Genomic DNA, 72089 nt, shown 5'->3' on the forward strand with positions numbered 1-72089 from the left:
AGCCCAGTGAAGGTGGGCATTGGTGTGTGCGAGTTTTTTTTGTTTGTTTTTTTTTTTTACTTTGACTGAGTAGTTATTGACAGGTCTCAAATGCCCATTGATATTTGTGCGATTGCTGGATATTTTCAATTATTGATCAATGTGAATGCTTCCATGGAATTCCCAGGTCTTCATTTTTGCTGGCTTTCCTTCGTCTCTACCAGACATAGGAAAATGTTTTTCAGCAGCGCAGTTAGCAGAACGTTTATACACTTTGTTCTGGACTGAGTAACCTCAGGCACACTTGCCCTATTCACAGGCAATTGTCCAAAGTGGGAAACCACATAACTCCTAGCCCACGTAAATCAATGTGCTTGCTCACTTCTAATGTGTTTTTTTCCATTAATGGAACAGGGATAAAAAAAACAAAACCTTTTTTAGTATATAAGGTGTGTGTTTTTGTGTTATGAAGCCTCATAAAATTCCACTTATTTAACATTTACCTTCTACAATATAATCCAAGGTAAAACGCTGCTATCCCGCAGCAGAACGCTGTTTAACCCCCCCCCCCCCCAAATATCGGGGCAAAAATCCACAACTTTCCTGGTTGTGGATTTTGCTGCCCGGGGAGGCAGAGCTTAGCGCTGTAGCTCTGCCTCCATTAGCGTAGATCCACCGCTGATCGCCGCCTCTCTCAGTGAAAGAGGGGCGGGGATTGCCGCAAGTAGAGGCAGAGCTACAGCACTAAGCTCTGCCTGTACAAGGCAGCGCTCCCCACATCTTCCCCAGGGGATGCAGCAGTTTAGCTTGGGTTATAGTGTAGAAGAGGAATGTTAAATTAGAAGTGGGATTTTATGAGACTTCAGTCTCTTAATGTATGAAATCGGCGTATATGGTTATGACACATTGGCATCTTGTATCTGCCTGACTGAGCAAACTACCCAAGTTGACTTTAGGTGCTTTTAGGGGATGTGGGGGCAAGGGCACCAGGTTTTATATTGGATGGCAACGTTCATGGACTGTTTGTGGAGTAGGTCCTTTGGCTTATACGATTTTATGTACTAATATCCACAAAGATCCTTGGATAGCGCTCTTTCATGGCAAAATAGACGGCCATGCAGAGGAAACACACTAGCAACCTACGGGACATGTATTAGTAATTCCTGTGAATATTGCAACCCTGGATACAACTCGCACTTCCTGGCTTAGATGCAGAGAATTGGAATGCGTACTAAATATTGCCTCTTCTCAATATACCTCTCTCTTGGACTCTTTCCTTCTCCCTCGCCTCCTTTTCCTTAGGGGCTGGGGTGGGCAGCCTGGAGTGGCAAGTCCCGCTTGCATTACAGATGTGAGTGGCTGCATTTTGAAGAGGGGCTTCATGACTGGCTCAAGTGTGAGCAGAAAGTTTTGCAGGAGTCATGCTGCAAGTCCTACCCGCAGAAATATCAGAGGTAGGTCTTGATTCAGTGACTGCTACATTTTTTTATTTAGGAGCCCTGGATACTTTACCAGAAATGTGTCCATAATGACTATGCAGCCCTAAAGTATACTTACCTTGTAGTCCATGAAATGCACAAGTGGCTTGTACTATACCTCCAATAGTAAGTCAGTTAGTCCTTTGCAGGAGAATATGTACCAGGGCATGCTGGGCCATTTCTAGCACAAATTCTGATATAGTAAACCACTTTTGCTGGTCCCTTGGAGTTTACAAGATTATACTGTATGACCTGTTAAGAACTGCAGGCTCGTGGTATTGCTGACCATTGAGCCTGTGATTTTATTTATGTTCTTGATATGTTACACAGGTCTAAATACACCTATATTCCTAGTACAAGAAGCTTGTTAGCTACTGTGTGATACTTGATATTGCTCCTTTGCAATGGATGCATTATTTTGTATTTTCAAGACAGGTACCTGCTGTACCCATTTTTTTTTTATAAACAAACTTCAATATTTTTGAAACCAAAAAAAAAGTAATGCTCGCTGGCCAAAACACAAATTGTGCATAGGAGTTTAAAAGGGATTCTTAAACCTATATTAAAAAAAAAAACATTTTTACTCATCTGGGGCTTCTACCAGCCCCCTGCAGCCATCCTGTGCCCTCGCAGTCACTGATCCTCCTTTCCCTGCCCCCAGCTTTCGATTTCAGCCAAAAGGCTCACTGCGCTTGTGCAGGCCTGGCCATGTGTCTCCTTTGCGTTCTGCAATAGCGCTATTGTAGATGGGAGCACGAAGACTATGCGTTGCCAGTCCTGTCGGCGAGTCGAAAGTAGTTGGTGGCGAGGGACAGGAGGATTAGAGTGACTGCAAGGGCATGGGAGCTGCTAGAAGCCCCTGGTGAGTAAAAATTATTTTATTTTTTTTAATAGGCTTAAGTGTCCCTTTAAAGCAGTGGTCCTCAAACTAAGGCCCGCGGGCCGAATGTGGCCCCGAGACTTTTTTACCTCCCCCACACACACACAAAATGTATTATAGATGCGGTCAGCTACATCTTCAAATATTGGTGATCTGGATATAGAATGAAGCCAGAAAGCAGTAATTCACTGGTTTCCAATCAAATTTCACATCGGGTGACACTGCTGTCCAATTGGAATGCAGGTTGTCACCTGGGTATGCTTCACTGTCTGGTGCACAAAGACTTCTATTATTTTATGTGTACTCCGGCCCCCCAGCAGTGAAGTATGTTGACCCGGCCCCCGACCCAAAACATTTGGTGACCCCTGCTTTAAAGTGTAACTGTTCGGCATAAAATCTATTCTCTACAAGTAGCTGTTCTACAACTAAAATGGATGCTAAAGAGGCAATATAAAAGTCTAAAATCAATCTCACCTTTTTGCTGATTTTTATTCTTCATACCCCCTGGCTCTAATGTGGTACGCAGAGTAGCAGCCGCAAAAAAGAAGTGACGTCACATGCAAATTCAACCTTGATTGGCTGAAGTCTGTCACTCTCGTCACTGCCAGTTGCTAGGGCGCAGGAAGGGGGGCCCAGAAGCTGTCCCCTGACACTGTCCTCGGACCCCCTCCTGCGGTGTGCCATGTCCGCGCTCCAGCCGCATCTTTCTCCCCCTGCATGGCCCTTCAGCATTCTCTTCTCCTCCCCGCACTATTACAGAGCAGAGCGGGGGGGATAAAGCCAGCACACACAGACTCACCTCCTTATGGTTCCACGTGCTGGAGTTCCCGTCTATACTCTCTGCACTGCCTCTGGTGGTAGTGCAGAGATTATGCACGGGAACTTCAGTGATTGGAACGGTTAGTAGGTCAGTCGGTCTGCGCTGCCTTTATCACTCCCCGCTCTGTAATAGTGTGGGGAGGAGAGGGGATGCCAGGGGGAATACTTAAGCATATGGGATCCAAGATGGCCACCACCAGAACCAGAAGTCACTGGATTTTAGAAACGTAAAATCTGAATTAAAGCGTGGACAGCGCAATACATCTGTTAAGTAAGTAGAGCAAGTAATTATCTACTTGCTTATGTGTTTTTTTTTCATTAATGCATTGTATGGCTAACAGTTCTTTAAGGGCTCATTTTCACTAGTGCGGTGCGGAATCTCCTGCATTTCACCGGACGAAATCACATGCGGGTGCGATTCCGCATGCGTTTGCCGCGATTTCGCATGCTATTCCGCATAGGTAAGGGTGTATGCAAATTTAACCACTTCCGGATTCCGGGTGGTTTGGCTGATCTGTGCTGCGGGGGCTCTTCAGCCCGCAGCACAGATCAGAAATCCAGGCAGGGCGATCAGACTCCCCCCCCCCTTTTTTCCCCACTAGGGGGATGTCCTGCTGGGGAGGTCTGATGGCCGCCACGCTGCTGTGCCTAGCGGGGGGGGGCGCTCCTCAAAGCCCCCCTCCGCAGCACTAGTCCTCCCTCTGCCTCCTTCCCTCCCTCCCCGTGTGCGGCGCAGGACGGAGAGCCGTCCTGTGCCGGATAGGCTTTAGCCTATCAGATGCCGGCGATCCCCGGCCAATCAGAGGCCGGGGATCGCCGATCTCCTCTACGGCGCTGCTGCGCAGCAGCGCCGTATATATGTAAACACCGGGGAAGATCTTCCCCGCGTGTTTACATTAACCCTGCGAGCCGCGATCGGAGGCTCGCAGGGTGTTCACGGAGACACCCTCCGTGAACTGACATGGAACGTTTCCATGCAATCCACTTCAGGATTCAGGGGCGTAGTTAAGCGTACGCAGAATCCTGAAGTGGTTAACCATGTCACTGCCTGTGTAAATTAACAAATACCTATGCGAAATCACATGTGAATTTACGTCAAAAACCGCATTCTCAACCCGCATGCGATTTCCTATTAAAATACATTAGCAGCAATTCGCGTGCATTCCTATCGCACGCGAGATCTGACGGTTCTGCCGTGCAGATTTCAGCCGCACACAAAAACGCTCCCGCAGATGCACAAGTGGAAACAGCCCCATCCACTTGCATTGCCTATGCGAATCCGCATGCGGACTCGCTATAGTGGAAACGGGCCCTAAGTGTCAGCTCTGCCTAAGTGAAAAATAAGAATTCTGACCATTTGCTGCGTCCTGACATATGGATAAAATAACGTTCCCGGTTTAAAACTTTTTTTGTGAACCATTTGTACCCGAGATGTACATAGCAGCATTTATACTTCATTATTATTATACTTCTGACCCAAAGAATCACATGACCTGAACATGTAGCTGAGAGTTAGAAGACCAGTAGTGATCATTTGTGGCACAGGAGAAAGCGACAGATTGTTAAAGGACAACTGAAGTGATGGGGATATAGATCCATATTTTTCACCATTTACCGTATTTTTCGGAATATAAGACGCTCCAGCATATAAGACGCACCTAGATTTAGAGGGCAAAAATCAGGAAAAAAAAAACTAAAAAAAAAACCTAGGTGCGTCTATGGTGCAGGGGCTTCTTATGGACCTCTAACTCCCCCAAAACTGTCTTTAAGCTACACTGCCTATCTATACTAACACCTGCTACACTACACTTCACCCCTGCTGCCCCCATCAACTACACATTACTTCACTAACCCCTACTACAACTACACTACACTATACTACACTTCCCTCACTAACCCCTTCAGCCAACCCAAACAACACTACACTACACCCCATCCCTGCTGCATCTCACCTGATCCTGTCGCCGCGATCCTCCCCTCCTCCATCTGCCTGTCATCACCCGAGAGTCGCAGCAGCCGTCATCTGAGGGTCCTATTAGGTGTCATCAGAGGGTCCAGCAATCCCATCCAGTATCCCCGCTCTTTAAGTGTCCAGGTTGCCGGATCCTCTTCACTGCAGTCATGCTTGTATGCAGCCTCTGGGTGATCACGCGGTGCCGGGGCCGCCTTCCTCCATAGTTACAGCGTCCTCTTCTTAGATACAATGCCCCGTTCTGCATGACGAGCGGCACACGTGCGCCTGACGTCATGCGTGACCCCGGCGCACATGCGCTGCTCGTCACACAGAAGGGGGCACTGTATCTAAGAAGAGGACGCCGTAACTATGGAGGAAGGCGGCCCCGGCAGCGCGTAATCACCGCGAGCCTGCATACAAGCATGACTGCAGTGAAGAGGAGTCGGCGACTTGGACCTAAAGAGCGGGGATCAGTCGGGGATACTGGATGGGATTGCTGGACCCTCTGATGACAGCTGCTGCGACATTGGATGACGGCGGACAGACGAAGGAGGCTAGGATCGCGGCGGCAGGATCCGGTAAGTATGTTATGGGGCGAAAATACCGTACCTTTGGAATATAAGACGCACCCACCTTTACCCCCAGTTTTGGGGAAGAAAAAGCCCGTCTTATATTCCGAAAAATACGGTAGGTCTTGTTCACACTAGCAAATGTGTGCAGCAGTGCGATCACTGCGCAGTGAATGCCAGATAGTACAGTCTTATGCACTTTAGACGGCCTTGCATGTCGTACACCATACACATTGCCAAAATGCATACAGCAACGCTGTAGGGTGAATGAGGCCTTAGGTGTACAAGTAATGCATTACAAGAGTAGTGACCATAATTAGCACAAAAAAAACCAAAAAAAACACAATGATAAGCAAGCAATATTTTCATATATTCATCTTTATTAGTTATCATACACAATGAGAAAGGTTTGTATTACAAAAAAAAACAAAAAAATATTTACAGAGCTTTCTCTGAAAGCTTTTTTTTTTTTTTTTTTTTTTTTTTACAAAAATTCCTTTCATCTGGGATCCAGTACAAAGAGCATAAGCTGGCTATGAAAACCTCCAGAGATGGCAAAAAAAGTTCAACAAATGAAAATAAAGAAAAACAAAATGCATCCAGATGAAAGTGGCGATATTCCTTACATTTTTGTCCTTCACAAGTGCATAACGAAAATCATACAGTCAATATCCCAGCTTGTACAATAAACTCAAAGATACAGGCTTCAGCCACTCCAGTCGTAATAAGTAAGCCACAGATTGGCTGGAGACAGAAACAGATGAAAGGCGACAGCCGTTTCTCACAAGGAAGACGCCATTTTTTTTTAGCTCAACTGATAGTCAAGAGTAGCACAGTGTGAAAACACACAATACAGAGTATTTGGTGTGAAAATGTGCAAGTGCTTTATGGAAAATGAATCTATAAATTCAGAATAAATCCACATTATTGCCACTAGTGACATTTTCCCCTTAAAGGATAAATGTACTAAGAAAACCCATGTACCCTCTGGAGCTCTCCTTAATGCCAAATTTGACTAGTCACCCCAATCAAATGATGTCCAGACCAGGGTGTTCAGCTCGAGTCTCATTAGGAGTTGACCCATCAACATAATCTTGTTTATCTTTCTAAGGACGTAGCATAAGTGTTAAGGTTGGACTAGACTCCTACGGTTATTAACAAATAAGTACCTTTCCATTCTGAACAGACTCAGGCTGGGCAGGGGCATTTATCCTTAAAGAGAGCTCTGTTGGGCACCAAGATAACTGTACTGTGTTTATAAGTACAGTTATCCATTAAACAAACTCATCTACTACTGCTCCATGGTGATGTGGCAGCCATTCCTTGCATTGTGTGGCACAATTCCACAGGCTAAAGCCATAACCTAGCACCTGCACATAACGTGGTTCTTGAGTGTACAGCGTTGTCATCAGGGACAATATATAGCAATATAGATATCTGAAATATAGTGCTGTCTTTCTAGCCCTCCTTCCACAGTAAATATTTATAGATATATGTTTTTAGATATGACAATTCCAAAATAAAAAAAAAAAAGCTAAAAAATGTCCAAAATATACTATTCAAAAAGGGCAGGAATGAAGTAATCACGAGTTCAGTGCCGTCAAACTCAAGCCTGTTGACCGGTACAAAAAAAAAACCAAAACAAAACAAAACAAAAAAAACACACTCGAGTCTGATCATGTTGAGACCTGAACAAAAAAAAACAAACACTGAATCAAGGCCAGAATATGTGAAGAGGTAAATTCCGTGTGCTATAAATGGAATATGTAACCACTAACCAGCAATTCAACCACCATAGTCTGGTTACAGAAGGAATGTCTGCTTCAGCATTGCTCCTGGAATGTTTGCAGCAGCTGAGAAGCTTATCTGAAGCCGACAAGGAATTTTTACCTGTCCACATGATTCTTTCTAACTGCCATGTTCAAGTAGCTTTCTACCCTTATGAAAGAGCAGCATTTCTGGGCTTCATGTGAGAAAGTCCAAGACAGACCATCAGACAACACTTTAAATACTCAGTATTCCTGGTGACCAGCAGGCACAGTAAGCTACCTTTGCACTCCAAAGAGCGCATAAAAAAAAAAAAAAAAACTGTCAGATTCTGAGGACTACTCAACCAGAATATTGAGGAAGATTCTCCATCAGCAATCTGCGACCTTCTTCATAATCGTCCTCGTCTACATTGACTAGGAGCTGTATGGACTCCTGGCCAACTGCTTCTTTTAGAGAGTCTGTGATGAAAACCCCTTTCAAGGCTTCCAGGAGGGAGCCATTCATGTAATCCGTCCAGAAGGCATCCAGGTAGGAGAGTTCGGAGAATTTAATATCGCAGATGATGGAGCCAAGGTCTCTAGATTTCAACACTGTGTTGGACTGGCTGAACAGATCGAACCGCCTCTCCAGAGGATCCTGCTTCACAGACAGGACATTCTGGCTCAAGATAGACTCATGCCGGCAATACTCTGCCCGAACACGTAGTCTGATTCCTGAGAGGAGGAAGAAGAGGGAGGGGGAAAGAAAACAAGAGCAAATTAATTAAGTGGAACAGAAAGCAAAAGGTATTCCAAAGACACAAAACATGCAAACCTTAACACCTTCTGGAAGAGTAACCTTCAGCCTATGAAGGACCAGCAAAGCTAAGAGGCTCTAAAGCACTTAGAAACTCATTCATATTCACAAGTGCAGCTAAGATCACAATTGCATCACATTATCCTATATTAAAAGACCGTTTTTTTTTTTTATTAATTGTCCAGCATTGAAGGAAAAAAAAAACCAAACAAACCCTAATTTTACAAAAATTTTGCTGCAAAAGAACATTGGTTTCGGTAACCACTGTAAGAATTTCAACCAATATAGTTTGTATTAATGATTTTAGTGAGCATAGCTTTTACTGGATTTTTTATGTAAAAATAGGCACAAAAAAACAAAAAACAAAAAAAAAAAAAAAAGAAGAAAATCTAACTGGGAAAAACAGAATCTATATGGCTTAAGAGAACAGATATACGTGGTAGAAGAAAGCAGCACTGGTGGCTGGTTACATACGCTTATAAGTGATTATTTTCCTCATTTTTTTCGTTTTTCTTGTTGAAGGTCAACCTGTATTTAACTGAGAGTGCAAAACAGAACATGGTGGTTTTTGTACACAAGAAAAATGTTCCCAAGCTACAGAACCTCGGAGAAGGGAAGCAAAACATGGAGCAATAGGCCCTGCCTTCAAGGAGTGACAGGTCAGGAATTGTGTCAGATATTGAGCCTGTCACTAGTGAAGTGGTGCAAGGAACATAACATGATGAAATCCATACCTCTATTAACATGAAAGTGCAATTCTACAGTAGCAAACAAATTGCCTTTTTTTAGATTTGTCCTTTACTGGACAGCAGTTATGAGAGGTAACTTGGTTCAACACAAAACTCATAATTCCAAGTCCAGATATAACCTACACTGGGCACAAGTATTTCAAATTCTGGGTTCCTGTGTCAGGCGTGCACACAGAAGAGCAAAACCATATACAACTCAATGGGGCTGGAACCAAAACACCAGATTTCTATCCATTAGGGATGATCAATGGGATGGAAATATTTCCGAGCTGATGCACATTTTTATGCAAATCTATGCAGCTTCAAAATTGGAACAATCAACTTAAAACTGGGTTTAAATCGATTGGTCCATTTTCAAACTGCATATATTTGCATCAACTTGGAAATATTTGCATCTCATTAATCAACCCTACTATCCATGCTCAGGCCAAGTCCCTAGGTGTTGCAGAGTCTTTGTGCTAGCCCACCCCTTCATGTGTGCCTGAAGCTAGAACCCAGAAACTGCAACGCCAGTGCCCAGTATTGGCAAAGGCCAAGAATGACAAATGGTGCTGAAGTGAGCTACCTTACTGCTGTTTACACAGCTAGTCTACTGAAGGTTGATCAGAAACGGAAGGTAAACCTTCATAAAAAACACAGACGTGTGTTAATATGTAAAGATTTATTTTTCAGATTTTTTGTCTAATTTCCATTCTGAAATGGCCATCAAGCTGACTGACTACTGCTTGAAATAACTTTCCAAGGAAGCAAGCTTCAAGAGAACCATACAAACTTCAAGTTAACCATACCAGCATATCTTGCTTCTGTGTTTGTGGGTCCGTTTTATATTATTATTCCATTAACTGTGTAAAAAAGTCAGATTTACACGCTTTTGCCAGTACACAAATGTGAAACAAAAATATAAAAAGGTGGAGCATTCATCTCAAGGTTATTTATTTTTTTTAAGTATAAAAGTTTGTTTTGCATCTCCATTCTGAAATGGCCTTCAAGCTGACCAAAGGTTGTTACTACTTGAAACAACTATTTCACGGTAAAAGGCTTCAAGTGATTAGAGAGGTTAGCGAACCGTTCACTATCGAATCTCTATGGGGAAATACCACTTCCGGGTCGCTATGACCCGGAGTAGTACGGCTGCGCTAGGCCGGCAGTGTGCGTCTGATCGCGCGCCTGTTGTCGGACACTCTCTGCGCATGAGCGTGACGTCACGCACATGCGCAGAAAGTGCCCGGCAACAGGCGCGCGATCAAGGACGCGCACTTCCAGCCCAGCACAGCCGTACTACTCCAGGTCATAGCAACCTGGAAGTAGTACAGGGTGAGGGGTTCACCAGCGAACTGTTCCCAAGCCGTTCGCCAACATCTCTACAAGTGATATGTTGGAGTTGCAAAAAAATATCCCCAGAGATGAACATTTGTACATAACAGAAGGTAGGTTTGTGTGTTCACAAGAATCAGCATTAAAAATATGGTTTTGTACAATAGCAGTGGCAAGCATGTGGAGGGGATAGAGTCCATTATTGAACAGATAAAAAAGAAACAAATGTGCCTGTTCTACAAAACACTTCTCTTTTAATGGGAGTAATTCTTGTGTCGAACAAAGCTACACATTTTTCAGGATGAGCAATTTTTAGCATCAAACAAAATTGGATCAGATGTCTTCTCACAGACAGACAAGCCCTTTCAGGCTGATCTCAATATTTAAGGCTTAAATACTTGAAAGGTTACATTTCTGAATGAAGGCCATAGTGAATAGCAATTATGAATCCTGGATTTCAGAGGTATGTGGCAAGTATACCGCAGCTGTGCATGCTGCATAATAGTGAATGATCTGGTAGCCAATGGTTTGGTCTATACACAGCAAACACAATGGAACAGATTGGAGTAAAATACTTCTGCTGAAGAGAAAGCTTGCAGACAGCACTGAAAAGTCTAGCCTGTCTGTGCATTATTTTCAAAGCACGGAACACACAATACAGAGCATTCACAGGACAATCCACGTTTGCATTGCATTGAAAATTTCCAATAAAAAAGTAAACAAAAAAAAACAACTTGCAAATCAAGTACAAACAAATTGCAAGAGTTGTACAATTTTAAAATGAAGTCCAACCATCTAGACTTTTTTCTAGTCCATTATTTCACATTAATGACTGCACAGCAGTAAGCTGTGGGTAAGGGCTCCTTAGCTCCGCAGAGATTAGAGATGGTCAAGGAGATGCAGTTAATTCTGACTTGCAAACTTAAATGCCTCTTGGAACTGGGACAAGCTGATGCATTTTGGCCCCTTTCACATTTGATGCAGTCCGTTGCCGGTCAACCGAGGCACACTTTCTTAGTAAAAGTACGCCTCACTTCAGATGAAACGCGCACAATGCAGATACTGGTTTTGCCACACTGCGATCAATGTGATAGCCTTAAAGGACCATCACTGCTACTGTGACGGGATTTCATGTCTTTGTGCGACAAGAGTGAATGGACCATGGCAAGTGGGAAAGGGGCCTTATTTCCTGTCTATTTTGATTGGCTCAGTTGCAAGCTGCATAGCATTTGCATGCAAGGAGCAAAAAAAAAAAAAAAAGTATATAGCATCTTAATGACCATCTCTTAAAGAAACTAGTGAATTCATAAGGGGCCAATTTAAATTGAGAGGCACAGAGAAAACCAGAGCAAAAGTGGAGCAGTAACTCAGAGCAACACATAAGAATCCTTACATTTTCACAAAAATACGAAGATGAAAATTATAGTGAGTGTAGAAAAGGACCTCTAATGTTTATGCTTCATGCTTCTCAATTTTTCCTCGTTTCCATTGTTTATCCTATTTCGTGCATTGCACAGTCAAAACCTGATAGGCCCACTAAACAGCCAAATTCAAGGAGGAGAGAAAGTGAGCTGTACTGCAATTCCAAGCACATTTGGGTTCATGAAACTGGTAATTCATAAAGCAGTGCTCTACTATATACTATTTTATATTGATTTATCATCCTCACTGCCATGTTCACTTTTGGGTTTGGATAATCAGATAACAGTTGAAACCTGTTTGCTCTGGGAAACCGCTACACTTTTTCTTTAGTTCCCTTTGTAATTCAGCCCATCCATCTCCAAACCTTGAGAAGCTTTTATTAAAGGGAACCAGAGGCCCCAGAAAAAAAAATTCTATATATACCTGGGGCTTCCTGCAGCCCCATACGCACGGATCGCTCCCACGCCGCCGTCCTCCGCTTCCTGTATCCGGCGGTACCGGGTCCCGTAGTTTCGGCCAGTCGGCGGCAGCACGCAGCCAATTGTCCGCATCACAGGGGCTCCCGGCATACCCTTACGCGTGCGGCTGCATACTGCGCAGCCGCACGCGTAAGGGTATGGAGGGAGCCCCTGCTCATGCGGACAATTGGCCGCGTCCGCCGGAAGTGACGTGACCCGGTACCGGCGGATCCAGGAAGCGGAGGACGGCAGCGTGGGAGCGATCCTTGCGTATGGGGCTGGAGGACGCCCCAGGTATGTATAGAATCTTTTTTCTGGGGCCTCTGGTTCCCTTTAAGGGTATTGAGAACAAGTTCCATTTTTTTTTTATTATTATTAGGATGAGCCCAGAAAGGCAAAAATGAACCGTAGTTAAATTAAATGTTGTAAACTACTTAAGTGTGTGCACGTATACTAGTTGAATACTCCAATATGCACATATTGACTTTAATAGGATAGGCAGAAGGACCACCTCTTCCCACCTGCTGAGGCCATAACTGGCCAGTGAGGCTGCCATGTGCCATGATAAGCCAATGGGGAGGCTCAGAAGGCTGAAGAAAAAGATGCACAAGACTTATATTGAGGGAGCAGATATGGACATATTGAAGGTGCTGAGTAGTTTACAAGAGTAAGTAACCACATGTTCACTTTATAGAGTTAACCTCACCCAAACAGGTAAAGTTAGCAGCATTACATGGAAACCATAAAGCAAGATGTACGGCGGCTGCTGACCTTAGCTTGAAGGAACAAATGTGAGCTTTATTAAAGCTATTTCAGACCAAGTACCGTATATATTCAAATATAAAACCAATGCAAACTGAGGTACTTATTCTTTCCCTGAGAAAACTAGAAAAAAAAATGTTCAAGAATAAGCCTAGGTGTGGGGGTGGTAAACACTTGCACAACAGCTGTAAGGCTCCGGGAGGGTATTTGTGGCGGTGGGTGGGAGGAGTTGAAGGTACACACTACCACAGTAAACGTGTGCAAGTGGGAGAAGAGGGGACACACTCAGAACACAGTATACCAGAGTAGTCAGAGATGTTCTGGGGGACATTTTGGGAGAGAAAAGAAAAAAGTATCTAGTTTTATACTGGAGTATGTACGGTACCAAGTTTTTGGTCCTGGGTGGAGTAACTCCCAGAAGAGAGACTTGCTATCATGAAGTCACCGGACTATATGAGCACCAACACAGAGCAGACTTATTCCCTTGAGCAGCCGCGTACTCCTTTCTGATTCTTGGCTAGTAGCTTCATCAGTAGTTTTCTAGAAACTATATTCTTTATTAAACCACATTACAAAGAAAGCCCAAGACGTACTTTAGGACTGTAACAAAATGAGAGTCCGTGGTGAGATAAGAGAACATATCTGATGAGTGGAGCAACTTGTATAATACAGTGAAGGCTGCAGCAGAAACAAGCTTGTATGTTTGCTCCTGTGTTTACCATTTAGTTGCAGAGCCAGGCTGTCAGAGCAGCTTTTTAAGGGTTTTTTCCATTGGCGGTCTTAACTGTGAACCGAGAGAGACAGGTTGAGCTTTTGACAAAAACACAGAACATTTCTAAGTAGCAAGATATTCACGTTCACAACACTGGGCTGTTTTAATTCTACCTATACAAAATACTGTTGTCTTAAAGGGTACTTGAAGTGAAATTAAATGTTAAATTTTAATAAACTGCTGTGCTCCTGTAAGATTAATAAAGCTCTTACTTTCAGGGCCCCTCACGTTTTCTGTTCTGGTTGCTTTTTATATATGAGAACTAGTAGACCTTAGCATAGTAGACCCCATTTAAAAAACAGGCTCTAGGTCTCTTCAAACTGCTGCATGTCAGTGCACATGCATGCACACCCATCCTCCCAGTTCCCTGGACCAGTCCTCCCATTGGCTGTCCTACACATGCGCAGTAGCGCAACACAGGGACAGGATGCCGCAGGGACACTTCGGGTTTATTATATAGGATGCCTGGGCAGTTGCATTACTCATGGCCGGAACGCTTTCATATTGTGCATGCCCAGCAAGAGCTGGTTTACACCGAATCGGCTGCCGTCAGCTGTAACAGACAACTGATGCACAGCACATTCAAAGGAATTTTCCATGTGTCCCTATAGGTAAATTTAAATCTATGCATTATAAAAATGAAATCTTTTCCACAACACACTGCTGCATGATTTTTTTTTTGTCCACTGTGGACCCAAGACATACAAAAGGGATGAAAATGCACAAGCTTGCTGGGTAGTCTGTAACTCTGGGCTTTTCAAGTCCTACCCCATAGAGCAGGGGTCTCAAACTCAATTTACCTGGGGGCCGCAGGAGGCAAAGTCAGGATGAGGCTGGGCCGCATAAGGAATTTCACAATCGCGGCGCATCGCCGCCTCTGCCCGCCCCTCTCACTCTTTCTTCACAGAGAAGGGCGGGGAGAGGCAGCGATCCGTGCGGCGATGGACATCAGGAGGGGCAGAGCTGAAGCTGAAAGCTCTGCCCCTTCCAGGAAATGCCAGCGGATTGCCCCCGGGCGATTTGGGGGCTCTGCAGCCCTCGTTTAGCGGCGGGGATGCGGCGGATTACTTGGGAGCACTGAAGCGAACTATAAGGAAGCTTTTGCCATTGAGGGCCACAAAATATTATATCGAGGGACGCAAATGGCCCGCGGGCCGCGAGTTTGAGACCCCTGACATAGAGCCACACTAATCCATGCCATGCACTAATGAGGATCAGTAAATCCAAAACAGTTTGTATGCATGTTGGATTAGTTTGGCTCTATAATATTAAAAAGCTGACACATTGCATTCCAGCGGATCTGGAGGCGTGTTTAGCTCACAGGGACAACAATGAGTAATTTTCATATTTCAGCAGTGATGCACTGGGAGAAATCTCAGAGCTAACTCCAACCTGAATTATTGCAAACTGTTTTAAGAAAGCAATTTTTTGTTTTCCATAGCAACTAAAAGAGTAAGGCTGAGTTCACACATACAGCAATATGTACAGCTCCAATCCTGTCCATTTTTATCAGTTTGCAGTCAGTTTTGCATCAGTTTTAACAGACAGGAACAGTGTAAACCTAGCCTAAAAACTAAGCACTAGTGCATAAAGAAAAGGTGCGGTCAATTGCTTTCTTTTATTGCGAATGCACGGTTTGTGCACACATGCAATGCCCCAATTTATGGCCCCATTGAATTTTCAGGATGCCGTAAATAAAAACAAATGCAAGAATGGGAACCGGGAGGGACCCTGAAGTTAAGCAGCAGCAGCAAGAGCTTTGCTAAACTTATAGGAGCCCTACGCTATCACTGTAGTGCATTTTGCAACAGACTTGTAAATATAAAATTAAAAAAAAAATAAAAAAAAAAATTGGTTTGCATTGTAGCAGATAGCAGAAGTTAAAAGAGGTCTGGCAACTGTTTTTTTTCACAATTGGGAACCTTGTACGGGGATGTAAGTGTGCTCTCACCAGAGGCACCATTTTAAGCCAGTTCGTTAGGTCTTAAAAACAGCTGTCCCAAGTAGGGTTTCAAATGCTTGATTCTTTACTATTATTAATGTATATTTCTATAGCGCTGACAACTGCTGCAGCACTTTAGATCATTTAGTCAGGTCACTGACCGTCCACTCAGAGGAGCCTTTTCAAAAGTTTTTGCTTACAAAATAAAAAAAAAAGGAGTAGCAGGCTGGTGAAAACTCCAGCACTCATCTCATTAAAGCGGATCCGAGATAAACTTTTACTCATTGCTTACTTGTGTCCCTTTCATATAGTTTATAGGGCATTCCTCAAGCAAAACCTTTTTTTTTTGTCTTAATACTCTAATTCCCTATAAACTAAACAAACCTACAGCTTCTCCAGAGTGCCTTGGCACTCTCAGATACATGTAGCAAGGGCTTATGGGAGCCTAATTTGGATAGGAGGAGGAGGAGGTTACTAGCTAGAGATTTCAGAGGCAGAGGGAAGGAGGGAGGAGGAGTGGAGTTTTCACAGGCTGAGGGCTGGAGATACAGATCAGCTTGCATGTGTGTAATGTGACAAACAGAACATGGCCGCTCATTGTATCACAGGAGGAAGTAATCAAGCTGTTTGCAGCTAAGTTTGCTGTGCAAACTAAACTTTAGATAAGAGATATATATATATATATATATATATATATATATACATACAAATTACTTGCTATATAGTTAGTTTTTCATCTCGGATTCGCTTTAATGAGTGCCATCTGATAAAAGAGGACCTCTTATTTCTGTTATCTGTATTACATAAAAAGTAGTGCAACAAAGACTACTGAGTGCACAAAGAGCAATCAGAAACACTGACATCTAAATAAAATCTGTCTTGAGATCTGATAGGTAGTTCAACCCCCTTAAAATAAATTATGTCAGGCATTCTAAGCATAAAAGGACTACCATCATGGAAAATTGTAAATGTTTACACTTATTTTAAAATTTACAAATAAGAAGCATGTTTCTTCCAGAGTAAAATGAGCCATAAATCACTACCTACTGTAAGTGACAGCTATATAGGAGAAAAGTAATTTATGCTCGTTTTACTTTGAAAGAAATGTACTTATTTCTGTGTTTACATGTATTTTACATTTTTCAGTTTTCGCAATAGTGGTCCTTTAAAAAGACAACTGAAGCGAGAGAGGTATGGGGCTGATGTATTTATTTCCTTTTAAATAAAGCACATTGCCTGGCTGTTCTGCTAATCATTTGCCTCTGATCTGTTTAGCCACAGACTCAAAAGCATGCAGCAGATCAGGGGTTTGACATGGTCAGATCTGTAAAGATTAGCCGTTTCAGGTGTGTTAGTCAAACACTACTGCAGCCAAATAGACCAGCAGGGCTTCCAGGCAACTGATACTGTTTAAAAGGAAATAAATATGGCAGCCTCCATATACTTCTCACTGCAGGTGTCCTTTAACTTGAGGTAGGTTCAGACGTCACTATCATCCAAGTAGAATCTAAGGTCAAATCATCTATAGATCTGGGCACTATAACTGGTTCCAGTTTCTGCATGCAGACGAAAGACTGACGGTCATGTTGTAGTGGAGTCTACTATCTGTCCCAACTGTCTCACTTGCAGAAGGCATACATTTACCACATTTACCTTTTTGCATTTGGTACGCTTGTATTTTTGAAGCAGGGTAGAGCTCATGACCATTTCCTTAACAGAGAGATTTTGTTCTCTCTCAAGCTTTGCTCAGTAAACCTGGAATTTAAATTTTAGAGAAAGTCGACTGAACAAAGTAGCAACATAAAAACCATGACATTTCAGACGATACTTCTAGGAGCGCTTACTGATTAAGAAAAATTTGACACTGGCACCTAACAAGACTACACACAAATATAGGACTGCAGAATAAAGATTAAGCAGCTTCGGATGTCTCAGAAAATAAATAAATATGTTTAGGCATTAGAATGTGGACCATTTTATATTGCCAAGACATTCTTTTTACAATAGTCAAACAAAAAAAGAAAAACCCTAAACTACTGGTGTACAGTGGCACTGTTACCCCTCTGTATGAAAAATAATCTTAAAGTGACAAAAAAAAAGTTTGTTGAGGAAATGATGCCCAAGCTTGTGAAAGTATACATATATTGGGCCTATTTATCAAAAAGTTCTACAGGAAAGTCCCAGATCCATCCCTACACTCCCAAACATCCCCGTATTATTAGCTGTAATGTGGATATAAAAAATAAAAGCCACAAAATACCTCATAGGCCAATTAAACCCATGCATAAAAAGTTAAAAGGGTGGTGCAGAGTAGTAGTGATCATTGCCATGGGCCAATGTATATTTTCAGAGCTAGGACTACAATGCTGCTACCTTGATCTAGTAATCCTAGTTCCCGCAGAGCAGCACAAAATGGTACAGGAACTAATCCGTAGTAGCGCTCCTGTGTAACTATCTGGGTTTGCAGGGCTAGAATGTTCACATCTGCCAGCCTCTCCTTTTCAGTTAGGGGCATGTTCCCCATTCCATAAGGGAAAGAGGGAAAATAGCCATTTAGGTCACTTCTTGCATCAGCCAGTGCCTACCCCAGATCTAAAACCAACCACCCAGTCTCTTAAAAAGTAGTGTTATGCGGCCACCACATGACAATCTGGATTTTAATTTCCATTTTTACCCGATGGACTATTGTTTCTACTTGGCCCAATTAAAATACAGCAGCTTGTTAATTGTTTTGGTCACATCCTGAAATGTAGATGCCAAAATTGCTTTATCTATAGAGACGCCTCTCAGTGTCCTCATGTCTAAACAATACTCCTTATAACCTGCAAGACGGAATTCTCAATCTAAGTATAATTCACTTGTAAATAAGGCTTTATAAATGGGCAGAAACATCTATAGGCGAGTTAGAATGGACCCTAAAACATTGGGGAGAATTGAGAACACTAGCAGAGCTTCTCTAGTTTAGGCTGAAGCCATGAAATGTGCATTTTGGAGGCACAGAAAAATGTTTACATCGCTTCTATAGTTATATATTTTGCAGGGTGGAAGGAAGTAGAGGCCAGGAAACTATTCAAAAACCTTGAGGCATTTAAAAGCTTTTTCACATTACAACCAGCAGAGCGGGGTGTTCGAGAGGATCAGGGAAGATTTCTAATTACTAGACATCAGCTTTAAAGTTCTTTGGTAGTAGGGCAGCATAACCGAGGACAGCCTAGAATTATTTTAAAAAAAAGTTATGCTGTGGCTGTGTGCATGCAACTGCACAACACGCTAGTTTCACTTTGAGGGCTTGTTTCCACTGTTGCGACGCGATTTCGGCCGCATTCCGACGCTTGTAAAAACGCATGCGGATGCGTTTCCACATGCGTTTTTACCCGCGATTTCGCATGGCAGGATGCCATGCGAAATTAACCACGACACTGCCAGGGCTAAATAAAATTGAAAAAGGTGCGAAATCGCGGGTAAAAACGCATGTAACAAACGCATGCGTTTTTACTATTAAATACATTAGCGGCGATTCGCACGGATTCCCGACGCAGGCGAAATCGTTGGCTCTTTTGTGCGTTTTTTTCACGCTGAAAAAAACGCACCTCGACAACGCTACAGTGGAAACAGGCCCATCCACTTGTATTACATGTGCGGATCTGCATGCATTGGACGCATGCAGATTCGCGATAGTGGAAACGAGCCCTCAGACATCCTTGCCATGGTGAGATATAACCCACTCGGAAGCTGCAAGCTCTTTCACACTACAGTACGGATTGCCAAAAAAAAAAAAAAAAAAAATATGCTACTTGCATTGCCTTTCAAGGCATGAATGCAGTTATAAATAGGGAAAGAAATTCAAATGGGGCAGAAGGGAAGAAATACAGTGGATGCTATTGTGATGTACAAGTCTGAAGTCTGTGTTGTGCCTTTTAAAAGCACATACAAATTTATATACAGTAGTGTGAAAGTGTTTTAAACCCCACTGTTCCAGGGTTGTGCAACATTTTATTACAGGACAGTATGCAAACCTGCAACACATTTGTGTTTAAGGAATGTGGAGCATGGTTTGAAAGAGCCAGGTGCAGAAATAGAATGATGCACTACAGGTCGCAAACTAAAGGCCAGTTTTAAAGAAATTATTTCCCAATAAAGTGCAATTTGCTTTGGGATCATCTTCAGGGATCTTTGTTTCAGTCTATTTCATGTCAATACATGATCCTACTGCAAATCAGCATTGATGACCCAGTATTCTTTGATTACAGAGCAGGGCACTGGTGTAATATAAGCTTAGACAGCAGTTTTGAACAAATCTGTGGCACACTGCATATGCTTGTAAAAGTGGGCATGAACTCCTGTAATAGCAACCACCACCACTAAAAACCATGAGCGATTTTTCGGTTACCAGACAATATTTGGTATTTCACCTCGGTTTACTGATGGCACTTTCTAGATTTTTCTGGGTCTACACATAAAAGGTTTAATTCATTTTAGTGCATCCTTTACAATGCCCAAAGTATGGTGTCATAGATGCATAACTGATGGATGCACTGGAAAAGCTGAGAAACAAGTAATGCAGAGAAATCTCAGCAGTAGACAGTCAATGAGATGCACACATCTCTTGCTCGCATGCAGACAGTATGCAGCTTGGAAGTGGGGCAAAGAAAGGAAATTCCTGTTGACATATTACCCCAATTCTAGGATACATATACTTTGTACTAAATCTGTATGCAATCCAGAAATATTTGCATCTCCCCCGTACACTTAATTGCTGGTAGCAGGTGGACCTATCCAGTTTACTGTTGCTCTCCATGTGGAAGTTCTATTGCAGGATTTAAGCCCACTTTACGTAATAGACAGGGTAGAGGTAGATTGAGACCTGTCAGGGTTTCACTGACATCTGTATGCCTGATGGGGAGATTTTCCCTCCGTTCCTAAGAGACAGGACAAAGAGCTAAGGGGAAAAAAAAAATACAATTGTCTTCACTGGAGACTTATTCAGAACTCCGCTGTCACAAAAACAAGAAGTGAGATCTCCCCAAAAAGGTACAGACAAACAAAACCACTACAGGTTTTAAACCCTACGAAATCTAAAATGGAGATGAAAAAACCCATGTTACATTTAAGATTTCTTTTTTACATTCCAAGCTCTAAGCAAACAGAGTTGATCACAAAGAATGTTTTCCAGTGTGAAAATGTTAACTCCATATGGTACTCATTGCCATCACTGGCAGACAGCTCTGCAGAGGTGTGCGCAGAGTCCTTTCTGCCAGCGACAGCTCAATAAAGAAAGGAAAAAGCACAACACTGAAGAGGTGAAAGATCTTACTTTTTGTCCAGGTAGCACAGCTGAAGATTTATGTATTTACTAGTTTAATTAGTAAATTTCTTCTTATGCACTCATTTCCTGCAAGTGTCAAAATGTGAGAGATGTTGGAGCAGAGACAGGTTATACAAGACATATTAGGCACCTTGTTCTAGGGAACATTGTGGAATGGGTAGCTAGCAGACTTTCACGTGGGAATGAAACAACTGCAAGGTTGATTTAATGGTTGAAACGAGAGATTAGTAGTTTTCAGAGAAGGTATTTCAGGATACAACAACACAGCAGCAAGTCACATGGACAACGGTTTACATGTCTGAAATGCCCAAGTGGCACAGCAAGTTTCTTAAGATTACTGGGGCCTGAGCACATTTAATGTCACGAGTCATGTCAGTGACAAAGGACTAGCACTTCCAATCCCCCCTCAAAAAAAAAAAAAAAAAAAAAAAAAAAAAAAACCAAACACGTTATAAAGCATATTACAAGGTCTAACAAGGCGCTTGAAGGGGTAGACTGTTTAAATTGTGAGCGTTTCCAATGTGAAAACAGACATAGGAGGAAGTGGAGGGGTTTGTGTTAGCAAATCATTTAATTCCTGCCTGTAAGTTATTTTATAGTTATGAACTCTTGAACAAGTTTTATTACAACTTTTTAAAATCTCTTTCTACTGATTGCACTTTATTACCAAAGAATCCTTTTAACCTGAATAAAAAAAGGTGTTTTTAAATGGTTGGTGCTTGATGCTGTGTTTTTTCTCTCCAGTTTAAAACGGGACCAGCAGAGAAGAGCAAAGCATTGCACTGACTGCACAGAAGGGTACACAGCCCTGTGCAAGACAAAGACCAACACAGGACCAATGTCTTTCTGGTAACAGAGTGAAGACATGCTACCCAGTTACAGAAGATTGTGGATTAGCAGTTTTAGGAAACAACTCCGCACTATTCTGCAGATTGATTAGTGAGAGCCAATAGTAGTAGGAAAAACATGCAGTGTCAACTAATCAAAAGATCATTTCAGACATGTCACGTAATGGAAAAAAAATGTTTTTGTTTTTTTATTCTTTTTTGCAACAGGAGTGTGTGAGAGGTTAGTGAGCAGACACCAGGGCATTTCACTTTACAAATGAACCTGAGTGACTGAAAGTGCTGAAGACAGCACCAACATTCGGGCATCTTGCACAGGTGTACATTTAACACTTTTCCCCATTCAGGTCGCGAGTCACAGTAAAATTATGGGAGATTTAGAAGCGGATGAAGAAAGTGACTTATGGGCACACTTACCACAAGTTACTTTAGTTGGGGCAGATTCGGGCTGTGGAGGAGCACTGCTCACTTTGCTCTTTTTAGGTTTTGTGCAGCGACCCCTCCTTGCATTTCCTGATCGCTTTCTCTTCTTACCAGAGGAACCTGTAAAAAAGGAATTACAATCAGGAGGGGGAACAACCTAGGCTGGCTGCTCAAACTCTTATTTACCACTTCTTCCATTTACTGCACTGAAAGAGTCTCTGAAGCAAATTTACAAACCGATGATACTCGCTTAAAGAGACTCCGTAACAAAAATTGCATCCTGTTTTTTATCATCCTACAAGTTCCAAAAGCTATTCTAATGTGTTCTGGCTTACTGCAGCACGTTCTACTATCACCATCTCTGTAATAAATCAACTTATCTCTCTCTTGTCAGACTTGTCAGGCCTGTGTCTGGAAGGCTGCCAAGTTCTTCAGTGTTGTGGTTCTGCTATGAACTACCCCTTCCAGGCCCCTCTATGCACACTGCCTGTGTATTATTTAGATTATGGCAGGTTCTCTCTGCTCTATTATCTTTTACAAGCTGGATAAATCCTCCTCTGAGCTGGCTGGGCTTTCACATACTGAGGAATTACATACAGGCAGAGCTGTCTGCACTCTGCAGGAAAAAACAGCCTTACACTTCAGTGGAAGATAGCTGCAGGGGGAAAGAAACACACAAATGATCTCTTGAGATTCAAAAGGAAGGGTGTATACAGCTTGCTTGTGTATGGATGTTTTTTCTATGTGTGGACATACTGTACATCAACCTACTTCCTGTTTTGGTGGCCATTTTGTTTGTTTATAAACAAACTTTTTAAAACTGTTTTTAACCACTTAATGCGGCGGGGAGCGGCGAAATTGTGACAGAGGGTAATAGGAGATGTCCCCTAACGCACTGGTATGTTTACTTTTGTGCGATTTTAACAATACAGATTCTCTTTAAGGAGAGGGAAGGCTCTGGGTACTATAGAGCCTTCCCGTTCCTCTCTCGGTCTGCTGGTTCAGGCGCAAGATCCCCCAATTCAAATCTACCGCCAATGGAGGCTTCAGGAGCCAGAGTACTCCCAGAGACTGCTGAAGCCTCCTGCAGAGAGCAGTCTTCGACCCATCAGTCGGAGACCGTTAATGGGGGAGCCAGCGGTTGAACAGGAGAGGAATGGAAATGCTCTATAGGACCCACAGACTTCCCTCTGCTTAAACGGGTATTAGTTTTTGTTTTGAATAGCTTCAGACTCCCTTAAAATAGTAGCTTACAGATTTAAAAGATATAGAACACAATCTACAATATTGTTTTATAAACAAAACCATAGAAATGATAATTGTATATACACTCGCATATAAGCCGACCCGCGTATCAGCCAAAGTACCCACTTTTCCATCAGAAACCAGGAAAAAGTGATTGACTCGTGCTTAAGGGGGGCCCCCCCAACACAGTAGCCAGATGTGACCCAAGGATGATTCGGCTATGCCTCAAGACACCACTAGATGGCGTCAAAGATATGAGACACAGGAAGAAGCCCTGATTATTGCACTGCTTACACTCCTCCTCACAAGCCAGAGGACACAGGTCTTGAGCAGCACCATGTTGAAGGGATTTGGAGGGGGCAAGGACACAGCAGGGAGCCAGCTGGCTAGTGCATGATCCACATGCCCGTCTGCCAGTAACAAAACCTGCTCCACTGATTTGCATATAAGCCGAGGGAGGGTGGGGAAGTAAATTATCAGCTCTTTTTTGTGTGCTGGAAAATTAGGCTTATACACGAGTATAAACACACTTTATTTTTATTTAAGGTTAACTTACTGAACTATATCTTTTCTAAATCCACGTCAAATTCAAATCGCCATTCCTCCAAGCCCTGTCAGTTAACTAGCCCTCATATTCCTGTTTTCTGTACTTCACTTACACCCTGACTAAACAAAACTGCTAGCTGATTGTAAGGACTTACTAGGGAGAAACTTTGAATGGTCTTTGAATAGGAATGGTCTAAATTATACTTTAAAAACTTTTTTTTTTTTAATGTTTAAAATGTCTGATTTTGATGGTTTCAATACCAAATCAGTATAGTTAACTTGTAAGCTAGAAGCATAGGTCATCATGGGCAACAACATTCGTTGGAATACATTTCATACACGGGACAAAAAAAAAAAAAAAAAAAAAAAAAAAAAAAAAGAAAAGGTATATCCTATGGATTCACACGAACACACATTTATCTTTGCACATTAATTACCTGTTTCCCAGTTTTCTGCACTGGATTGTGAGGCTGTTGTACTAAGACATCCATCCATTTGTTTCCCCGAGTCTGTAATTGAAGGGCCATATGTGTATCTCTCCGGTGATACTGTAGAAAGAAAACCATGAAAAATTCTAAAAAACTATAATTATGGAAAATCTTGGAATTACTTCATAAAATAAAATATTAATCATAATACCCATCGTATTTGTAGTGCATTGCCTCTGAATACCCATAATCAAGTCACATTCAAGAAAAATAATAGCAGAACATGCTGCACTTAAAAAACCCATAATGTGATTAAAGTACACCTGAAATGAGGGATATGGCGGCTGCTATATTTATTTCCTTTTAACATTAACAGTTGCCTGGGGTCCTGCTGATCTTTCATGCATCAATAATGTTTGAATTACACACTTGAAACAAACATGCAGCTAATTCACTCAGAGGATCGGATTAGCATGCTTGGTTACGGTCTATAGCTAGAAGTATTAAGCCCCTTAAACACATGAGGAACGTTGGCCGGCCTCTAGCTCGGGAACCACAGTCTGATAGGTGGCACGCAGCAACATGGTGGTGGTCACAGAGCTCCAAACTTCAGTGTAAAGGCTTTAGGACCAGGGGGAAAAAAAAATAAATAAATCAAGATCTCCTATTAATACTGACATTGATGTCTATGTCACAGACATCTGGAAGATGGGGAAAAAGTTCAAGACCTACACTACTACAGCTCAAGACAGGAGAACGTCTGGATATAAAAAGTTTAGCAATTATATAGACAGCTGAATAATGTGTTTATGTGTATTCACTTGCTTCAATGCAAGACTGAGCCATGGTACTTTTTAATGAAGCGGAGAAAAGCTTTGCTCATCCTTAAAGAGTAACTGTCAGGCAAAAAACAAGTAATTTTTATCTATGTTCCCCTGTGTTAAACAGTGTGGAAGGAAGCCAAATATCAATACTGAAGTAAAAAAACTCTTTATTGTGGGCTGAATAGCAGCCTTCCTTATTTCCAGGCTGTTTAGGAGGCCGCATCAGACTGAAAAAGCCGCAGTCAGCCTGCAAAGCAGTATGGGAAGGTCTTACTTCCTCTCTACTGCCCTCCCTGCACCACCCCTTCATTTCCCTATCCAGCCCTGCTGCAGCCTCACTGGCTGGTCCCTCTCGACTCCTTTCCTCCCCATCCAGACACCCTGAGTGACAGCTGCAGGCTGCCCCCCACACCCGCGATTGACACCCACGATCGTCGGCACCGGCCCCCCGTGAGTGACACCCGCAATCGTTGCGTGACACCCGCATTCGTCGCGACCCCCCCCACGCGCGTGTGTGTGACACCCGCAATCGTCGCCCCCCCCCACGCGCGGCGCGCGCGCGTGCGTGTGTGTGACACCCGCAATCGTCGCCCGCCCGCGCGCGCCCCCCCCCCCCCCCCCCCCCGCGCGCGTGTGTGACACCCGCAATCGTCGCGCCCCCGCGTGTGTGTGTGACACCCGCAATCGTCGCGCCCCCCCAACGTGTGCGTGCGTGCGTGCGTGCGTGCGACACCCGCAATCGTCGCGCCCCCCCCGCGCGTGTGTGTGTGTGACACCCGCAATCGTCGCGCCCCCCCGCGCGCGTGTGTGTGACACCCGCAATCGTCGCGCCCCCCCGCGCGTGTGTGTGTGTGACACCCGCAATCGTCGCGCCCCCCCGCGCGTGTGTGACACCCGCAATCGTCGCGCGCCCCCCGCCCGTGTGTGTGTGTGACACCCGCAATCGTCGCACCCCCCCGCCCGTGTGTGTGACACCCGCAATCGTCGCGCCCCCCCGCGCGTGTGTGTGTGTGACACCCGCAATCGTCGCACCCCCCCCCGCGCGTGTGTGTGACACCCGCAATCGTCGCACCCCCCCCGCCCGTGTGTGTGACACCCGCAATCGTCGCACCCCCCGCCCGTGTGTGTGACACCCGCAATCGTCGCACCCACGCGCGTGTGTGACACCCGCAATCGTCGCACCCCCCCCGTGTGTGACACCCGCAATCGTCGCACCCCCCCCCCCGTGTGTGACACCCGCAATCGTCACGCCCCCCCCCCGTGTGTGACACCCGCAATCGTCGCACCCCCCCGTGTGTGACACCCGCAATCGTCGCGCCCCCCCGTGTGTGACACCCGCAATCGTCGCGCCCCCCCGTGTGTGACACCCGCAATCGTCGCGCCCCCCCGTGTGTGACACCCGCAATCGTCACACCCCCCCCCCCCCCCAAGAGTAACACCCGCAATCATCGCCGCGCCCCCCCCCCCGCGAGTGACACCCGCAATCGTCACATACCCCCCAACCACCACCCCCCCCCGCGAGTGACACCCGCAATCGGCGTCGACCGCAAAACAACCGACATCGCCATTAACTGCAAACCGACCGACATCGCAATCGCCCGCAAAACGACTGACTTTGCAATCGCAAGCAAAGGACCGACATCGCAACCACCCGCAAATTGAATGACATTGCAATCATCCACAACCCCCCGCGACTGACAACGCAATCGCTCGCACAGCTCCCCCCACCCCAAATGACAGCGAGATCGCACGCAACCCAGACATGATCACTCCCCGCTGAGTGCCTAATACACACGATGCGTTTTCCCGCTCGATCCGCGGGTCGATTAGATTATTTCCAACATGCTCGAATCGGATTTCGATCGTTCCTGCCGTCGATTTGGCATAATTAACATGTTGGAAATAATCGAATCGATCCCGATTGACCCGCAGATCGAGCGGGGAAACGCATCTTGTGTACCGAGCATAAGACCAGAGACTGGTAGGAGTGTCTGAGGGCTGGGACTTGGGAGGGCTAATGTATAATTAATCAGGAAGCAGGGTAAGGGAGGATATGACATCACAATTGGCTTCAGACAAGACAGAAACCATGGAACCTGCCATGAGCTGTCAGGAGCATCATTCTCTGCATATACTACATAAAAATTCTGTGAAATCCAAACGTGGACAGTGAAATGCATATGTAATGTAAGTACAGCCAGTATTTAGCTACTGATATATGTGTTTTTTGTCTCTAAAGCAGGCCATACACTGGCTCGATTCACGGCCGTTTCGACAGCAGATCCGATCCTGGGATCGGATCTGCTGCCAATCGCTTGCGCTAAACGCACCCGCTGATCCGATTCCCTCCCGAAATCGGATCGGACCGTCGATCGCGCCGTGCGGGAAATTACCCTCGATCGCCCGGCGGTAGGAGCGCGTCGCTTGCGGCGTACGATTCGGGCCCGATCCGAGCATGTATACATTACCTGAAGCTGGCTCCGGGGTCCTCTTCTCCTCGCTGCACCGCATTTCCGCATGTCCCAGTGTACGCTTATACTTCCTGTGTCACTCCGGTGACCAGGAAGTTGAAATAGAGGGCGCTCTATTTGAACTTCCTGGTCACGGAGTAACACAGGAAGCGCCGGGATGGAGCAAGAACAGCGGTGCGGTGCAGTGCGGAGAAGATGCCCGGGAGCCAGCCTCAGGTAATGTATACGGGGGGGGGGGGGGGGGGGGGGGGGGGACAGGCGGCAGGAGCAGCTGAACAGATTGTGATCGGTTTCAGGCTGAAATCGATTCACAATCTGTTTGCAGTAAAGGCAGCCATACGATCCCTATCTGATCAGATTCGATCAGATAGGGATCTGTCAGCTGGTCGATCTAATGGCACATCGACCAGTGTATGGCCACCTTAAGACCCTATACCTAACAGCTCCTCTTTAAAAAGAGACACTGAAGTCTCAAGAAAAACCTCTTTTTATTTAAAAAAAAAAAAAAAAAAAAAGTGTTTAATATGCTAGCCCTACCTAAAGTGCCGCATTCCCACCGCTGTAATCTATCTAAATTCCCCCCTAACTCCCCCGAAAAATCCACTACTTTCTTGGTTGTGGATTTGCCGCTATAGGAGGCAAAGCTATGAGCCGCAGCTCTGCCTCCTTACGCGTCTATCAGCCGCTTATCTCCACCTCTCCCAGTAAAGGAAGACCGAGGGGCCGGGAGAGGCGGCGATCCGCGCTGAGAGGCAGAGCTGCGGCTCACAGCTCTGCCTCTCACGGAAGTGCTGCCCGGATTGCCCCCCGGGGAGTTTGGGGGGGGGGGATTTAGATAGATTACAGTGGTGGGAATATGGCGTTTTAGGTAGGGCAAACGTATTAACATTTAAATAAAAAAGATGTTTTTCTTGAGACTTCAGAGTCTCTTTAAATGAACAAAAATAAAAGTATTTTGACTAGACACACTTTCACAGGTGAATCTAGAGGGGGTTTCCTCATTCTGTGTCCGTTCAAGCAGATCTGAAGGTAAAAATCCAATTGAATGAAATGAAATCTGTGCAGGCGCTCAACATGAATAATAAATAGTCCACAGTCCCAGAATAGTCTGTATTCAAACGGACCCAAACGATATCACAAGTTCACAAATATGTATCCACCAGGTACTCTCACCAGATCAGTTGGGCTGACTCAATCACAAATCAGCAAACGCAGCATATACATATACTCCAACGATCTTCCACTGGTGAGCAGTTAACCATTGCATTGTCGGTGGTGGAAACACAAAGTTGATCACCTAACACGGGGTGGATTACACTGTCACTATAATTCTGTTATCCAGCAGTATTACGCTATGTCCGCACATTGTGTTTGAATTTACAGATGCCAATAGCCGTGGAAGATCGTTGTTGAGCGCCTGCACAGACTTATGCTGGGAATACACGTTTCGTTTTTGCCTTAGTTTAAACCTTCGTTTCGATTGTGCCTTTTGTCCTTTTTGATCCCGAAATAATCGATTGTACGGTTAATATCACCACCCACGGTTTTGGTTTTTTTCCGATTCTGATGGTTTCGTTTTTCCGATGATCGAAGGCTGCAAAGAAACGAAACGTAGTACAGGGACGGACGGCATAACGAATATATAATCGATCTGAACAGCCATCAAGCCTACCAATGGCTCGATTAGATGGATAAAGAGAGATAATATCAAACATGTGCGATCACTAGTCGTTTGTTTTTGGGGTCTATTAATCGAAACTATAATGAGATTATGACTATTTTCACATACGTTTTCAACACTCGATTCGTTTACCGAACGAATCGAAGGCTAAAACGAAACGTGTATTCCCAGCATTAATTTCATTTATTTAGGGAGGCATTTCCATCCCACTGTGTGGCGACCCATGCCCCGTTTGCTTCATTGTTTCTGAAACCATATTTGAGTTGGAGGAGCGCTTATAACCACATTAACTAAAAATACAATTACCTAATGAAGTCCTTTAACAAACAAAGTTTCAACTTTTTCGACCCAAGTAACCCCTACCACAATTCAGTTCCACCCAAGTACCCACCCCCCCATTACTGTTAAAGAGAACACGAGGTGTGTTTAAAGAATGTTATCTGCATACAGAGGCTGGATCTGCTATACAGCCCAGCCTCTGTTGCTATCCCAAACCCCACTAAGGTCCCCCTGTACTCTGCAATCCCTCATAAATCACAGCCGTGCTGTGAGGCTGTGTTTACATCTGTAGTGTCAGTCTCAGCTGCTCCCCCCACCTCCTGCATAGCTCCGGTCCCTGCCTCCGTCCCTTCCTCCAATCAGCAGGGAGGGAAGGGATGCAGGCGGGGACTGGAGTTCTGCAAGAGGCGGGGAGAGCTGCAGACTGACACTATAGAGATAAACACAGCCAGCTCTGACAAGCTGTTTGTCAGCAGCATGGCTGTGATTTATGAGGAATTGCAGAGTGCAGGGGGACCTTAGTGGGGTTTGGGATAGCAACAGAGGCTGGGCTGTATAGGCAGATCCAGCCTCTGTATGCAGATAATATTCTTCAAACCCACCTCGGGTTCTCTTTAATGCCAGCCTTATGCAAAGAATGGAGAATGTTACTTAAAATATTAGTATTAAATTAGGCATGAAAAAAATTAACCAGTGTTTGATATGTAATAATTCAGGAGCTCATGCTAAAACCAGAACTGATCTCTGGCTGAAAGCAGTAATGGTTAAGGGCTCTGCCTCTGACACAGAAGACCAGGGTTCGAATCTCGGCTCTGCCTGTTCATTAAGCCAGCACCTATTCAGTAGGAGACCTTTGGCAAGTCTCCTTGCCTAGCAGAAAATGGCTTCTGAGAGCATGAAAGTGATAAAAAGGTTCAATATTTCTGGCTTACCTAATGAATGTGTCATTGAGCAAAAACAATAACAGTTAAAACTTAAAAAGCAGATTTAAACAAATAAAACTGTGGAATATGGTAAAAAGTCATTTTTTGGAGAAAGAAGAGATACAATTGTTTATTTCATTATTATTTAAGCGTCGAGTGTCCTTTAAGAGCCAGTGTTACAGGCCCTCGCAAGTGTCCTTTGCTTAATCTAACAAAGATCAGATGCTGGAACGAGCATGGACTGCTGGTAACCTTGTTGGACTTTACTAAAGACTTTCCAGAACTTTGTAATTTATATTTAAAACAATTCCTAACATGATACTGGAATATAAAAATTGAATGCAACACTTAATTCTGTGAGTGGTACTGTACTCACAAACGAAAATGTCAGACTTTAAAAAGAAACATCAGGGAAATTAAGCCAATCCAGATTTACTTACCTGAGGCTTCCTCAAGCCCCTGCAAGCTTGTGTGTCCCTCACTGCAGCTCTGTTCTCAGCAGGTTGCTTGGGGTGCCCTCCATAGCAGCCATTGGAAGTACTGCACTTGCGCAAAACCCTCCTGGCGACGGGAGTGTGAACGTGATCGGCGCGGCTGTGCACTCGCACATGCGCAGTAGCCGCTGGCCTCGCCAGGTTGGAGGCTACTACAGAGTGGACCCTGGGTGACCTGCTTAGAGCGGAGCTGTGGCAAGGGACACACAAGTTTGCAGAGGCTGGAGGATTCCCCAGGTAAGTAAATCTGGATTACCTTAATTTCCCAAAGGCTCAGTCAGGTCCAGTCTGGGTTTACTGCGCATGGGTCTACTGCATGCACAGTAGACCCAGACTGACGCGAGTGAGCAAGTTACCAGGGCTGATCATGGCTTAACAGCAGACAGCATGAGGACAGTGTGGGACTCAGACAAGCTTATGGGGGTAGAGGAAGCCCTACACTAAGTCCACAGTAGTAGAGAAAAATTGAGGCCCTTATAACAGGTTTGTCTTTGGAAAAAAAATAAAAAAATAAGGTATAGCCTAGTTTGATTTTGAAACTGAATATGGATGTACATGCAAGTTGGAGATTGGACAAAGATATACATAAGAAACCACAAGAAGGAGTCATATCAAAATTAGAAGATTTTTTTACCTGTGCGACGTCTTTTCAAAGAGACGTGTGGGAGAAGATCATGACGTGTCAGTACACGAAGTAGCTTAAGAAGATGTCTGAAGTTTCCTTCATCACAATAACCTCTTCTCTCCAGTTCAAAAAGTAGCTCAATACCATTTTTCGGTCTTCGGAGTTCATGGGTATCAAAAACATTGCTGGAGCCCCGATTCCATCTCCTCCAGGCAGTCAGCAAGGCACTACTAGGCATCTCACCAGCTTCCTCCACGGTCCAGATACTGGGATCCATAGGGTGAGTGAAAGGGTGGGATTCATTCAAAAGGAAACACAGGGCTTCAACATCACTCTCTGTTAGTTGGGAACCAATTACATGAAACATTTGGTGTAGTGAAAGCATGCCGTAATATTCCAGACACTCTTCCTCCACCCAAGGCAGTGAGAGCATTGAACTCATGGCGCTATTCATCTTGGTCTGAATAGATATTCTGCTACCTTTTCAGTCCCGCAGCAGAATGTACAACTGGCAATGCAACACAGGAAAGTCTTGCCAACAGAAATTACCACAAGATCTGTAAAAAACAAAACAAAAAACAAAAAACAAAAAAAACACCATAAAGCACATTTTACTCAATAGAAAAAAAACCTCTATAATTACTAAAATACAGCCATAAAATGTTATTGACATATCTATAAATCCAAGAGGGCTTGTGCCAAAATACCAACGTATCTGGTACACTCGACATCTATACTGTACTGCATCTAAGGGCTCGGATTAAGAAAAGCAGCTGTAGACATGCCATTTTGTAATTTAACCTACCTGGTGGCATCCCCTTGACTGGCTCAGGGTGGGGGACAAGAAATTAAAAAAAAAAGGGCCAGGTAGCCGCTGCCTCCTGCATGGCGTGGGAGCGGGCTGAGTCGCCATGGTTACATGTTCCTTTCCTGACGTTAGGTGCGTCCTCTGTATGCGGCGACTCACTCGAGCCGCCCACTATGACGCACGCTGTGTCCTTTGTTGCGGATTGGCTGCTTGTCGTTCCAGACAGGTAGGCGGAGACCATTACGGAAGCAGCCTATTTCAATGGCCTCCTCCATTCAGCACTTGTGCACGTTAGCCTCCGAGGAAGCAAGGCTCACACCATTGCGAAACCGTCGTAAGGTCGTGCACCCTCTGGCGCCCACAGTTGCCTCCCCATTCCAGCAGAGCACGATAAGTACCATCCATTTGCACGGACACATGCTCTACTTTCATTATGATTCACTTGTTGTACACCTGCTGTTTGCATTAAAGTTACAGTGCCAGACATCCATGTTTTTTCTTTTTGAATAGAAGCAGTAATCCCAAGCCTCAGGGGGGTAGCTCTGGTAGGCACCAGGAGGCTTGTGCAGAGCATAGCGTGCATTTTAACTCACCTTCCCAGGGATCCAGACGCCGGCAGCAACTATTTTCCTTCCTGTCCTTGGAGGCTCCGGATCCCTCTGGTGAGATCGCTGCCTGTCAAGCATGACGACAGCTAGCGATCACACTGCAGGGTTACAGCACCACCTGGAGGACGGAGGGAAAACTGCAATGCCGGATCCCAGAGAAATACAGGGGCTGCTGCAGGCTCTCTAGAAGCATGATTTTTTTTCCCCTCCTGTTTTTAGGTTTTAAAAGCGTGCCAAAAAAAAAAAAAAGTTGCACTGCTTTTTAGAACCTAAAATCTTGAAATAATCATACCACAAGGGAGGTTAAAAGCCCAACTCCTGCCACCACGTTTACATTTTTAATTTCTTAGCTAGCCGTGCACAAGTCGATACCTGAATGGACATCCAGTGTTCTCCCCAGGCTCTTTTAGCCGGGTGCTCCACCCGGCTAGATTTGCTGACCACCCGGCTGTCATCGGCTCACCTCCTCACCTCCTCCTATGCTGTAAGCAGAGTTGCCCTGCATTTTCAACTCGCCCCACCCGGCTACTTTTTCATGCCACCCGGCTACTTTTTCATGCCACCCGGCTGGAAAAAAATTCTGGGGAGAACACTGGACATCCATTAGGTAGCAGTGACCCAACAGCATTGCACTCTTCTGTGACGTCCATTGCTTTGTGGCTCACAATACACACACACTTCAAAGTGTCTAAAATCTTTCTGAAGTTGATCAGGTATGCAGAGGGCAGTAGATCAAACGTTGGCTGGTACATGGCCAGCCTATAGTTGCTTCAATGGTTCAAATCTAACAAGTGCTGCAGGGAGTATGGTAGACATAATAAACCACTATACAGCTTTACCCTTAGTGACCACTGTGTTAATTTAATGTTAAATATCTTTAATAAACATGGTTAAATATGGTGTAAGGGGGGGGGGGGGGTAGAATACTGAGAGCCCAATATGGTGTAGTAAGTACTGGTACAGGGTGAAGAATGTAAAGTAATACAAACCAGGGTTACCTCCGAGGCAACCACTATAAGTGCAGGTGGGGAGATTAGACCTGTCCCCACCCAGCGTTAAGACGCTCTCTGTAGATTTGAGGAAAGAAGGAAACACCCCTCCACCTGGGGTGGACACTGGTAGACCGCAAACAGAGGCGCCAAAAGGATAAAATTCACTAAAAGTTTTAAAATGCTACAGAAGCAGTGGTGGACTTACCTCCTTGAAGCAGACACAGACTGTCAATTTAATGTTTAAAAATGGTGTTGTATGAACTGTTGCTAGATATACTAACATTTAACTAAAATATTTTATTTAGTAAGACTGCTAAATCACAGATGCTAGGGAATGAAACCGCTCGCATTGACTGAAGTTGCTGTAGAAGAGAACATTAGCACTCCTTTGGCACACCTCTGGAAAACACACTGAGATTTAATAAGATGGCTTTCTTGCCAAATGCTGCATGGGGCCCTCTCTTTTCTGAAGCAACGGAAACCTGTAGAGATTTACTAGCACAATGCTGTGAATGGAATGCCTAATGATCAATAAACCAGGAGTAATCCCCATCCATAAGCCACTCATTAATCACTTCTGACTTCATTACCCCACAGGCGTATCATATATATTCCCCATCCTGACAAAAGTGCCTTAATAAGGACACAGAATATATGGTTCATTTCTGTCAATCTATAAATATACAACAAGTGTTAATTCAACCTAGCTCTGATCAATGAGGTTTATACAACTGTTAATATCAATCCAATACCCTGGTGTGTCTTCCAAGAGGAGATAAAGCATGTACTGTTCACTCACAGGTCTAACTGTAAGAATACATTCCAAACCTTTCTGCCCCTGCTGTCTCAATAATCAACCAAGCCTGATCAAAACAGGATAGAATATTTGAAATCTTATCCCGGGAATTCTATCTGAATCTCTACCAATTAAATGTGGGACGAGGCAAGGCTGCCCTCTTTCTCCCCTTTTATTCTCATTAGCTATAGAGCCCCTATCAATTGCTATTCAGAATAATTCTGATATCAAAGGCTATCTACATGCTAATCAAGAGCATAAAGCAATTTTCTATGCTGATGATGCCCTACTATTTTTAACGCAGCCTATTACCTCTATGCCCACTCTTTTTCAGCTCTTGGATCACTTTGGTAGACTATCAGGCCTTGAGGTGAATGTGCACAAATCACAAGCGATGGCTGTGAATCTTCCTCCCAAAGTAATTAAACTTTATCAGGGAAACTTTGAATTCAAGTGGATGGCCACTGAGTTGTCATACTTGGGTATTAAGCTCACTTCTGACTATAATCGCTTAGTTAATGCTAACTATCTCCCATTATATAGATCTGTGCAGAATACCCTCAAGGACTGGAACTCGTATAAAGTGTCTTGGCTGGGTAAGATTACTGCCATTAAAATGGTTATCTTGCCCAGAATACTATATTTGATGAGAGCTTTACCCCTAAACCCCGGCCGCACCCTTATAAATAAGTTCCAGAGGTTGATTAACATATATGGGCGGGTAAACCTGGCCGTTTTAAGAATATGTATCTATCGCAAAACAGCTGATGGAGGTGTCGGAGCACCTAATCTCTGGTTTTACTTCCTTACCACTAGATTTGCTCAGACCCTCTCGGTTTAATGATCAGTCCACAAAGCTATGGGTGAATTTTGAGAATGAGTCAATACTACCTTTTAATATTACTTCTGTTCTTTACTTGGAAACCCCTCATCTGAAAGAATTTAAAAATAAAAATGTAATAGTGCACGAAAACCTTGCCCTTTGGTATACTTATAGGCACAAGTTTAATCTTTGTTCACCAAAACCCCCTAGGTTATCCTTTATTGGGCACCCTAATTTTACTCCTGCATTTCGAGACAGCTCATCCTTTTCCTGGTGGATTAATGATGTCATTACTAATTCAAAACGATTTTGGATTGGGGGTAAATTTGTTTCTTTAGAAATGTTGAGATTTACAAGAGAGCTACCATGGTCTCAATATTTCACATATACGTCACTTCTTTACTCAGTCCTCCAGTCCCGAGGGTTTCACAAATCGTACTTTCTATGAAAATTTGTTTCTCTCTTCTACTCAAACTGTGGGAGCTCTCTCTCGGATCTACTCCCACCTAATTGCCTATAATATTGATACTAAAACTAAATATATGCTAGAGTGGGAAGTAGAAGTTCAAACTACATTTGAACCTCAAGACTGGCTTAAAATTTGGGATGATCTCCAAATGGCCACTAAAACTCAAGCAATCAAAGATACTGCTATGAAAATTGCCACTAGGTGCTATAGGACTCCACTCAAACTTAATAAAATTTTCCCTTCAATCTCCCCACTTTGTTTTCGTGGATGTCAAGCAGAAGGCTCCATATTGCATATTTTCTGGAGCTGTCCCTTAATCACGGTTGTGTAGGATAAACTCAGGACTGGACAGCAATCTCTTATAGAAAAAGAGGTTGAGTTAACAGCCTCCCAAGCTTTGCTTTTCAACCCCAATCCTAGAATCCCTCGTAAGTGCAAAAGAGTGTACTATGTATTTGCTCTGTTCTCTGGATGATTGCTAGAAACTGGAAAAGGTTGGAGACCCCATTCGGCCAAATTTTATCTAGAGTTGAAGATGTTCGCACTATGGATCTCATCCATCATTCATTACACCATACCTTGCCCAAATTTCATTATAACTGATGACTGGTCTCTCTCTAAAATGTTTACAGATGCTTAATATTATAAATAGATGATTACTACCCGCTGAGGACGTACCCAATTATTCCTTTTTCTCTTGTTTATTTAGGCTGACTATTAGTCTGGCTTTTGTCATTAGGCATAATATTTGAATTCGCTGTATAACGGTCAATAGTACTATTGATTTTAGTACAATTATCTTTTGGCTTATTGGCAAACTTGCTAACTTGTTATTGTTCAACTGAGCTTTCTTTATTAAAAAACTTTTGTAAAAGAATATTTGAAATCTTGAAGTTAAAAGATGCAGTTAAAGATGCGTAATTGGTGCAAAACTGAACAGAACACAAAATGGTTGCCTTTCATTGTGAATATATTATTGACAAACTACTTTGCTTGTCTGGCTGACTTCCAATGGCACCATACTGGACTTCAATATGGAACCTGCTTTTGACAAGAAACACACACAAACACACACTGCAATCTGCTTCATACAATCTCCCTCCCCATCACAAAAACAGCACAGTGTACTTATTGCTACACATTCATCCTTTTCATGAGTCACAATTCAGTTGCCAAAATAAAAAAAAAAAAAATTAAGAATCCCACATCCCAATGTTCATGCTTATGAAACCACATGCAAATACACACTAAACCGGCCCTTGCTGCCTTGTAATACCAGCTTGCATGCAAATGTATGTAGTTTTGTATTGCACTAATCAAAAATCAGCAAGAAGTGCATCTGGTTGGCCTATTTCCAAGAGGCATAAAATTTGGATTAATTCTTAACCACTTCCAGACCAGGCTAGTCTAAATCTATGTCCTGTTTATTGTTTACATCCATTTATTCCTGCCAGGTTACCCACAAACATCCCACTTACTTGCCAACAGGAGCTAAATCACTCTTAGTACTCGATGGCACAGGCTTTTAAACACAAAGCATAAAACACAATGAAAGACAACTTTACTTACGGTAACGTCTTTTCCAGTAGTCAGAAGGACAGCACCCCTGGATGAGACTTGTCTCCCTCCCAATCGTGGACAGGAACTGCAAAAGAAAGATTTGCATAACAAATAGGCAGCCATATATAAGCTACTAGCTTACCCTCAGTACTTCAGTTAATACAAAAGATGACACGGACCGGTATAAATGCCTACTTACATAATTATTATTCCACCCAAAAATAGGGCGGGTTGCAGGGGTGCTGTCCTTCTGACTACTGGAAAAGACGTTACCGTAAGTAAAGTTGTCTTTCCCAGAACGTCATTGGACAGCACCCCTGGATGAGACGATGTACCAGATATGAGATCTAGGGCGGGACCACTGCCTGCAGTACTTTTCTTCCAAAAGATAAATCTGCTGCGGCTGAGATGTTTAGGCGATAATGCCTCACAAAGGTATTGTGACTTGACCAGGTAGCAGCTCTGCATATCTGTTCTATTGATGCCCCTGACCTCTCTGCCCAGGAAGTCGATATTCCTCTTGTAGAATGAGCTCTAATTGAAGACCCTAACTGCTTCCCTTGAGCTTGATATGCCAATGTAATAGCCTGTCTGATCCATCGTGCTAGAGTCGTTTTGGACGCCTTGTTGCCTCTTTGTTTCCCAGCAAATAGAATGAACATTGCGTCAGTTTTTCTCCATGGACCTGTTCTCTCCATATATTGTATAAGACATCTCCTCACATCCAGGCAATGAAGTCTCTTTTCCTTGTCATTGTTAGGATTCTCACAAAAGGAAGGAAGGAAGATTTCTTGATTCCTGTGAAATGAGGAAACAACCTTTGGTAGAAACGCTGCATCCGTGCGTAACGTAATTCTATCTTCAGAAATGACGCAGTAGGGCTCTTTAATAGACAATGCCTGTAATTCACCTATTCTTCTAGCTGAAGTAATAGCTAGCAGGAAAATGGTTTTTAGAGTAAGAAATTTATCCGAAATCTGTGATAATGGTTCAAAAGGGGCTTCACATAACCCCTGTAAGACAGTATTTAAATCCCATGAGGGTATTCTGGACCTGATTGCTGGTTTCAGTCTCTTTAAAGCTTGGAAGAATCTTAAAATTAGATTTTCTTCTGCCAGCCGTCTTTCTAGAAATACGCTTAGAGCAGATACCTGTACCTTCAGAGTGCTTATACTAAGCCCCTTCTTGTATCCACACTGAAGAAATTCTAATACGGATTTAAGTGATGTATTGTCACAAGATCTTTCCGAGCACCATTCGTTAAACACTCTCCAGGCCTTTTGGTATATTACTCGAGTCACCTTCTTCCTACTCTGTATCAAAGTTTCTGATAATTCGTCTGAAAAGCCTTTGGACTTCAGGATGCCCCATTCAGCTTCCAGGCTGAAAGGTGAAGGCTGTTTAAACTCGGATGCCACACTGGACCCTGGGACAACAAGTGAGGTATGGGAGGAAAGACTATCGGATCTGTAACCGCTAGTGTTCTTAGTGACGTGAACCATGGTCTCTTTGGCCATAGTGGAGCTATCAGGATTACTCGAGCCTTGTCCTGAATAATCTTTTTTATTACTCGTGGTAGCAATGGTATTGGAGGAAATGCATACATCAGTAACTCTCCCCAATTGATCGAGAAGGCGTCTACTTTCCAAGGTAGGTCCTCTGGAAACAGGGCACAAAATTGTTGACATTTCGCATTCGCTCTCCTTGCAAATAGGTCTACTTCTGGGCAACCCCATTGTAACGTCACTTGCTGAAAAACTTCCAGATCTAGTGACCACTCGTTCGAGTCTAACTTCCTCCTGCTGAGGTAGTCCGCCAAGTGGTTTGAGGTTCCCTTTAAATGTATCGCAGTTAATGATAAAAGATTTCTCTCTGACCAGAATAGGATCTTTGCCGTCTTTTCCCATAAGGATTGACTCCTCGTGCCCCCTTGCCTGTTCAGGAAAGCTACAACGCTCCTGTTGTCTGTTCTTATTCTGACATGAGAATTCTCTATTAGGGGGCCGAAATGTAGTAAGGCTTGCCATACTGCTTGCAACTCTCTGTTGTTCGATGACTGTGACCTTATTGTCATATTCCATGATCCTTGAGCCGGCAGAGAATTGAAGTGGGCTCCCCAACCCCACAAACTGGCATCGGTTGTGATTGTATTCTGTTGTGGATAATTCCATAGATGACCTGGAGATAGATGATCCAGACGTTGCCACCAGATAAGGGAAGTCTTTACACTTTGTGGAATGATGATCTTCTTGTCTAGAGTCACCAGAGACCTGTTCCAAGATTTCAAAATCCATATTTGTAGAAATCTCGCATGGAACTGTCCCCACTGGATCGCCGGAAAGGCAGAGGTTAGAAGTCCTAGAAGAGCCATGGCTTTTCTTAGCGATATGCTTCTTAATTTCTGAAATGAGAAAATACTATTAAAAATAGCAATGATCTTCCTATCAGGTAACAACAGTTTCTCTTCTCTGGTAGAAATATTGAAACCCAAAAATTCTAGACACTGGGAAGGAATCAGAGCAGACTTTTCCCAATTAATTAACCAACCTAACTCCTGGAGGACGCCCAGAGTTATAAAAAGCTGATCATTAACGGATTTTTCAGAAGAACCCCATAATAAAAAATCATCAAGGTAACCGACAATATTAACGTGTCTTAACCTGAGAAGAGCTAATACTTCAGACATAACCTTAGTAAATAGCCATGGGGCAGACGATAGTCCGAAAGGCAAGGCATTAAATTGAAAATGTCTTACCTCTCCTTCCATCCACACGGCAAACCTCAGGTATTGTTGGCAGGATAAATGGATTGGTAGATGTAGATACGCATCCTTCAGGTCTAGGGATGCCAAAAAATCGTCCTTCTGTAAAAGATGAACCACAGATCGAATATTGTCCATCCTGAACTTCCTGTATTTGACTTTTAGATTCAATTTCTTTAGGTTTAGAATCAATCGATAGGCTCCCTGAGGCTTTTTTACCAGGAAGATTGGGGAGTAGAATCCCTGTTCTCTTTGACATGCTGGAACCTGTCGAATTACTCCTTTCTGAAGAAGAGACTTTACTTCTGACTGGAGGGCTACTAATAAGGCTGGGTCTTTTGGACAAGGTGTTAAGACAAAGTTTTGAGGGGGGAGATGTTCAAACTCTATTCTGTAACCTTCTAATATTATGTTTAGTAACCATTGATTGGTGAATAGTTGTTGCCATATTTCATAAAAGTTGGTGATTCTCCCCCCCACCGGAATGATGGCGTCATTGTTTGTTTGTCTTTTTAGTATTAGTAGCGGTATTGCGGGGTCCTTGTTGCCTGTAAGGAGCCCATCTTCTACCCCTGGAGGATTTACTATCCGTTTCATTTTTAGCGGGGGCCCGAAATGGCCGTTTATTCTGAAAGGGGCGCTTCTTTGGGAAATTTTTCTTATTATCTGCTGTACGATCTAGTGTATCGTCCAGCTTAGACCCAAACAGAAGATCTCCTTCACAGGGGATACCACAAAGCTTAGATCTGGATGAGTTATCCCCATTCCATGTCTTAACCCATACTCCCCTTCTAGCTGAGTTCACTAGTGCGGTGGTACGGGCTGTTAATTTAACCGTATCGTCTGCTGCATCAACCATAAAATCTGAGGCATTAGTGATTTTAGGAAAGTCATTAAGGATTTCTTCCCTAGACACCCCATTTGCTATTTTATACTGTAATTCTGCCAACCAAGACTTCAGAGATCGACTCACTGCTGTCGATGCTACTGCCGGTTTAAAAGTTAATGAAGCAGACTCCCAAGCCCTACGCAAAACATTATCCATTTTCTTGTCTATTGGGTCTTTAAGGTTTCCGAAATCCTCAAACATAAGGTCTGATTTTCTTGAAACCCTGGAAAAGGACGGATCTAGTTTTGGCGGAGGGCCCCAATAAGCCTGGTCATCAGGAGAAAAAGGATAACGCTTAGATAAAGATTTTGGCCAAAAGGCCCTTTTCTCAGGATTTTGCCACTCTTTCTTGATCAAAGTTTTAAGAGTAGAATGGACCGGGATGAACCTGGATTGGGGGTCCGCCAATCCCTCATACATTTGGTCAAGGGGTGACAAGGGTTTTTGCTCTGATTTAATACCCATTGTTTCATGCATGGATGTCAAAAGATCCTTCATTAATTCTGTAGAAAAAGCAAACTTTTGTGGTTTTTCAGTCTTATCCATCTCCTCCCCCTCAGATATTTCATCTAATGCAGAAATTTCTCCCTCAGAAAATTGAGAACCTTCTACCTCACTATCTCTGCTTCTCCTAGCCTGCACAGGAGTACAAGATAAAGGAATTGGAGATAAACCACTGACATTAAGGTTAACAGGAACCTCATTGCTAGGACCAGGCATTTCAGCAGGGCTGGGAGCTACAGTCTGAGAAGAAATGGCAGAATCTTTAATTTCCTTGATGGCTGAAGACATTTCTGACCGCATCCATCCCATCAGATCCTTAAAGATTACTGGTGATTCATGCTTAACCAGTTTGTTTGTACAATCCTGGCACAGCTTTTTTGAGGTAGAGGATGACAAGCGAGAGGAGCAAATGGCACATTTCTTCACAGATTTACTAGATCCACTAGACTGTGTGGAAGATTTGTCAGATTTGTCCTGTTTTCCAGGCTTTTCATGTTTTTCTGGCTAAAAAACATAATAACAAACCAACCATTAGTACCCTCTCTAGTATATATAAAAAAACACATATATACACACTGTACAATTTGTACATAAGTACTTGCCAGAGAGGTATCTTGGGCTGGCCTGGCAGACTGCGCAGGAGCTGACCCAGAAGCGTCCTCCATGCTCACTTTAGACAACCAGAGTGAGTCAGGAAACAGATTTAAATAATCATCACATGACACAAAGAAATGCAAACAGCCACCTGAATACTCAGTTCATTAGCATGTTTCTCATTTGCATAAGCCTTTCAAAGGTTAGCCAGCCGCGGCACCTGCCGCTTAATTGCTTAAGCGTATTAGCATAATTATCCCCCTTCTGCGGCACCTGCCGCCTGTAAACCGTTACCTTAGCGGATCAGCTGATGCTGATCCGCAATGACCGCCGCGGCCGCCTGCCGCCTGATCTGAGTCACACTGGACGCTGCACGTGACGACTTCCGGGAAGACCCGGAAGTACTTTGTCTCCCAAGCGCGCCTGCGCTATATCTCCGCTGCCTTGCACGGAGAAGCCTCCTCCACGCTGCAGGGCTCCCACTGTCACCTGAATCAGCCTAACTGGAGCCCTGAAAGACGTTGCCCCTGAACACCTGTCAAGGATAGCACTCTGGAGACCTCTCCTCTGCATTCCGTCCGGGACAGGAAACTGAACTGAAGTACTGAGGGTAAGCTAGTAGCTTATATATGGCTGCCTATTTGTTATGCAAATCTTTCTTTTGCAGTTCCTGTCCACGATTGGGAGGGAGACAAGTCTCATCCAGGGGTGCTGTCCAATGACGTTCTGGGAAAAAAGGCTGGCAACATATTTCTCCTCCTGTACTAATTATATACCACAGCATTCTGCAGCACTTTACAGAGAAAAATAAACTGGCGTTAATCTCTAACCAGAAGCAGCTTACAATCTCAATTCTGGAAGAACCTGTTCTACATCAGACATGGTAGCAGAATACCAGCCCATTTTTTTTTTTACCTTCTAGAGCACAAACTGAAAGAACCAACAACTGTCATTAACCACCACAAGCTAGAAATAAAGGATAATAATACGTATTATTCCAGATGATCGTGGAGATGAGAGCAACACACTGCTGTCAGCCTTCGAGCTCTTATTTCAGGGTGAAAATCATCATTAACCCCTTAGGCTCATACTGAGAGACTCAGCAGTGATTATTACCCCCAAACGCACCATTATTATAACTCTGCAGCCAGTGGAAACGGACGCAGTTGCTATTACCAAGTGGTAAGGAGTTGTGTTTGGAGGTTGCTTCTTTTCCCCAAATAAACCCTACAAGTTAAAATTCCAAACTAACCAGTTGAATGCTACCAAGAATTGGGGGAATTTTTTTTTTTTTTTTTTTAAACAATGTTTGCTTGGGAATCTAAGTATTTTAGCCATTTTGAAGTCTTTTCCATTGCAGATATCTATAGCCATTTCGGGGTGGGGGGGGGGGGGGGACGATGACACATAGGGGTGCGACTGCAATGCGATTTTCCTATACAATCGCATGTATGGCTGGATTCACACTTGTCCAGTGTTCTCCCCAGGGCTAATTAGGTGGGCCCAGCTGATTTGAAGCACCGCCGGTTATGTGCTCACCTGGGGTTTCTAAAATCCAGCACTGTAAACCTTATTAAACTTCACATAGGAGCGCTCCATTGCCTGCTTTCAATCAGCGCTAGCCTCGCACAATAGCAAAGGCTGACGCTATACACTGCAGGAGCGCTCCCCTGCCTGTCACCTCGAGGCGGGTTGTAAGGGGCAGGACTCCTGCTCCGATTCTCCTTCCTGCCCTCCAATAAGTAGTAGATCTATGATGATATGATGGAACCTCTATCTTGTCAATAAAAAGAGAGAGCAGGGATGCTGGAGCCTGAGCAAGTTGGCGGACTGGCAAGGGGGGGGGGAGATTTCCCCTGTCCGCATCCCCCTGGTACTAAATGTAAATGCCTTTCCGCAGCTGCTCATTTTTGCCCCGCATCTCAATTATTAACCCCGCCACAGTATTCATACTTATCTAATGTGCCGGAAGATCTTGGGTTCAACTGCCCGATCATTAGCTCCTGCCGAAGGAGATTCTTCCCCTGCGGATATGCAGGTTAGGATACAGCCAGGCAGAGTCAATGGAGCAGGGGTGGAGAAGCAGCCAGCACACAGGTGTCACTTGGTGAGTCCGTTCTCAAATGACCTGTACGCTGATTTATGGCCAGCCACAGTCCTCCCTGAAGTTGCACTCTCCTGTCTGATGTGCCAGATCATCTGGACAGGAGATCTGACAAGTCATTTTTTCTTTGTACTAAAGTTGGCTGAGAAGAGCCAGGCTTACAAGCTGTGGTTTGATTGCCATCAGCGTAGTCCAGACTCAGGAGGAGATCAGGTTACAGGTCTTTCACACATGCAGCATATTACGCAGTATTGTACAGTGTAATATATATATATATATATATATATATATATATATATATATATATATATATATATATATATATATATATATATATATATATATATATATATATATATATATATATAGTCACTAACTGTCCCTCAAAGGAGCTCACAATCTAATACCTACCATTGCCATATGTCTATATTATGTAGTGTAAGTACTGTAGTCTAGGGCCAATTTTAGGAAGAGCCAATTAACTTATCCGTGTGTTTTTGGAATGTGGGAGGAAACCGGAGTGCCCGTAGGAAACGCACACAGACACGGAGAGAACATACAAACTCTTTGCAGATAGTGCCCTGGCTGGGATTCGAACCAGGGACCCAGCGCTGCAAGGCGAGAGAGCTAACCACTACGCCACCGTGCTGCCCAAATGGCTGTTAATTCACATGGGTGTTATTCCTGCAGGGGTTATCATCATAATCATATCTATAGCCCCTAAACACTATCTGCAATACCCTGGGACAGCAATAATTATGAGCAGGGACACACTGGAGCCTATGTAGATCAGTTATATATAGCCACTGTACGCTATCTGCAAAACAACCCTCCTTCTCCCAGGAAATATCATCCATATGAAATAAGCCATGTGAAATGCAATACTCATGAGCAGGGACAATGAAGCCTGTGTAGAATGGACATACATCGGGCGACTTGGCGGCTGATCAACCATCCGATTTGATTATTGTAATTGAAACGCATGAAAATCTGTGCCACCAAGTGCATGCCTGATCGACACTATAACCAATTTCGGGCAGAAATTGGTCACATATCGTTCGAACAAGCTGTAAGATGTAGGGCCGCCCTAATAGATCAAGTGCACAGAGGTAATGGCAAGAGGATATCGGGACAAGTGACGAACACGATAAACCCCCCCGATGCCGTTCCACCTAGTGTATAAATATGCATATATACATTACCTGTCCTATGTCACCTACTGCTCTGTGCCCATCCGTCTTCTGGTTCATCCTCTCATTAGGGCCCCATATGCCTGCCAGCATAGTGCACGTGTGACATCAAATGCACCATGCGCTAAACGTCCCACCCGCCTACTTTTTCATGCCACCCGGCTGGGGGGGGGGGGGGGGGGGGGGTTAGAATCTTAGGCCCAGTGCACACCAAGCGTTTTTGGTAGAGATTTCAAAGCCGCTGCCGCCTCTGACAACGCTTGGCTAATGTATCTCAATGGGATGGTGCACACCAGCAGTTTGAGGTTTTTAGCAAAAGTGGCTCCTGCAGCATTTTTGCTGTTTGCAGATGCGTTTCTGCCTCAATGTAAAGTATAGGAAAAGCTCAAACTGCTCTGAAAAAACGCTATATCAGAGCGGTTTTCCAAGCCTTTTGTTACGGTAGCTGTTCAGTAACAATATATAAAATCTGCTAAACAAAAATGCTCCCAAAAACACTAAGAAAACCTCTCTAAACATGCCTAGAATCTCTCTGAAAAATCTGCTTCAAAAACCTCCAGCGTTTATGGATCTGCTAGAGATTTTTGGTGTGCACTGGGCCTTACTGAAGTGGCCCAATGATTAACATTGGTTTGCAGATTTTCTGTGAAGACAACACACAGAAAAACAGACAAGTGTAAACACAGCCTCAAATGCAGCAGGATGGCGATTGCAATTGAGAGAAAAATCACCTTGCAAACAGATCACACTAATGGAAACATTCGCTGTGGCATCCATTCATTTTTCAGTACCCATCATTTAGCCATTTGCAAATGCTGAGAGGAAAACCAGCACAAACGTGTTTAATTAGTGTAAAAATGTGGATATGGTGTGCAGGTGTGTACCTGGTACAAGTAGAATATTTTAAGGTGTCAGCAAACGTACAATGCATGTATTCAAAGTACATGGGTATACAGTATGTAGATTGTGTCCATACAACGCAGAATGATTTTACATACACTCCATGTGGTTACAGCAGGTGGATAAGCATACATGGCATGTGGTTACAGCAGGTAGGCAAAGGTACAGGGCAGCATGTGGTTACAGTGGGTTGGTAAAGGTACAGGGCAGCATGTGGTTACAGAAGGTAGCTAGTGGTACAGGGAATGGGGCTATTGGGAGGGGGGGGGGGGGGGGGGTGTTGCAGCAGGTGGGTAAGCGTACAAGGCACATGTTATAGCATGCAGGCAAATGTAGATGATATGTGTACAGCACATGGGTAAATATACATCATGTGTGTCCAGTGTGGGTGAGAGATGTTGATGGCCATAATGTTGTACATTTTACAATGGCTGGGATATTGCATAGTTACTAAGTATAAAGTTATGACTATCTTGAGGACTTGGGGATAGTGTCCCTTTTCCACTGTTGCGACGCGATTTCGCCGGCATCCCGACGCTTGTAAAAACGCATGCGGATGCGTTTCCGCATGCGTTTTTACCCGCGATTTCACGTGCGATTTCGCATGGCAGGGTGCCATGCGAAATTAACCATGACTCTGCCAGGGCAAAATAACATTGAAAAAGGTGCGAAATCGCACGCGAATCGCGGGTAAAAACGCATGTAAAAAAACGCATGCGTTTTCCCTATTAAATACATTAGCGGCGATTCGCATGGATTCCCGACGCAGGCGAATTCTGTGGGTCCCGTCGTGCAGATTTGGCCCACCGCCAAATCGCTCCCGCACGTCACACATATGGAAACAGCCCCGGCCACTTCAATGTACCAAGCGAATCCGCATGTCGGCGCCGCATGCGGATTCGCTATGGTGGAAACGAGCCCTAAAGCTGAAACATACAATGGACAATTATGGCTAAAGATACCAAGGTAATCAATCTCTATGCGACTGGAATTTGATCAGATTGTCATGTATGACAGGGAGTACTCACTCCTTTAAATTGTATTCAACACAATTCGGTGAGTGCATAGACTGAACTGCAAGCATTATTTATATAGTGCCGACATCTTCTGCAGCGCTGTACTATACAGTTTATTGTCTTGTCACCTAACCTCTTGACGACCAGATAACGCCGATTGGCGTAAACTGGTCGTCTGCGGGTTACCATGGAAACGGCCGCTCGATCGAGCGGCCTTTCCATGTCAGTTCACGGAGGGTGTCTCCGTGAACAGCCGCCGATAGCGGCTCGCCGGCAAAATGTAAACAGGCGGGGAAGAAATCCCCGCTGTTTACATGATACGGCGCTGCTGCGCAGCAGCGCCGTAAGGCAGATCGGCGATCCCCGGCCTCTGATTGGCCGGGGATCGCCGGCATATGATAGGCTGAAGCCTATCCCACAATGCGCAGGACGGATATCCGTCCTGCGCAGCCCAGGAAAGGAGAGGGAGGTAAGGGGAGGGAGGGAGCGCACAAAACGCTGCGGAGGGGGGCTTTGAGGAGCCCCCCCCGCTACCCACTAATGGCCGGCGGCGATCAGACCCCCCCAGCAGGACATCCCCCTAGTGGGGAAAAAAGGGGGGTAGTCTGATCGCCCTGCTGCACTCCTGATCGGTGCTGCGGGCTGTAGAGCCCACGCAGCACCGATCAGTGAAAATTCCCCTGGTCGGCAAGTGGTTAAAGGAAATCAAAGGCTGGTAAAAAAAAAAAGGTTTTATACATACCTGGGGCTTCCTCCAGCCCTTTGCGGTCGGACCGCTCCCACGCCGCCGTCCTTTGCTGCCTGCAGCTTTGGTACCGGGTCCCATAACTTCCTCCAGTCGCAGCCAGTCTGCGCAGGAGGAAGTGCGCTTTTTTTTTTTACATATCTCTCCGGCGGCCATTGGTTCAATGAGAATCCTTCCTGTTGCTAGGTTGGATTCTCCTTGATCTAGCCGATGGAAGGACACGTTTGTGCCTGAACTCTGAGCTTATTAACGCTTGTACCCGAGCCCAGCAATAGCGTCAGCAGTGGTAGAACTTGAATGTCGGCAGCGACAGCAGTGGGCTGGATGCACAACGGTGAGTAATGTGAATACATTCACCGGAGAGTGTGAACCAAGCCTGAAGCAGAATTCCAGTTACAATGATTGCACTCCAGGATGCGTCTCACTGGTCACGTTGACATCATCTGGACTGCAATCCGCAGAACTACTGCGCCTGCGCAGTACAGTCCAGATGATGTTGCGCATGCACAGTGAGGATCTTTTGCTGGATCAATTCTGAACAGATCAGAGAGGAATCAATAGTTTTGCCACTTGGGGTGGCAATCTATAAGTGTATGGCCAGCTTAAAGGAATCCTGAGGTAAGCAAAGCATTGTAAGCTTTACTTACCTGAGGCTCCTTCAAGCCCCTAGCCCCTCGCTGAAGTTTTGTCTTCCTTCAGGGTCCCGCTACCAGCACCTGCCAGGTTGGAGGCTTCTGTGCATGCCTCCCGCAATCATGCTCCTGTAACCAGGAGCGTTCAGTGCACGCTCCCGGGCCACGGTAGCACGATCATGTCAGGCTCTGTCTAAATTATGGAGGTTTGGGGGGTAGGGGTCATGGGTGATCACTCTGCCTCCCCTCAGATTTGGGACCAGCCGATTTTTTCCTAACTGGCCGGCAAGACTACCATGCCATGCCTACCTGTTTGACCGCAACCCATCCTCAGATCAGATGCCGCTGAGCCATGGCCACACAGGCAGAGGTGACTGAACAGCTTCAACTGTCTCCAAAAACATGGCCTTTACCATATTGCCGAAGGAAGGGGGCGCGGCACAGAAGGTCTCCTTTGCCCAAGTACTCTTCAAGATCTGTTCATACCATTCTTTTTTTTTTATATCGCCTAATAGGGATTGGCACCTGATCACTCAAGCAACAACGCTAGGCCGAGAGGCTGTACATACAGAATCAGCTGTACAGCCGATGACGTGTTCTGTTTTGCTACACGTGTCCCATAGCTTCCTGTCTGACCAGATTCTTATTGTAGCAAGTCACTAGAATGCATTCCTAGGCTAGACCTTTACGAGTTCTCCATCTACTTTCTAAACACTTTACTTTGCATAATCTGTTAGATATCAGTGTTCTCCCCAGAATTTTTTTCCAGCCGGGTGGCATGAAATAGTAGCCGGGTGGCATGAAAAAGCAGCCGGGTGGGACGAGATGAAAATGCAGGGCAACTCTGCTTACAGCATAGGAGGTGGTGAGGAGGTTAGCCGATGACAGCCGGGTGGTCACCATATCTAGCCGGGTGGAGCACCCGGCTAAAAGAGCCTGGGGAGAACACTGGATATAACTTTATCCTACAGCTAAAGGTTGTGGCAATCTATAAGCGTAAAGGTCCGTACACACGCCGGACTGGAGGCAACGACGGGTCCATCGTCACCTCCCGCTGGGTGAGCGTTCCAACGACAGTCCGGCGTGTGTACACACTGTCGGCGGACTGATACGGCTGTTTCTGAGCGATCCGCCAGCGGGAGGTGACGACGGACCAGTCGTTGCCTCCAGTCCGGATCTTAAGGCCAGCTTAAAGTTTTCCCACTTGCACCCTTCTAAGTGGCACAGAATATTACCTAGATAACCATCACCCATAATGAAACTGTTAAAAGGATCTGCAAACAATTAAAGTGGACCTGAACTTTTGAACAGAAGGAAAACAGAGAAAAATGCACACTGAATGTATTTAGAGTTCAGCCTGTTTAATTCCCCCCTCATTTGTGTCTAATCACATGTTGTAATTTGATCTCTCTCAAGTCACATCACTGCCATGGCAGATAACCTCATTTGAAAGCACAGGCTGTTAACAATATGTCTACTTCCATGAATCAGGAAGTAGAGAGTGCAGATTTATTTTAGGATTTGTATCAGTTGTAACAAACATTTTTTGTTTAACGGTTATTATGCTGTTCCGTATCTTTCAGAGCAGAGGACGTTTTGAAATTCAGGTCCATTTTAATGGGAAGAGGTCACTTCTAGACAGTCATTCCAACAGAATTTGTGTGATATACAAGTACACACATACTGTACATAACCTCTTATTGAGGAAGAACAACATCTGGCAGGTTTTAATCAGCACCACGGAATATGTTGGCACTTTATAAATCAGTAGCTGATGTCAGTTTCCATTTCCTCATGGACCCTGAAAATGTGTTGCAACTCAGACAAAGTTTGCAATCCCCAAGTGGAGAAATGTCACTTTTGTTTTTAACCATTTCAGAGGTACAGCAAGTATATTGGGGAAAATCAACCCTGGATCGGCCTGCACCTAATGGCAGCAAAGAAATCGCTCTCAGATCAGATTTGATCAGTGAGAGATGTCTCTTCATCGATCAGCCGCCAAAATTGATTGATGTATGGCTCCCATATGCAACTACAGAACTACCCACCAAACGTCCTCTTGCTGCCGCTTACACTGTTGCAGGATACCCAGTCATATGGGACATGCACTCAGGACATTCAGGTCACTGAATGGGTGTATATGGGAGGTGTAAGGTCAAGGTCCAGGCAACTGCTGATAGCTATGTTTGCTTTGAAACAGATTACCATGGTATACTGGAGGATAATTAGCTGTAGAATACCATTAATGAGAACTGTGACCAATGCCTTCAACAGAAGGTGCCAGTAATTGCATTAATTCATCTTTCAAAGTGGATCTGAGATGAAAAACTAACTATAACAAGTAACTTGTCTATATATAAATATCTTATCTAAAGTTTAGATAGTTTACACAGAAAATCTAGCTGCAAACAGCTTCAATAGAATATGATTATTTCTTCCTGTGATACAATGACAGCAGCCATATTTGTAAACATTATACACAGGCAAGCGCAACTGCATTGTTAGCACTTAGCCTGTGAAAAAAACCTAATTCCCCCCCCCCTCCCCTCTGAAATCTCTGGCTAGTAATACCTCCCCCTGCCCAGACTGAGCTCCCATGAGCCCTTGCTGCAGTCTGAAACTGCTGAGGCTCTCTGAAAAACTGTGGGGAGGCTTGTTTAGTTTATAGGGAATTAGAGTATTAAAACAAAAAAAGTATTTGGCTTGAGGAATGCCCTATAAACAATCGGAAAGGAGCACAATTATGCAATGAGTAAAAGTTCCATCTTGGATCCACTTTAAAGGATGGATCCAGATACCACAGAGGCGCCAGGCTATGTACCGGACCGCATTGGTGATATGCTCCTATTTATTGCCTGAGGAAGTGGGATATACCCGCGAAACGCGTTGCACCTTGTTCGGAGTATGTAAATAAACTGATTTTTGCTTAAAACAGCAATTTTTGTGTCTGTTTTGGAGGGGTAAGTCCACCGCTACCTACTTCATTTTATCCATTTTAAAGAAATATTGTTTTTACCCTGTTGGCGCCTCTGTACTACTTTTGCAGTTGTTTCCACCCCTGGTGGAGGGGAATTCTTTTTTCCCGATCTACAGAGAGCGACTTCTTAATCCTGAGTGGGGACAGGTCTAATCTCCTCACCTGCCTTCATAGTGGTTACCTGGACGGTAACCCTTGTTTGTGAGTATAATCTACCTATACTTACCTTCCATACCCAATTTACAGTACATACTACACTATACTGGGCTCTCGGCGTCTTCCCTTATGTATGGTGAGCTGTCTTGATGCCCGTTGCCGCCCCTCTCCCCCGTTCTTTCTGACCCCCTCCGGTACCTGTAGTTGCCCTCAGGCCCTGTCTTCCAATTGTGCATCGGTGCGCATGTGCTGGCCGGTTGCACGTGTACTACAGCAAACAACCACAGCCGGGATCGCTCAGCGCATGACGTCACGCGCATGTACAGGGAGCTCACTGTCGCGTGCAGCCCGGCCAGCATAGGTGCACGGATGCACGACCAAGCTGACCGGAAGACAATTACAGGTACCGGAGGGGGTAGAAAGGAACAGGGGGAGCAACGAGCATCAGGTATCCTTCAGGGACTGGAACCCCTAAAAGATCTCTTATCATTTAGGGTAGTGTTCTCCAACCCTATCCTCAAGGCCCACCAACAGTGCACGTTTTGTGGAAATCCACCGAGGTAGTTAATCAGCTCTGCTGAGACACTAATTACCACACCTGTGCATATTTGTGGTTTTCTGCAAAACATGTACTGTTGGTGGGCCTTGAGGACAGGGTTGGGGAACTCTGATTTAGGGTCTGGAACCCTCTACACCCGCTTGATGATCAGAAAAGCGATCTTATAGTGGATTCTGATAGCGGTGGTCTGACAACCAGTGGAGTGCTCACAAAACGCTGCTTGCAGCAGTGTGGTAGCAATTAAACAAAGCACCTGTAGTGGGTCCCTGGCTTTGGTGAGCATGTGTGGTTTCCCATGATGCATTACTCTCAAATATGCAAGCAATGAAAAGGGGAACATATTCAGTTTAAAGCAAGCCTAATATAGATACTTAAAAAGAGGGAAGCCTATGGGTCTTTCAGAGGCTTCCCATCTCCCTCCACCTCACTACCAGCACTGGGTCCCCCAGAAACAAAGTTGCAGTGCACTTGCACAGACCTGCTTGGGCTTCAGCAGTAAAAGCCAAGCCCCATTGGTTCCGCTTCTGCACTGACAGCTCATGCCTGAACAGTAATACAGACCCGATCGGGCTCGGCTTTTTACACTGAAGCCCGAACAGGTCCATGCTGCTGGCGCAAACCAACAAGTGGCAGTGCTAATAAGGGCCAGTGGGAAGCTTCTGGATCCCTCTTCCAAGGTGAGTACCCATTTGATATACTTTTTCCCCTCGCAGGATTTTCTTAATGCTGAGCACACACAATGCTATTTCCTATCGTCAAGAATCGGACATTTATTTCCACCATCTCCGATCTGCTCCCAATCAACAACGGCTCAATTTTACAAAGTTATCAAGCGAAAAATCGCTTCCCGTTGTTGATCAGGAGCAGTTTGGATATGTACACATGATGAAACTTCATGTCAGATTCAGAGCAGTGCTTTTCAGCGCTGCTAGCTTTGGGCGCAGCCAGCGCCGCCATAGACTGTAATGGGAATCAGTCTATAGCGGCGCTCAGTGAGGAAGGTCGGCTCCGTCAGAAGACGGAGCCGAAGTTGTTTAAAAAACACAATAATTCGGCCTCCAGCAATCGCTGGAAGCCGAATTATTTCATTCCCCCACTATCCATGTCGGCCTGGAGGTGGAATAGTAATTAAAACGCCCCGGACTTGTGCAGAAGCAGGACCAGCCATTTAACAGCTGGATCCTGCGCCCAAGTCTACCAGCGCCGTATTCAAATGTACGCGTCAGATTACCCATCGATCAGACGTGACACTGCATTGTGTCTACCCAGCATAAGAGTTCTAAACACATGCTTTCATTATTAAGTCACTGAGTATCAGCCAGATGATTGTTAAGCTACATACACATGGGGCACAATTGTCCCCCGTTGCATGGCTACAAAAGACCAGGGAGCGACGGCTCCCTGGCGGCGACAGCTATCTGCACGTCTCGCCAGAAAGGCAGAGACGCAGCGGAAGCTGTCTGTGAATGGAGCATCCCCCAGCCGGATGCTCCATTCACTTGCATTGGGTCTCCTGTCGCTAGTCCGCATACACAAGCGGACTAGCGACAGTTGCGGCGAAGTTGCGGGGACAGCTGTTGCCGGCGATTGAACAAGTCAATCGCCTGACGACAGCTCTGAGCAGCTACGGTTCGGGGCACGCACGTCATACACACGGGCAACCTGACGCCACAACACGCGCATGCCACGTGGTTGCAGCGACAGCCGTACCCCGTGTGTATGAGCCATTAGACTAGCTGGCTTTGCTTTGACAAAATATAACAAACCTAGGAGAAAAAAAAAAAAAAAAACCTTAAAAAAATATCAGTGTCAAAAGAGAGAACACGGTTATATCAAACTGGGCTTTTGCAAATACTAACAATAGTAAGCTAAACATACTGCCTTTCATTGCTGACCTACTCTTGTCACAGATTTGTGTGACAGGTCCGCTTTAGCCACTGTTCTCTGGCGCAATCCACTCATTGGAGAGAAAAAAGGCTGGCAATTCCCATTAGAACTGTTCATAGCAATAACAGGACACGTATTTGCATATAACGGGGAGCTTGAGCAATAACGCAGAAGAGCCGCCATTTTATGGTCTCTCATCAGCACTGACAGCTCTCCAGCTCTCCTCTTTCAGCCATTTTCTCGACACGTAAGACGCTCTCCTCTCTCATCGCCCCCTCAAACAGTCACTACACCTTCCCTACAGGGCGACACAACCACCCTTACCAGTCACGACGGCACAAGGATTCGCCTCAGAACCGAGCAGCTCTGACCAGCTTTCCGCAGCGATACGCAGCTTCTGGTGTTTTCTACCACCAACCACGCAAGCGCAGTGCTCAACTGATGTCACGCAAACAGAATGTACACTCCCTCAGCCGCCATTTCGTGTCCTGCGCAGGCGCAGAAGCCAGCTCTGGAGAAGGCTGGCATTTCAGTCACGCAGCCAACCGGCCAGGCGCACGTGACGGCCAGGGGACTCTGCAGCCAATGGGAGGTGGGCTAGTGCTCCGTTTATGTAAGTGTGATTCACAGAAGGCAGATACGGAGTGTAGTAGTGGAAGGGCACATGAGAGACATTGCGGAGTCAGCGTGAGCGCCTTGTTGCTATGGAGACGTGTGACACGTCAATATTGTTTACTGGAATTGTTTCCTTCCTCTTTCACAATTTATAGTGTTTAGTGTTTATTGTCTTGCTAACGAGTATTGTATGTGTAACGTATGAGTTGCAGCAGGAAGCAGCCTATTCAAGCTTTGTTTACATGGCTGGGTTGTTATGAAACCAAATTCCTCTGTCCCTCTTTCTTCCTCATCTGTCCCTGTTTCAGGACTCATGTACAGATCTGTGTAAATATTTTCATAGTGAAAAATATGTTAAAGGGAAGGAAGGTTCAGGGACAATAAAAAAAAATCCAAATACACTTACCTGGGGCTTCCTCCAGCCCGTGGCAGGCAGGAGGTGCCCTCGGTGCCGCTCCGCAGGCTCCCGGTGGCCGACCCGACCTGGCCAGGCCGGCGGCCAGGTCGGGCTTCTTCTGCGCTCCATTATGCGTGTCACGCCGGCGCGCTGACGTCATCGGACGTCCTCCGGGCTGTACTGCGCAGGCTCAGAACTACTGTCGACATGGACATTACCTTGCACATTCAGTTATAACTGACAGCTGCTAATAAATAACTGTCAGCAACTGGTATATTTCAGTTCTGACAAAATATTGTCAGAACTGGAAGGGATCACTGTAAGAAGAAAATGGTGAGCTTCTGAGAGGAACTGACATTGAGGTTAGTATGTAATGCTGGGCATACACGGGTCGATCCGGCGGCAGATTAGCAGCCGGATCGACCCCCGCCGTGTCCCCGAGCATGCGCGCAGATCGATTCCCGCTCGTCCCCGCCGGCGCTTCTTATCACCCGCTCGATTCGCCGCTATTGTCCGCCTGCAGGGATCGAGCACGGAATCGATCCCCGCAGTGATCGGACACGTCGGATATTATCAATCGAGCCATCAGTGGCTCGATTGATAAGGGGGCATCGAGCCGTGTATGCCCAGCATAATAATCATTTGCAGCTATGTCATGAGTTTATTTTAAATAATTTTCCTCGCTTCAGGTTCCCTTTAAGATTTTACTGCAGGAAAGGTCAAGGGGTCATTACTTCTGCTTTGTTTTACAGTTTAAAGGAACACTCCAACTAAAAAAAGTAAGCATTTAAATCTGACAGAAGAACAGGTTCTAGTCCATCTCTTCATGAGGGATTCTCCTTTTCTTTGTTTTCAAAAGCATTTTCTGAACGGCACTTTAACTGCCAAAATAGTAAGATGCCAGCCTCCCTACTTTCTTTCATTTAATCTTACCATTGATCCTCGCTTACTGGCATCTGGCTTCACTCTACTTCCTGTGACATCACAGGAAGCAGAGAAGAGCCAGATGCCGTTACGCGAGGATCAATGGTAAGATGACAGCCCACTCTGCTGTGCACTTTACTCTGCAAACGGGACACTGGGGGGCACATTCAGAGGGAGGGAGAAATATGATGCTGGACCCGCATCCCACACACCGCATCCGCGTGGCTGGCGCCTCAATCATTTTTTCGGCTCCTCTCCAGAGGCACCCTCCTCCCCACCCACGGGCACCCTCACCCTCCTCCCCACTCACGGGCAGGTTATATTGACTATTTTTTAAAAACTTTAAAGGACCATTGCAGTTTTAATTTAAAAAAAAATCATATAAAATGTATGCTTGACTAGGGGTGTGGCCTAAGTGTCCCGCTTTGTCATTTCAAAATGTTGGGAGGTATGGTGGTCCTTTAAAATTCAGAGTGTAGATTCTAAACTGCAACTGTAACAGTCTAATGGTATGTTAAAAATAAAGCTATATAACTAAAAAAATTAAAATATGAGATACTTTTCTTAACTATTTATTATTCATACTAGACACCCGGGAACTGTATAGGGGAGCCTTTCCTGAAGGCTTTGAATCTGTGAGTACCCGCAAACTGAACAGTACCCCAAACTGAACATATCCTTCACTTACTTTATCTTCTGCTCAATTTGAAAACACGTGCTAAGGTGTTATAGGATGTAGGTAGACATACAAAAGGATCAGGTTACAGAAAAACAGAAAAACTGGGTCTCCATCTGCTCTAGGGCCTCAAAGTCTGCACGTGTAATGTCTGGCAGTTCTGCTCTCTTTCTGCTGCTGTGCTCCGCTGCAACCGGCAGGAAGGGATCCTTACAGCACAGCCATTTCTAAGCCGTTAGTTTCACAGTTATGGTCCTTACCTGCTGAAATATTTTTATTTGGTCAGCAGGCACTTGTCAGCCAATCAAGTGTACAGCTATACACCCTTTGCCTGCCGTACCAAATCTAGCAGGAATTGCATAAATTAGGCAGCTTTCAGGTGGGAGGCTTCGGTTGGACGTAATCGTAAATTATGTCACTAGCAGGGACTGCTCCCACAAGGGTCCCCTCCCTAACCACTCACCTATCAACCGCATCCTGGAAGCTGCAAAAAAAGAAATGTAAAACCACAAACACTGGTTCACAAGACAGTCAGGGGCCCCAGACTCTCCCACAGGCCGGGGCCCCCAAACCACCATGTGATTTTCTCAAAGAAGTAAGTCCTATTGTTATTAATTGCATATGCGCAAACGTGCAAATCACAGCACAAACTATTTTTCTACATGCGACATCCATAAAATAGAAACGTGGTTGTCAATCTAATGGAAACAGGCCCATAGTGGAAACAGGCCCTAAGTCCAGGAACCCACTAGGAGCACTTTTCTGAGCGCTTTGTGATTTGAAAAGCTCTTACTAATGTAATGCTATGGGGTGTGATCCCACTTGAGCATTGTAATTTTAGAAAAATCCCCCATTGCATTGCATTGGCAAGAGCTTTTTCAAATCACTAGCACTTAAAAAGGCTTATAGGGGGTTTGAGCCCTTACTGCCCTATCAGTTTAACATTTTGGAAATCCTTAAAGCCTGTGTTCACTAACTTTTTTTTTCTTTCTTGACCTTTTCCCATCTAACAAAACACGGTCCTTTCCCCCAAAACCCTTCTTCATACTTATGGGTGTCCTCAGTTTTGGATGTGAAATCCCTCCCTTCTGAGCAGACAATTTTATTCTGCTCTGGACCATCTAGGCTTCCATCTGTCTGGAGACTGCCATCCCCTAAAGCATAACCTCTTCCATAGGATAGCTTCAGAGGCAAGCTGGCCCTGCCCCATCCCAATTTTCCTGGACTGCAGCACCTGCCCATGGCATTGCCATGTCCTCTCCATTAAAATGGATCTATACTTGGAAATTATGAAAGCTGCTGTTGCCAACCTTGTTCTAAAAATGCTGCTTCTCTGATTTGGTAGTGATCCTCTGTGTTTAAAGGATACTTATAGTGAAAAAGGAGCCCCAAATGGGTTCTCACCTTAATAGAGGAAAGCCGTTGAATAATCCAGAGCCTTCCACAATTCTCATCTCCTGGGCCGTTCCGGTGCTGCATCTCACGAAAGACTGTCGACAAGCCTTTGCAGCAGCATTTACCCGATCAGGCTCGTCTTTTTCCGTCAAAGCTAAGTGGGTCTGTGCTACTGCGCAGGCTCTTTGCTGCTGGGCTTCCGGGGTCCCAGCGCTGGGATGTCCTAATGGGGTAAGTACAAGGGGAGCCTCTTGAAAATCCATAGGCTTCTCTCTCCCAAGGTAAGTATCTAACTTTTTATTGACAAACCTTACAGGTTATCTTTAACCACTTTGGGCCTGATTCACAAAGCGGTGATAACCCAGTTATCACGCCTAAAAGACTTTTGGCGTGATAACCTTTGCACTAGCAGAGTTATCACCGTTTTGTGCTGCTGATCGCGCGAAGCTTCCAGGCGCGCGCAAAGTCCCATAGGGTTTAATGGGCGCTGCGCGATTGCGCACTCAAAACTTTGCGCGCGGGATCTGCGCACAAGTTTCTTTTGATCACGCCTGAACTGAGTTTAGGCGTGAGAAAGGGCTTTTCACTGGCGTGCAAACAGTTTGCACTGCATTGTGAATATGGCCCTTTAAGACTAGAGATGGCTCGAACCTCAGATTTTGGGTTTGCGAACCGCGAACGCGAATTTCCACAAAAGTTTGCGAATCGGCGATCCGCAATAGACTTCAATGGGCAGGCAAACTTGAAAAACTACAAACACTGTTTCTGGACACAAAAGTGATGGAAAAGTTGTTTCAAGGGGTCTAACACCTGGTGGGGGGCATGGCGGAGTGGGATACATGCCAAAAGTCCTGGGGAAAATTACGGATTTGACGCAGAGCAGGGTTATAATCCTTAAAAGGCAGAAATCACATTGCATTCCTAAATTGGAGGCATAAAGTGCTTGAAAACATCTTGCATGTGTAGACATGGATCAGCAGGTAGTGTAAGTAGTGTACTGCTTCACACTGACAGACCAAACTCACTGTCAGTGATGGGCGTGCTGGACTGGTGCGCACAATGGTAAGTGCAGCCGATGGCGGTTTTCAAGCCCATATGGTCGGGCTGAGGTAACTCAATAACAGGACAACAGTGACTGTCCAGCTGATCGAATTTGGTCTGTCCACAATGAAGCAATGACCTTATTATCTTGGGTGTGCCCCCCAACACACTCATATAGGTCATTGCTTCATGTGATATGCAAGCCCCTTCACCGCAGCAAGGTAACGATCATGAAGGGGAATTGGCACATGTACATGCCTTTTGTTTTGTTGTTGCAGCCGCAGTGCAGCCAGAAAAATTAGAGAGGCATGTGCACGCACCAGAAAAATTATTCTTCATTTTGTTAAAAATTCAGGAATCCACCTGGAGTCCTGGATCCTATTGATGGTGGCGGAGAAGACAGTCAGGCAGAGATGCTGTGTGTGGGGACTGACTTAGTCTTCGGGCAGGCAGAAGCCCTCCGGGATCTATGCTTCATTCATTTTGATAAAGGTGAGGTACTGAACACTGTTGTGACTTAGGCGACTTCTCTTCTCACTGACAATGCCTCCAGCTGCGCTGAAGGTCCTTTCTGACAGGACGCTCGAGGCAGGGCAAGAGAGAAGTTGGATGGCAAATTGTGACAGCTCTGGCCACAGGTCAAGCCTGCGCACCCAGTAGTCCAGGGGTTCATCGCTGCTCAGAGTGTCTATATCTGCACTTAAGGCCAGGTAGCTGGCTACCTGCCGGTCGAGGCGTTGGTGGAGGGTGGATTCGGAAGGGCTAAGGCAAGGCGTTGGACTAAAGAATGTCCGCATGTCCGACATCACCATGCGATCGCTAGAACGTCCTGTCCTTGCCTGCGTGGACATGGGAGGAGGAGGATGATTACCGACAGTGGCACCTTTATTCCTTTGTGCTGTGACATCACCCTTAAACGCATAGTAAAGCATACTTGCCAGCTTGTTATGCAAGTGCTGCATCCTTTCTGCCTTCTGGAAATTTGGTAACATCTCCGCCACTTTGTGCTTATACCGAGGGTCTAGCAGCGTTGCCACCCAGTACAGGTCATTCCCCTTGAGTTTTTTTATACGGGGGTCCCTCAACAGGCTGGACAGCATGAAAGACTCCATCTGCACAAAGTTGTCTTCCTCCCCCCAGCCACGAACAATACCACGGGAAAGGTGAGCAGCACAAGCCCCCTGCGACGCCTGCTGCGGTTGTTCTTCCGCCTCCTCCTCAAAAAAACACCTTCCTCATCTGACTCCTCTTCCCCAGACGACTCCTCCTCTTTCCCCCCTCCTCTGTGCTGCCGCAGGTGTTGATGACAAATCTGGTTCTGTTGATGATTGTTCCCACTCTTCCTCCTCTTCCTGTTCACGCTCCTCTACAGCTTGATCCACCACTCTACACACGGCACGCTCCAGGAAGAAAGCATATTGGATCAAGTCACTGATGGCGCCTTCACTGCGACTCACCAGGTTTGTCACCTCCTCAGACGGATGCATGAGCCTGCAGGCATTACTCATGAGTGTCCAGTACCTTGGCAAGAAAATCCCCAGCTCCCCAGAGCCTGCTCTAGCACTGTAGCTGTACAGATACTCATTGACGGCTTTCTCCTGTTGTAGCAGGAGGTCAAACATGTGGAGCGTTGAATTCCAGCGAGTCGGACTATCGCAAATCAAGCGCCTCACCGGCAAGTTGTTTCTCTGCTGAATATCGGCCAAGCACGCCTTGGCCGTGTAGGATGCCTGAAATGCTCCCACACCTTTCTGGACTGCTTCAGGACCTCCTGTAAGCCTGGGTACTTACACACAAATCTTTGGATTATAAGATTCTGCACATGTGCCAAGCAGGGTACATATGTCAACTTTCCCAAACTCAAAGCCGAAATGAGATTGCTGCCATTGTCACACACCACGTTGCCGATCTCCAGTTGGTGCGGGGTCAGCCACTGATCCACCTGTTTGTTCAGAGCAGCCAGGAGAGCTGCTCCAGTGTGACTCTTGGCTTTGAGGCAAGACATGTCCAAGATGACGTTACACCGTCGTACCTGGCATGCAGCATAGGCCCTGGAGAGCTGGGTGTATGTTGTGTGTAGTTGGAGAGGAGATCGCAGCACCAGTAGAGTAGCACTGCCACTCAGCTGAGGAGGAGGAGGGTGACAGCGAAGAGGATGTAGCAGGAGTAGTAGGAGGAGAAGGAGAGGAGGTGGCAGCAGGCCTGCCTGCAAGCCGTGGAGGTGTCACAGCTAGATCCGCTGCATAGCCACGTACTCCCTGCTTGCCGCCAGTGGTCACCAGCTTGCCCCAATGTGCTGTGTAAGTAATGTACCTGCCCTGACCGTGCTTTGCAGACCAGGCATCCATGCACTGACTGCTGGTATAATACAATGTGCAGTCACAGAGATGCAGTGAAAGGTATTCACTGACTGCTGATATTATACAATGTGCAGTCACACAGATGCAGTGAAAGGTACGCACTGACTGCTGGTATAATACAATGTGCAGTCACACAGATGCAGTGAAAGGTATGCACTGACTGCTGGTATAATTCAATGTGCAGTCACACAGATGCAGTGAAAGGTATGCAGTGACTGGTATAATACAGTGTGCAGTCACACAGATGCAGTGAAAGTTATGCAGTGACTGGTATAATACAATGTGCAGTCACACAGATGCAGTGACTGGTATAATACAGTGTGCAGTCACACAGATGCAGTGAAAGCCATACGTGACGTAAGTCCCGGGTCCCGACTTGATAACATCATCAAGCTGCGACCCGGAACTTAGCGTCAGTACGAGCGGGGATGCCGGCCAGAGTGGAGGGGTCCACAGCAGCTCATCACTGGAGCCTGGGAGGGGAGTAAATGCTGCTGGCTACAGGGGGGAAATCTGGCTACAGGGGGAGGACATTATGCCCAGCTACCAAAAGTGAGGATCTGGCTGCCTGACCCCGTCCAAACGCGCCCCCCCCCCCCCACATGCAAAATCATCTGGTCCTTAAGGGAGGTTACACAGCTGGTCCTCAACGTCTGTGGCGACCAGCGTGCTGGCACTCCAGGGGCACATGCGCGCGACTTCAGCTGAAATTGCCAGATTACCGGAGCCATAAGCGGGACCACGGAAGGGACCAAGAGGACGCCAGGCGACCTTGTGAGCTACGAAGGGTTGGATGAAGCTCCAGGTAAATCCAGATTTCCTTGTTGTTGCACTGCTCAGGGTCCCTTTAAGGGTAGAAATCAATTTTCTGGGATTAGGACCTGTAATTATGCTCACTATATCAGAATCATTTATTTCGCCAAGCATGACTGGGTCATGCCCGGAATTGGGTTGGCACATACATAGCTCAGCACATCTTATTTGCACTATACAATGCAAGACAATACAGTAACAGTAACCGACTGTGGAGACAGACACACCAAAGAGGTGACCAAGTGAGTAGAGATGGCCCAAACCTCCGATTTTAGGTTTCGCGAACTTCCGTAAAAGTTTGGTTCGTGCGGACTTTTGCGAACCGCAATAGACTTCAATGGGGAGGCGAACTTTGAAAACTAGAAACACTTATGCTGGCCAGAAAAGTGATGGAAAAGATGTTTCAAGGGGTCTAACATGTGAGATTTTTAAATTGCAGGCCTAAAGTGCTTTAAAACATCAATCAGGGAGTGTAATTAGAGTACTGCGAGGAGAATGCCAGCGCATACCACTAAGGCTACATCTGAAATGACCACCAGCTCAGTGTGCAGCACCTAAATAGATTTTCTGCACACTTCGCATTCAATTCAGATGCAAATCATATGCAAATCTGCTACTACTTATCATGCAAACAGGAAACTCAGGAGAAGGGGCTGGGAGCAGCCAACCTGACAATTACATAGTTACAAAGTTAAGGAAAGGTGGGGGGAAAGGCTGCGCATCCCTAAACACATGTTGCAATTGAATGGTTAATCGCACAGGCATACACCGCCTCTGCAAGACTGAAAAATGCATGCCCTGCATCCAAGACAAGTGCTAACATTTATTAAACTAGGAGGAACTTTAGCTTAGAGTACTGCTTCACACTGACACACCAAACTCACTGTGTAACGCACTGCAAACAGCTGTTTGTGTAGTGACGGCCATGCTGGACTGGTGCGCACCATGACGAGAGTGCAGGTGATGGCAGCTTTCCAGCCCATATGGTCGCCGGGCTGAGGTAGCTGAATGACAGAACAGTGACTGTCCAGCTGATAATATTTGGTCTGTCCAACCCCCACCCCCGAAACACTCATATAGCTGTCGGTCATTGCTTCATTGTGATACGCAAGCCCCTTCACCACAGCAAGGTAATGATCATGAAGGGGAATTGGCACATGTACATGCCTATTGTTTTGTTGTTGCAGCTACAGTGCAGCCAGAAAAATTAGGCAGGCATGTACACGCACCAGGAAAAATTATTACTTATTAGTACTGCTTCACACTGACACACCAAACTCACTGTGTAACGCACCGCAAACAGCTGTTTGTGTAGTAATGGCCGTGCTGGACTGGTGCGCCCCATGGCGAGAGTGCAGGCGATGGCGGTTTTCAAGCCCCTATGGTCGGGCTAAGGTAGCTCAATGACAGAACAACAGTGTCCAGCTGATCGAATTTGGTCTGTCCACAATAAAGCAACAACCTTATTATCTTCGGTCAGGTGTGCCCTCCAACACTCCCATATATCCGGTCATTGCTTCAATGTGATACGCAAGCCCCTTCACCGTGGCAAGGCAACGATCACGAAGGGGAATTGTCACATGTACATGGCTTTTGTTTTGTTGTTGCAGCCGCAGTGCAGCCACAAAAATTAGGCAGGCGTGTACACGCACCAGAAAAATTATTATTGCTAAATTCAGGAATCCACCTGGAATCCTGGACCCTGTTGGTGGTGGCGGAGAAGGCAGTCAACCGGCTTGCGGGCAGAGATGCTGTGTGGGGAGCGAATTAGTCTTGGGGCAGGCAGTCACACGGCGTGCAGGCAGACTGACTTAGTGTGGGGACTGACTTAGTCTTCGGGCAGGCCTGAGCGTGCTTTGCAGACCAGGCATCCGTGGTCAGATGGACCCATGACCAAACGCTGTGTGCCAGAGATGTCACCACTTGCCTTTTAACATCACGGTGCAGTTTAGGTATCGCCTTTTTTGAGAAAAAATTGCAGCCTGGCATCTTCCACTGCGGTGTGTGGCTTTGCTTTTGTGTACTGTTTTCCTCAGGTGGTCATCCCATTGCAGTTTGTGCTTTGTAATCATGTGCTTTCGTAAGGTAGTTGTCCCTACGTGGGTCTTGGTCTTTCCACGGCTCAATTTTCGGTGGCAGAGAGTACAGATGGCATTGCTCTCATCTGAGGCAGACACACAAAAAATTTCCACACTGCTGAGCCCTGGGGCGATGGCACCTGGTGGTGGCAGCCGACTGAGTGTTAAGTGGGGTGCCAAAATCAGAGCAGGAGAAGGAAGATATAGCACGCTTCCGTGCGGAAGCTGAGGAAGATGAGGTGTTCTGTGTTATATAGTCAACTACGTCCTGACAATATTGGGGGTTAATGGCATGCGCCTTCTTCTGAACACTGTACTTTGGTCGAGGGCCGCACGAAATCACGACAGCGCGACCTCGAACAGACCTGCCAGGTGGCCTGCCTCTGCCTTTTGTTTTGTCCATATTGGGGGGATGAAGTGAAAGGTATGCACTGACTTGACTAATGCAATGTGCAGTCACACAGGTGCAGTTAACAGGTATGCATGGAGTGGTATATCACACTGCGTGCACTCACATAGGTAGGTGGGTGCACTGAACACAGCAGGAAGGTATATGCAGTGATGGGTATTACAATGTGCACCTGTCACACACAGACAGGTACCGGACAGGCACAGTGACACTGCGTGCGCTCACGTAGGTAGGTGGGTGCACTGAAGTGAACAACAGGTAGGTATATGCAGTGATGGGTATTACAATGTGCACCTGTCACACACACAGGTAGTCATTGAATGCGCTGGGCCTGGCAGTGGCACACACAGTAGGAATTACCAAGGCTGTCTATGCAACACTAGTGTCTGTGGGACACACACACACACACACAAATCACAATAACAAGATTAGCTCTCAAAAGAGCTGTTGAGGGGTGCTTTTTTAGCAATAAGAATCAGAAAGGAGCAAGCTAACAAGCCTACAAGACCCTAACTAAGCTTTCCCTATAGGTCTCTGCACAGCAGCTCTCCCTTCTCTAATTACTGCAGGCACACGAGTGAGTCCAATGCCTGACGCTGCCTGCCTTTTATAAGGGGGGTGGGGCTCCAAGAGGGAGTGTAGCCTGACTGGCTACAATGTGCCTGCTGACTGTGATGTAGAGGGTCAAAGTTGACCCTAATGATGCACTATGGGGGTGAATCGAACTTCCGGAAAAGTTCGCGGTTCTCCCCGAACGGGAACCACCGAAATTCGCCGGAAACCGTTCGCCGGCGAACAGTTCGGCCATTTCTACAAGTGAGATGCAATGCAGTTACAGCGCTTTGCAGATAGATACATCCTAGCGGCACCTAGTTAACCCAGAGGAGAGGGCCCTGGTGGGGTGGAGTGCATTGGATGGAGTTCGAGAGGTTGACGGCAGAGGGGGAAAAATAGTTCCTGAGCCTTGCAGTCCTGGTGGCGATAACCCGAAACCTCCGACTAATGGGAGCTGACTAAAGTAGCGGTGGCCTGGGTGAATAGGATCATTTACAATCCTCAGCGCTCTAGTGCCCAGTCTAGAGTTGTAGAGACGGTCGAATGGGGGGAGGGGTTTCCCGATGATTCTCCTGGCCTATTCGATAACCCTCTGAAGTTTGCATCTATTGCTGGCAGAGGAGCTAGCATACCAAACCAGGATGGACGAGCAGAGGACTGATTCAGTGGTAGCATAGTAGAATCTTGTCAGAACCTCTTGGGCCATGCCAAACTTTTTCAGCTGTCAGAGGAAGAAGAGCCTTTTCTGGGCTTTCACCAGGGTGGAGCTGGTGTTGGCCTTCCAGCTCAGATCATTGGAGATGGTCGTGCCCAAGAGGCGGACACTGGATACTCTTGCCACCTCAGTACCGTCAATGTGGATTGGGGTGGTGTGGGGGCAGGCCTGTATGTACCTCTCAGGCGCCTATAGGCACAGATGTCCTGGCACCTTGGATTTTGCCCCCCAAGAACCTACAAACCTCCATCAAACTGCAATGCAAGTGTGCTAGCCAGTCAAGCTGTAACTTCTCCCTTACTTCCCTTGCCCATCATAGGTAGCTACAGGTGACCCTTAGTATTAGGTAGGCAGAAGTATCCTCAATATTAAGTAGCTAGAGGTGCCCCCAAGTATTAGGTAGCTAGAGGAACTTTAGTGTTAAGTAGCTAGAGGTGCCCCTGCCTGAAGGGAGATCTCATCAGTGGAATGCCGATAGCAGGGCGAGTAACCTCCCATTTACACTCTCATCAGGACTCTGCATAGAGAAGGAGGAGGAAGGCACTCGGGGAGGGAGAGAGCCACCTTTCCATCATCATCATGTGCCTGCAGGCATGTGCCTACAGTGCCTTATGGTAAATCCAGCCCTGTGTGGGAGCGTTCTTCATGTAGTCTATGATAATCTCAACCGTTTTGGCTGTATTGAGAACCAATCTGTTCTCTCTGCACCAGTGGCATATCCTGTCAACCTTCTGGTGGTAGGCCAGGATCTGCCAGCCTAGATGGAGTTATAGGAAACTTGGGGTCAATGGCATGCCTCTGCTGGATATAAGCATAATACATAGATGTGTTAGACAACTGTAGAAAAGCAGTGGCGTTTGACACTCGGTGCTGCTTATTATAAGACCTCCCCCCCCCAAAAAAAGGAGCGAGTGTGGCATACTAATTGCGCTACGGTGGGTATAGGTGCTCCCTGTATAGTAACGTGGGCAACATCTCACCAGAAATCGTAAAGTTGGCAGCATTTCACCACAAATTACTCGTAAAGTGGGCAGCATTTCACCAGAAATTAACATAAAGAGAGCAGCATTTCACCAGCAAATAATTGTAAAGAGAGCAGCATTTCACCAGAAATCGTAAAGTGGGAAGCATTTTACCATAATATAATCGTAAAGTGGGCAGCATTTCACCATAAAATAATCGCAAAGAGAGTAGCATTTCACCATAAAATTATCGTAAAGAGAGCAGCATTTCACCTGAAATCGTAAAGTGGGCAGCATTTCACCATAAAATAATCGTAAAGAGAGCAGCATTTCACCATAAAATAATCGTAAAGAGAGCAGCATTTCACCAGAAATCGTAAGGTGGGCAGCATTTCACCAGAAATCGTAAAGTGGGCAGCATTTCACCAGCAAATAATCGTTATGTGGGCAGCATTCACCAGAAAATAATCGCTATATGGTAAGCATTTACCAGAAAATAATCGCTATGTGTGCAGCATGCACCAGAAAATAATCGTTATGTGGGCAGCATTCACCAGAAAATAATCGTTATGTGCGCAGCATTCACCAGAAAATAATCGCTATGTGCGGAGCATTCACCAGAAAATAATCGCTATGTGCACAACAGTCACCAGAAAATAATAGTTATGTCCGCAGCATTCACCAGAAAATAATCGTTATGTGCGCAACAGTCACCAGAAAATAATCGTTATGCGTGCAGCATTCACTAGAAAATAATCGTTATGTGCACAGCATTCACCAGAAAATAATCATTATGTGCGCAGCATTCACCAGAAAATAATCGTTATGTGCACAGCATTCACCAGAAAATAATCATTATGTGCGCATCATACACCAGAAAATAATCGTTATGTGCGCAGCATTCACCAGAAAATAATCGTTATGTGCGCAGCAGTCACCAGAAAATAATCGTCATGTGCGCAACAGTCACCAGAAAATAATCGTTATGTGCGCAGCATTCACCAGAAAATAATCGTTATGTGCGCAGCAGTCACCAGAAAATAATCGTCATGTGCGCAACAGTCACCAGAAAATAATCCTTATGTGCGCAGCATTCACCAGAAAATAATCCTGTATAAAAAAATAAATTCACTCACCTGGTCGGCCTCTGCCGTGCAGCTCCCCGACGATCCTCCAATGACGATCCTCCTGCAGCCAGCCAAATCTCCCGCGCTGACAGGCAGAGTGCAGGGCTACGGGAAGATGGCGCCTGAAGCCCTGTACTGGAGACACAAATAGTCTCCAGTGCAGGGCTTCGGCAGCCATCTTGCCGTAGCCCTGCTCTGCCTCTGGGAGGCAGTCCCCGCAGTGGGCTGCGGGGAGATGAACCAGGCGCGGGCGGGCAGAGGCGGGGAAGAGAGGCAGAAGGAGGGGACCCAGATCCCCCCTCCCCGCCGCTGTCCCCACCCCTACTTCTAGCGCTGCTCTTCCCCTTCCATGGGGGGTCGTGGCGACACCCCCTTGGGTGTCAGTCACCCGGGGCGCCACGCCCCCCCTGCGCCCAATGGTAGGGACGCCACTGTAGAAAAGTAATTTGTTTTTTCACTACTTAAGAAAAAGTTTGAATGCTCCTGCTCCTAGCTAACTTTCTAATGGCTCTAGGGACACCCCACTGCCCCACTAGTCCCAATAAGGAGATTTTAGCTTATAAAATGCTGGGCCAATTAAAAGAGATGTTCATATATGTGATAATTGTTTTCCAGAGAGCTTGAATTTTAGGTAGCAGGGCTGCTGCTACCATAGACGCAAAGGGGGCAATCGCCCCAGGGCCCCAGAGCCTGTAGGGGTCCTCAAGATGTTTTCCCCCATATTAACTGTGCTCCCTGGGGCCTCTACAGAGTCTTTGCACTCTACAGGAGTGCATCTGAGGGCCCCATGAAAGTTTTTATATGGGGCCCGGTGATCTCTAGCAATGCCACTGAGAGGCCCCTAATGCCGCTTTTTGGAGAGGGGGTGTCTGTCAGGCTCCTGGGTTACTTTTGCCCTGGGACCCCATTGTTACTAGAACTGGCCCTGTTAGGTAGGACCACATCATGTGAACAAAATGTCCTACATCTCTGTTTTTGGGCTGTCATGCTCATCTTATTCCTTTGATAGAGTTTTGGAGTAAGGTATATTCTATGGTATGTTCGAACTTGGAGTAATTTCTGCCCTGATGCCAGCGATCGCACGAAGGACACAAATGTAAATTTTATTATTGGAAACATTACTCCCTTCCGGTATCAGTGCCGTACCTTTGGCAGCACGGTGGCATATTGGCTAGCTCTCTCGCCTTGCAGCACTGGGTCCTCGGCTTGAATCCCAGTTGGGGTGGTATCTGCATGGAGTTTGTATGTTCTTCCTATGTCTGCATGGGTTTCCTCTGGGCTCTCCTTTTTCCTCCCACATCCCAAAAAATTAAAGAGAACCCGAGGTGTGTTTAAAGAATGTTATCTGCATACAGAGGCTGGATCTGCCTATACAGCCCAGCCTCTGTTGCTATCCCAAACCCCACTAAGGTCCCCCTGCACTCTGCAATCCCTCATAAATCACAGCCATGCTGTGAGGCTGTGTTTACATCTGTAGTGTCAGTCTCAGCTGCTCCCCCACCTCCTGCATAGCTCCGGTCCCTGCCTCCGTCCCTTCCCTCCAATCAGCAGGGAGGGAAGGGATGCAGGCGGGGACTGGAGTTCTGCAAGAGGCGGGGAGAGCTGCAGACTGACACTATAGAGATAAACACAGCCAGCTCTGACAAGCTGTTTGTCAGCAGCATGGCTGTGATTTATGAGGAATTGCAGAGTGCAGGGGGACCTTAGGGGGGTTTGGGATAGCAACAGAGGCTGGGCTGTATAGGCAGATCCAGCCTCTGTATGCAGATAATATTCTTCAAACCCACCTCGGGTTCTCTTTAAAGATAAGTTAATTGGCTTTCCCCTAAACCGGCCCTAGACCAGGATATATACACTACATGATACATACATAGACATACAGTGGCTTGCAAAAGTATTCGTCCCCCTTCAAGTTTTCCACATTTTGTCACATTACTGCCACAAACATGAATCAATGTTATTGGAATTCCACATGAAAGACCAACACAAAGTGGTGTACATGTGAGAAGTGGAATGAAAATCACACATCATTCCAAACATTTTTTACAAATCAATAACTGCAAAGTGGGGTGTGCGTAACTATTCAGCCCCCTTTGGTCTGAGTGCAGTCAGTTGCCCATAGACATTGCCTGATGAGTGCTAATGGCTAATTAGAGTGCACCTGTGTGTAATCTAATGTCAGTACAAATACAGCTGCTCTGTGACGGCCTCAGAGGTTGTCTAAGAGAATCTTGGGAGCAACAACACCATGAAGTCCAAAGAACACTCCAGACAGGTCAGGGATAAGGTTATTGAGAGATTTAAAGCAGGCTTAGGCTACAAAAAGATTTCCAAAGCCTTGAACATCCCACGGAGCACTGTTCAAACGATCATTCAGAAATGGAAGGAGTATGGCAAAACTGTAAACCTACCAAGACAAGGCCGTCCACCTAAGCTCACAGGCCGAACAAGGAGAGCGCTGATCAGAAATGCAGTCAAGAGGCCCACAGTGACTCTGGACGAGCTGCAGAGATCTACAGCTCAGGTGGGGGAATCTGTCCATGGGACAACTATTAGTCATGCACTGCACAAAATTGGCGTTTATGGAAGAGTGTCAAGAAGAAAGCCATAGTTAACAGAGAAGCATAAGAAGTCCCATTTGCAGTTTGCCACAAGCCATGTGGGGGACACAACAAACATGTGGAAGAAGGTGCTGAACTTTTTGGCCAAAATGCAAAACGCTATGTGTGGTGGAAAACTAACACTGCACATCACTCTGAACACACCATCCCCACTGTCAAATATGGTGGTGGCAGTATCATGCTCTGGGGTGCTTCTCTTCAGCAGGGACAGGGAAGCTGGTCAGAGTTGATGGGAAGATGGATGGAGCCAAATACAGCGCAATCTTGGAAGAAAACCTCTTGGAGTCTGCAAAAGACTTGAGACTGGGGCGGAGGTTCACCTTTCAGCAGGACAACGACCCTAAACATAAAGCCAGGGCAACAATGGAATGGTTTAAAACAAAACATATCTATGTGTTAGAATGCTCAGTCAAAGTCCAGATTTAAATCCAATTGAAAATAGATCTGAAAACTGCTGTTCACAAACGCTGTCCATCTAATCTGACTGAGCTGGGGCTGTTTTGCAAAGAAGAATGGGCAAGGATTTCAGTCTCTAGATGTGTAAAGCTGGTAGAGACATACCCCAAAAGACTGGCAGCTGTAATTGCAGCAAAAGGTGGTTCTACAAAGTATTGACTCAGGGGGCCGAATAATTATGCACACCCCACTTTGCAGTTAT

General features: G+C 45.5%; 1 protein-coding gene across 1 annotated transcript; it reads right to left on the minus strand.

The window, feature by feature from the left end:
- Positions 1 to 6039: 6039 nt before the first annotated feature.
- On the minus strand, positions 6040 to 55209 carry DEDD2 (death effector domain containing 2). Its single transcript, XM_068241487.1, has 5 exons — positions 55068 to 55209; positions 31783 to 32330; positions 24486 to 24596; positions 22252 to 22377; positions 6040 to 8162 (listed from the first exon to the last, which is right to left on the minus strand). Exons 2-5 carry the CDS (start codon positions 32225 to 32227, stop codon positions 7789 to 7791), a joined length of 1056 nt encoding a protein of 351 aa, XP_068097588.1. The 5' UTR covers positions 32228 to 32330; positions 55068 to 55209; the 3' UTR covers positions 6040 to 7788.
- Between the last annotated feature and the right edge of the window lie 16880 nt (positions 55210 to 72089).

The sequence above is a fragment of the Hyperolius riggenbachi genome, chromosome 6 (genome assembly GCF_040937935.1).
Source record: "Hyperolius riggenbachi isolate aHypRig1 chromosome 6, aHypRig1.pri, whole genome shotgun sequence".
In the NCBI taxonomy this organism is placed as follows: Eukaryota; Metazoa; Chordata; class Amphibia; order Anura; family Hyperoliidae; genus Hyperolius; species Hyperolius riggenbachi.

Excerpts from the sequence above, each read along its gene's own strand:
- DEDD2 (XM_068241487.1), bottom strand. The coding sequence starts at position 32,227 with ATGAATAGCGCCATGAGTTCAATGCTCTCACTGCCTTGGGTGGAGGAA. Across the intron at positions 22,378-24,485 it reads TGCAGAAAACTGGGAAACAG|GTTCCTCTGGTAAGAAGAGA; the intron begins GTAATTAATGTG and ends CCTTTTTTACAG. Across the intron at positions 8,163-22,251 it reads CCCAACTAAAGTAACTTGTG|GAATCAGACTACGTGTTCGG; the intron begins GTAAGTGTGCCC and ends TCCTCCTCTCAG.